Below are 72,089 nucleotides of genomic sequence, written 5' to 3'. Positions count from 1 at the left end.
AAGAATTAGAAAAAATCATATTAACCTCAATATATTAAAATTATGTCCTTATGAACTTGGTTACCTATAAGTTCATCCAGTATTCAGGTGATGACTTAGACTTTCTGAATAGCAGATGTTCAGAAATTGGGAGACAGAAGCTGGCCAAGAAAGCTGCCTCAGTAGCAGTGCAAGTTATAAATTCAGCATGGACAATCTGTTCTCCAAAACAGAGCTAAAGTGATTTAAAAGGTTCATCAAGGTCACTGAAGAATACTATACAGCAGTGCTCCAAAGCACCAGCTGTCAGGACTGTCAAGTCTTGCTAATGAACTGTGGAATCTGCAGAAAATAACACTAATGCTAATTGAAGACTGAATAGCTTGAAATCTAGTAGGTCATGGCTATTGATTTATTTCCCATGATAGTATCAGCTCTGCAGCGTGGGGCAATGCSCAGTTACCTATAGCAGTAGTTAATCCAGTGTTGATGACATTCGTACAAATACCTGGTAGCTTTGAAGCCCTCCTCATGTGATTAGGAGTTTAGKTGCATATTTGGGAGATCACTTTTTGCTTTTCTACTAAATCCTGAACAGTGGCTTAGCTTCAAAGAAAAGGTACAAATGCTCTGAGTCCAAGAAAAATTTGCTGGTTAAAGCTTTTTCTGGGGGGTGGTATGGGAATGATTAGATTTAAAACTCAGAACTCAGCCTAGGTCTGGACCCAGGCATWGTCCAAGTGTACACTTGAGTTTAACAGAACCAACAAGCCCTACTTCTTCGTTCAGGAATCTCTGCACTGTATGGAGTATGTCCCTCTTTTGTATCCAGTTGCATTTTAAAATTAAKACTTAAATCCTTCCAGGAGCATTATCCAAGTCTAAGCAACCTGTTTCTCAAGAGGTTGCATGAAACACATAACAAGCATGCTAAATTTCAACACAGTTTGTCAGCTGTGTGTCCAGAATGTTCAGGAAACATTTATGGAATATCAGTCCAGGACTTGACAGTCCTCAGGTGCAGAGGTCCAAGCAGGTTCTGTTGTTCCTTTAATCAACTTTYATACTTCATTTTAGGAAATTAAGTAAATGGGGATCACAACTTGTGAATGTTATTTGTGTGAATATGTAAAAGGTCTATAGGAAGTCATGTTGAGTTTTGGGAATTAGGGTCTGTCTCTACCACCCAAAAGGTGCAGATCCTCAGAATCACTTATTAATTATTATTATTAATTATTATTACTACTGAAACACATCCTTGTCACATCACCAGACAGACCTCCCTTTGTTATTTGTCTCTGCTTGTACTGTACCACCATAGCAAATGAATCCATTTAGTGGCAAGTTATAATTTTCCAGATTCATGCTGTGTTGGAACAGTCCCCATGGTATCTGTTTGTACATATTTTTCAATTTAGCCTCCTGAGTAAATCTCTGGGTTTTGAATTGCAATTAACTTTAACTAGCAGGCAATTAAATATAAAATGTTGTCTTATGATTGTTCTAGTTGCATTTAAGATCTTCAGGTTTCATTTCACACTGTGAAGATTGCTTGACAACCAAATCTTGAATTTAAGAGTGGAATTGTTCTAACTAGATACGCAGTTTATGTTTTCTCAATATTATGACAAAACTTCACTAATGTTTTATGATTGTTTTTATTTCACTCTGACACTCTCTGGGAGTAGTTACCATAAACTGTTGCTAACAGATATACAACAGATACGTCTCACTGACCTCTGCCTGATCCTAAAAAACTGAGAAGTAGCTGAAATCTCAAGAAGCTTAGGATTTAAATAGAGCAGTTCAAAAGGCACCAATTGAGACAAGCATGGTAAGATTTKGTGTCCAACCATATTCATATCCATATTTTCAAGCAAAGACAAAGTAAGTTACCATTCTTTGATCATGATTCTGATTTTTATCCAAAAAGATATTGCTTATAGCACCCCTTTTTAGTACCACTGTCAATGCTCCTTGATTTTTACAATGCATTTTTACAAGGCTGCAAAGAATGCAATGAAAATTTCCTATTATTCAATTAACTTTTTGGAATAAGCTCAAACTAATTAGATCACATCTGATCTTTTGCTATTTAATTTCCATAACTGACCAGAGAAAACGCCTTCCTTTCAGCCACCAGAAATCCCAAGATGGGCATCAGACATGATTCCACGTCTAATGCTCAGCCCTGGTTGGCCTTTTCCCAAAAGCGTGCAATATGTGGCAAACAGTTGATAATACAGTGAAGAGCCAGTCTGGCTTTCTGGTTCAAGTAAGAATGCTGAAGGAATCAGGGATTGATGTGAYTGTGGAGTCTGGATGTAGAGGTTAAAAATAGCTGAAGCATCAAATGAGCCAGATTTTTTGTGGGACTTTTACTCTGAAGGGCAGAAACTGTTAACAACTCTTGAAGCATAAATTTTTGGGAATTAAACATTTGGAAGCTTGACCCAAATTATCTCAGTTCCTTTTACAGAGGTGGAATATATACAGAAACTGTGCTGGGAATGCTCACAAGTTGCTTTCTTCATTTAAAAATGATTACATGATTACAGATTTTGATTCAAAATGCCTTTAGGTGTGTAATGAAGTGTCAGGTTCTACATGCACTATATAGCAAGTGCAGGTCTCAAAAGCACTTGGAAGTGAATGGAAASATTAAAAAATTAAGAACACAGTAAATATAATAATAAAATATAATGAATGAATAATGAAGTAAATAATGAATTATTAAATAATAATTTTAGCATGACAAGTTTCATCATGGTGCTGTACCTTCTTGGCTATCTTTACTGCTTTTAATGTCTTGATAGAATTAATACATTGTATACATCCAGTGCTCTGACAAATTTTTATTTTGCTTTCTCTTCTATTTCAAAAACTAAACAAATGTAATGCAGGGATTTTCAGAAGATATAGCTTGCAAATACAAGAAAAATTATTTCCAATTTCTGCATTTTAAAAATTTGCTATAAAATAGTGGATGCTTAAATACTGATAAAATATTTGTCATTCTTAATAATGCTAACAATGCTTATTATGTATGCATGGAGATTAAAGAAGTAAGAACATCAGAGATACTTTTATTTRGTTTTTATTTTTATTTAGTTTCTCTAGGAGTGATAAAAACTTTGATAAAGGAAAAGAAGGAAAACAAAGATAAGAAAATAAGTTCATATAGCTATACATCTCCATTTTGCTGACCACAATTTCTCACCATATTTTAAAAAAAATCATTAAAATACATCCTTATCTTAGCATAAATGTTTAACTCATGTTGTCTTAGGTGAAATTTAAGCAGAAATGTAAATGCTTTATTAAATATGATTGTGATAATTCATTGGCAAACCAAGCAATTTTGTGATGAGGACTAATCAATGAAAGTTTATAARGACAGGAGTTGCTGGTACATCACTYGATGTGTCACCGTGACTAAAATGTTTGTATTTGCTGTAGTGTGTTCTCTAAGGCCAGTTTGTTTTAGGATTATAAGCTCAGTCAAGTCATCACAATGAGATGCAAAATTACTTGATTCTTTCACATATCAAGATTCTCAGACTGTTTGRCCGAATATAAGCAGGGAAGAAATCCTGTTAAACTGTTGAAGCAAAATCCTAAATTATGCCTGTGTGGCCTCTTTTTCTCACTATTCTGAAATGAATTTAATGACTCATTAGCTAGCACAGTGGCAGTTCTACCCTACTTCTTGCAAAAGAAAAACACTACAAACACAAGAGGATTATATCATCATTAGGATTAATTCTGAATTAATAAGCTTAAGAGGAACCTGAATTACAATAGAAGAAGATGAGTTACAGCAGAATATTCTACATGGTACCTTGAGTCTAGTTTGAAATCTCTCCCTGCAGCCAATTTGGATGATGTGGTTTAGAAGACTCCCTTTTGTCACTAAAGCTAATTAGGAAAGGCTCTATTTAGACAAATTTAATACAAAGACCAAACTATCTGGCATGCAGCTGCTGCCAAGAATATCCTATTCAGTCAGCATTTATAGTCCCCTTAAATTCTGCTGCTATCCAGCATTGTGGAAGTAGGTATTTTCCCAAAAGCCATTATTTATAGTGACAATAAATACTAGGGCAAGGAAACAGTGCTCAATACAGACATGTGCTTTGCAAGTGGCTGTAGAATGTCACCCAGTTATGCACAGAGCTCTGCAGGTTTTATTAATGACATTCTATAGCTCCTTCCTGATGCAAGCAAGTTCAGAATGGATATACATCCAGCCTGCATGGATGAATGGGGAAGAGATTTTGTGGATAAACAGATGTTTTCTTTATGTAGGATTTTACGTTTKATCATTCTAGGGCAATGGACAAGAAGTGTTGTCTTGTCAACTATGCAGTTTTCCACCACAGGCAGAAGATACTGAAACCATCTCCTGAATCTTCTATTTTAACTTGAGCAGAAGAGTCTCAGGAGTTGCAATATTAGATTATTTTGAAATGGTTTACATGAAAAAACAATGGAGATAYCACTTTTTACTTGCAGTATTTTGAAACTGGACATCTGAACAGAAAACATCTCAGGCTCTTCAATACATCAGCAGAAACAYGTTTTCTTTCACAAAAACTGTGGCAGAGACAAGAACTTTCTTAGTGCTTAATAATTTGTTTCATGAGCATTAGGATAAAAAAATATTTCAAAAACTTGGAGTATAAACAGGAGTTAAAGTGCTACCTTTTTAATGCAAAATGAATTATTAATACTTTATCCATGATTTAATGATCACATCAGCTCACATTACAGGACAAGTCTTTGCTTTGTAAGGAATTACTGCCTATATRTGAATGAAATAAACATACAGTATTTTAGACACATCTTCATACTTGGTTTTCAAGATATTGGTAWATGGCATCTTATAGCTGTATTGTATACCTCAAAACTATAGATGGACGAACTCAGGGCAGTGGAGCAGAAGGCAATATTTTAAAAACAAGTGKTTACATGTCTTTTTCTACAGTATGAAGACTACTATACTATATTATACTATTTCTAGGATGTAGACTACTATACTCTGTCTACTCCTTATTCACGGAATCAATAACTGTAAGATTGCTRCCACCAATTTTCAGAGGAATAAACTCTTAAACAATTGCAGCAAGCTTAATAAATCCTGTTAATTCATCATCTAAAAACCATCTTAAACCATGCTTAGAATAGTACAGAACTAAATAGTATAGTTAGTATTATCAGTAGAACTGAAGTGTCTAAACCCCTGAATTTAGCAATGAACAGACAAAGATGGAATTAAGATGGTTGTCACAGCAGACACAATAAAACAGCAGCCCATTTTTAAAAGGAAAAAAAAAATAGCCAGTCCATTTTATTACTTAGATTTATCAACTTTTCATTTACTGAACAGAGATRCTGATATATTGAGACTGAATTGTGTGAGTTACAGTTATTCCTTGTGTTGTAGAAGAAAAACATGTATRTCAGCATCATTAGGCATGAAATTTTGTCTCAAGACTGTGAATCATTCAGTGTTTTGTTGCTTGACCTTGCTTTTCTGCCTGTTTGAATGTCTGAAACTGTGTGTTGATCTTGAGGTTATTTCAGCTGAAGTGAGCTTGTTGGGCTCCCTGTTGAGCAAGGCTGTTAGGCAAGACAGTTGCATGACATTTGATTTAATTTGTTGACACTAAAAATCTCAGAATTCAGCTCTGATGGAAGACAGATCATGTAATGCCCCTGTGAAGGACTTGGAGCATTCCTCATTTAGAGGCTTCAGACTAGAGAATGGTGTGTTAATACCAGATTAGCAAGAAGTCAGAACATTATGGTAGTCCTTGTTTTAATGGACATCTGARTTTTACTTTGTGGCTCAACACTTTTTTGCACACCCTACAAGCAGCTGAAAAAAAATTATTATATTTTAAGGCTTTATTTAATTATTCAAAACACAGATTGCAGAAAGTTGCACATCTGAAAAAAAGTGCTTATCACGCCTGTCTGCCCAAAAGGCATTGAACAATCCTTGGATTTATTTTTGCATGGCTAGCAGTTATAGAAAAAGTAAAGAAATTAGAGCAGTACTTGCTAGACAATGAATATAATATTTCTGTCAGTGACTTATTATCTAGAGAAGATTAAGTAAAGCTTATGGTATCTATGGTATCTGAATTTTTTTCATTGTTAGGGATTCCTAACAATCATCCTGTGCTTTCAATTCAAGAATTAATTCCTCGATCTCTGTCAAAAGTTTCGTTTCCAGCAAAAAATACAAGATGCAGCTGGTTTTGGTGTGCTACTTATATATCATTTTCATGAAAATGAAGAAATGCATGCCAGACAAAAATCCTTCCTWCTACCTATTCTTCAGGTGCCCAATCCCCTGAGCTGGAAGAGACTGGAACAAAAAAATAACATTTACAGAGGAGATTTGAAATATCATGCCAGACAATATCAAGAATGAGAACATCAGTGCATCATTTAAAAAATTTTACAGTTAGAGGGTTGTCTTAAATATGCTGTGTCAAGGGCTTATTTGTTTTATTCAACTGCATGGTTTTTCATTTGCTTCATGCTGGTCCATACTGAAAAAAGAAAAAAATTGTGTCCCAGATCCGCCAGTCTTCAAGGTGACTGTGCTCTTGCAGCCATATTTGCATGGAGAAGAGATCCTTGAAAACCGCCCACCTTCTGTCCATGCACTGACAGCCACCCTAATGCAATCAGCCACCTCAMAGGCACAGGAGAGAGCTCCAGGCTCTGCCCCAGTGACTGGCAYGACGAGGCCACCATGTGCCCCAAGCTCAGGTGGCAGAGTAGGGGTAAAAGAGAGAAGACTGAAAATACAAAAAAACAGGGATGGAAAGCTAAAAAATCTTTCCTGTCATCTCTCCTGGAGGGACRCAGTGATAAAAATTAATTAAAATAATGAAGGAAAAAGGGAGACCTGAAGGGAGGAAGCTGCCTGGGAAAATAGTGTTTAGTCAAGTTCTGAATGGCTTACATGTGGAGAGCCTGGGGAAAACATGGTACAGGGTAGGAAGCCCAGTTCCATTCAGGATACCTGCACTGAGTTACTTTGTGTAGAATATTTGATGATTGCCTTTAAAAATCCTGCCTGGCCTGTTGAATGACTGGGAGATGCTCAGAAGTTTTATATAGACCACCACTGCAGCTTTCTAATGCWGGATCTGAAAGAATTGAGAGTGAAATGAGACACAGTGTTCAATGTCCCATTTTTCTTCTATTAACTTGCCCATATGCCTTTTTAATCCAGGTAAAGAAATCCACGAGGCCAGTCAGAGTCCCTTAAAGTAGCACATTTTATAAAGAGCTGTCTTTACTATGAATCTGTTACCTGCTTGTTTCATTTATTTTTTATTAATACTTTTAGGGTGATATATTCATCAAAATGAAATCCACTGAACGTATATAAATTCTGGCAAGCTTAAATAATAAATATTTTGTGCACCTTACCTGCCTTTTCAGCATACAAAACAGAAGCAGAGCAGAGCAGGAGCAGAACATATTTTGTTTCAGGGCAGCAACTGAATGAGAAACAGAAATAGAACAGAATGATTTGAGTCACAACCGAAAGAGTTCCCACTTGCACAATTGTGTTGATGTGACAGATATRGTCTGAAAACAAACAGGAAGTGATAGCCTGAGAGATGCTCAAAATTGATAAGCTTTTCCATAAAATGCTAGCTTTGATCCTAAAATACCACATGGACCAGAAAATCTGCCAGCACCCACCAGAAAATCTACAGTAATTTCTCACACAGACACTTCGATTGTAAACATTTTAGAACTAATGAGCAAAAATGAGCTTGCCTGTCACYACAAAGCTAGTTGTGTGACATAATGAAACAGTGAGAAAGAGTAAATAATATTTGTGATCCAAAAGCTGCAGAGATGTTTGGAGTTGTGGCTTCTTTAGACATGTAGTAGAAAATGTTTGTTAGAAAATATACTTTAAACACTGCCTGGCCACAGCTTTCCTTTGAACTCCAGGTTTGAAATCCTCTCCTGGAGTGAAGTTTGTAATTCACTGGGTTTAAGTCACACACTTTGACATGAATTACACTGTTCACTGAACTGGAGTAACTTCATAAATAATCCTTATTCCCTGGAGAGTCCGGTCTATTCATCATTCCCTTCTATGTTTTCTCCCATGCAGATTAGTRCACACAGGATAAAAAAGAGATGAAACCAATAAATGAATGCTAACTCTTTGTAAAAGGTGATAACACTGCCATTTCTTATACTACAGACTGAAGAAGTTGGGCTGAATTATACATTACAGACATTTTACCCATTCTGCAGTGTCTGTGTTGAAGGCCATTATCTTCAGTCCTTTGGGAACTGCAAGGAAGTAAAGACATGGAAGCTTAGAAGAAAAAAAGAAGAAAAAAGAATTTAAACTTTTTTTGGCTAGAAGCAAATTCGAGCTTATTATTCAGCTCAGCTCCACTGTGTTCCACTTTCAAAGTTTCGTTAGCTGTTCCACTTAAAAAGCATATGATAGCATGGAAAAGAGACTCCTTTAAAGTAGTATTTCTTCAGGGGGACAAGTAAGGTCTCTGGACTTCTGGCTAATGCTAAAGAAGATTGGTTTGCCCAAATAGGTTAGACAGTTTTCACTTAGATTTTCTTGCATCTATGAAACAAATGTAGTTCACCAAAGTTCATAGGTCTTTATGTTGACAAGCACTAGTTAACTGTAGACCAGGAGGGTACTTGTTTTTGACTCATATTTCAACATGAAGTAAATTCAGAACATACTCCAGATGTTTAAGAACCTACATGTGTAAGGTTTTTTTTTCATATATAGAGAGTTTATGGATATTAACTTCCTTCCCTAGATACTTAAGGTAGATGTCATCGCTTTTTTCCTTCTTTCCATGAGGCATTCATGATGTCTCATTGACAAGTAGCACTACCTCCCCAGAGATTCAGGCTCTAATATGACTTGACCCAGAATTTTAGCAGTCTGCACCCTCTACACGTGCACAGTGAATACCTACTTGCTAAATTCCCATCTGTGTGCTGGGCTGTCACTGCACACCCTTTAATAGGATGCACTCTAGGAAGAGACATATGCTTTATTGTGTCTGATAGAATTACCGTTTAAAAACAAAATAACAGCCGAGTATTAAACATGATMATTCCTGTCAGCTGAGAGAATCAGTAATTATGATTTTCCTCTTGTAATTGAAAATTTTTTTCAAAAGCATCATAGAGGATTTTTCTGTCCATTGACTGCACCATTWTTTTTTWTTTTGCTCTCAGAACAGGAAATTCCAAAAGACAGCTTTGTCAGATGAAAAGCACGTAGATTTTCTGCTCATGAATAAAGTCACATACTATTGTGTGTGTGAATATATTTATGACTGGCTTTTCTTGACTGCATGATCATTGAAAAGGAAACATTATGTAAGTAAAATAGAGCRCAGTGGGTTTTGGTATGGACTAGAAAAAGAATTTACATGTTTGTGTGACTTGCTTCTAATCCTATCACATCTGCACTTCTCTATGTTCAAAAAGCAAAATTTCAAATGAAGAAAGTGCTTACTGCAGTCCTTTGGTCCAGTAAATAATGAAGCAATGAAGAAAAAGATCTGTCCTKCAAGAAACAGCAAATAAATTATATCTTTTCTTGAAATGCAGTATCTTCTTTAGTTGGCAGTTTGCATTCAGATGAGAGTAGCTCACAATTTCCAATCTGGATCATTCCATCATGCAAAGCTTCTCCCATCAAGACAATGCTTTTCATAACTTTGTAGGGAACACATTATGAAACTTCCATGTAAATATTAGATAGTTTAACTTGTACTTATGCAAAAAATAAAACAACAGCAATAAAAGCCTAAACATAAATGACATTTACAACTGAGCAGCTTGTATGAGRATAACTTTTGCCACTTCACACTCCAGTGAAATAGTACCTTGATAAAATGGTTCACTGGAAACAGATGAGAGCTGTTGGGATAAAATGCCTGTAGCAAGTTTAAGCAACATCCAATCTATCTCATCTAAACCTATGCCTGACAGCACAGAAAGTAGAAAGGCCCTCATAGTCTTTCTGTTGCTTATGACAGTACAGGTAACATATGCTTTTTGATTAACTTTTGGTGTGGTAGAAGCTGCTGCAAGCTAAGAATCTGCTATTTATTCCAGGCAAGGGAAAGGGCACTTGAAGAAAAAAACTATGATAAAATACAGCAAATTTATTGTCTCTGACAGAACTTCCTATAGGGTCTGTCTGCAGAACRAATTGAATAAAAACACATATTGGCATTTCCTTTTCTTTAGACCTGTGATCAGATCTTGAATTTCTATCAAAAGTTTAAGGATTAAGTAGGATTAAGTATCAACCAAAAAAAAAACTAAGTGAGCCTGGAAACATATTCAGTGCCTTATAYAGGAAAATACAGGATGAAAACCAGACCTCTGTTACCTCAGGGAATATAATAAAGCTTCTGCTTGATTAAAAACAATGCCCTAGTTTCCTCCCTCTGCTTTTTTTATGGAAAATAAATATTTGAAAAAAAAAAATAATACTGATGAATTTCTTCAGTCTAAAAGCAGAAAAGAGCACCTTCTAAAAAACCTATCTCTTTTTCATCTATACCCTAAAAGTTCGTGAAATTTGGCAGAGATTAATCAAAATCAATCATAACCAAATCTGAAACAAGCTCAGTCTTTCATCAACAGAAAACTTCATTTATTGTCAGTTATTCAACCTCTTTGATTCACTTGGGTTTCCCTACATTTCACTGCAGCAGCTGTAAATAAAATGTGTCCAGCTCAATTGTAGGCTGACCCTTTGAATTTTAGTTTTTGCTGACATCTTGAAAACACCAGCTGTTATACTTCTTTAAAAGATGAATATATTTTGAACATGCCAAGAAAGAGGTTATATAACATCTTATCTTGACCATAACTGTAGTCCAGAAGTCATCCCTAAAAACAGCTYGCTTCTCAGGAGGTCAAACCTTTTCCTCAAATACCTTCAAATACAAGAAGGCACCTCAGATTTCAATTACATCTAAATAAAGAAAATGGGAGGATATTTTGAACTCATCTAAAACACATCACRAACTGCTCATCTGTATGAATTTAGCAAAATCACACCTAAAACTGTGTGTTCAGCCCTGGGTCTTATCATGGTATTTCTATACYCTGCAATATACAAGGACAAACTTCCTTCAATGCAAACTTTGTCRCCTAATAAATACAGACCGTGTGCATATCTAGGCAAACTCCTGACCTCTTGAAATTAAATTATCCTCTTCCAGTGCATCAGATTTAAAATGATTTTACAAATTGGGATAAGCTCAATTTATCCTAGTTTTTCAGATTAAATATTATTAAAATCCTCCTTTTTTGGAGTCACCTTTCTGAAGCCTTCCTGTTCCAATGTCCTTGAGAGTATTACCAACATTTGTTTAGCTTTGGGACATTAGGAAACATTAAAGAAAGAAAAACAGCCAAAACCAGAAATGTGTTTTACTTGATATTTACTGTTTTATTTCTTAATTATTTGTTTTCAATGTTGTATGTTGCATTGGTACACCTATGATTGAATTATTATGGATTAAAGTCCTTATCCAGAGGCAATTCTAGCTGTATTCTGCTTCAAATGCAATTAATTGTTTTGGATATAAAATAAATGACTTTATAAAAATGATACTTGTCAACCTGATTGATATGATTTAATATTCAATTATTGTTCATTTTTTCTTTGACAAAACTGAAATGAGTGTTATTTTTTCACTGACATAAAAAAGACTAGGTTTGCTCTCCACATGCCTCTTGCAATCACTTTTTGCTACAAATAACTTGTAGTTTCAGGACTGGCAAAAGAATATTGAAGTAGTTTACAAAATTTCAGGACAAAACTAAAACCACTAGACAGAAGACAGTTCTGAAACTAGAATATCACATAAAAGTAGATATCACATGCATATATGGATGCAACCATCTTTTCTTACTACTTGTGAGCTCATAGTTTTATTATAAAAAGTGAAATTCTGAGGTGRTTGCCTAAGAGAAATGAACATGGCTTCAATACAGCATAATTCAATATGCAAAATCCATAATTTTATATGTTGGCAAACTCAGAGGGTCAGAGAGACATTTAAAAACTTACTTAAAGTGGAAAAAAAATATTAAGTGTTGGTAAGATATTTTTTTTCCTGTATKACTTCTGTGTGTGTCTGTTTGAGGGTGTTTGTGTATGTTCACAACAGGCACAGGCACCCACTCGCATCATATTAACATGGACTCTAGTCAGCCTTATTTGTCAACTTCTCCAGCTAACTTCCCAAATYAAACTTCAGAAAAAGACTTTCCTCACACAAAAATTCTTTTTCTTCCCCTCAGAAGGTCCTCACTCTTTAGATGAGACAGAAAAGTGCAAATTTTTTGCGAAAAATTGTTAAAGACCTGATAATTAAAAAAAATAGTTCCAGAGAGATGACAAAATCAACATGCCAGCTCTCCTTTAAGCTGGAGTCATTATGAGCCCACACATTTGTTCTTTATGACTCCAAGTAAAAACATTTTAGATTGCTGCATTGTACAATGGACACCCCAAACAAGTATGTTCTTTTTAATAGACAGTTGGAAAACAAACGTGCAGTTTGGAAAATGCTTTCCAGTCTTTTTTTTGGACCGTGTTTGAGGCTGATCTACAGAAAGACTGCTTTGGATTTATTCAGAAATTTAATTTTCTGTGCTTTTCTGTGTTGGCTCTTTCCTATTGGATAGCTTAGGGTTGACTCTTTCTGCCAAAGGAGAGTTGTCAGGACTCCGKTTTTTTCTCCTTTCAACTCAAAATCAGTTATTATTTGTCTCTTCTCAATGTACWGAAAAGCTAAACAAGCAAAAGAATGGGTGTTGTATAGAAATGTATTCTGAAAATTTCTGAATTGGTCCCATTTTCTTAATGCAGATTGGAGCTATACATTAACAGGTGGAAATGGAGAAAAATTAATTTATTCACGTTTACATTAAGTTTTGTCTTTCAAAGGGGGATAAATGTGTTTTAATTGATGAAACATTCAGGTAAAAAGAAATCAATAAATACAAAATTGATTTTGTTCCTTTGCTTACATAATTTTTTTACCCTTAATTATTTCTGGTAATTGTGCAATTTAATCTAGTAAATGGTTTGTAATCAGATTGAAATCTTTTTTCTGCAGTATTATCTTCTGTCTAAGGTAATATCTGCTCTGTGTGAAATATGTCTAACAATACTACCTACATAAACGGATGTCAGTGAAATATAGGTTAGGTAGTTTCAAAAGCAAACTTATTTTTCTTCTGTGTCACAAATGAGAATGACATCACTAATGTTGTTAACTATTTTTCTGCACTGACACTAAAATGTCTGAACATCTCTGTTTAGTCATTGACTTCAACCAAGCTGATTTCTTATGCCTGTCAAGTTTTCACCCTTGYTTTGCTGGGATTTTTCCTGTGTCTCATGCTTCCCTTGGAACAGTGTTTCACCATGTTCTTTCTTCCTTTGCCCTTTAGATTCCCATTCTTGAGTCTTTCGATGTCTCTTTCTGCTACAGCTGACACACAGCATTCAAGTTTTCACTTTTGCCTGAATCCTTTTTCTTCATGTAATTTTTTTACTCYCTTATGCAACCTTCCTGGAAGTGAGAAAATGATACAAGACTTTTAAACATGAATGAACTGGTATCAACCACTGTGCTGTCCAAAGCAGAGAAGTGAATTGATTTGGGGAAATTAAATATTGATACTGTGCTCTCAGGGCCAGCATAAAACTAGGCAATTTTGCAAATTTTGCATGGCCCTCTGAGAGTTGACGTGAAAAGATATAAAAGTATAAGTAGGACAAGTGGCTACAGGAGAGGAGTCTGTAGCTGCCACACCAAGATTCTAACCTATGGTGCACTAGTTTTGGCTGGGATATAGTTAATTTTCTTTACAATAAATAGCAAGAAGCCATCTTTTGGGGTTGTGCTGGAAACTGTATTGATAATACTCAGATGTTTTTGTTATTGCCCAGCAGGATTTGCACAGATCCAAGCCCTTTTCTGCTTATCACCCCACCCCACCAGTGAGGGGACTGCAGGAGCRCAAGAATTTGGGAGGGGACACAATAGACCCCAGTTGACCAAAGGAATATCCTATATTGCATGGCAAMATACTTCATATAGAAAGAGCAGCCAAAAAGGAGGATGAGGAGAAAGCTCACAGTGATAGTGTTTCTCTTTCCAAATTGCCTTCACATATGAGGGAATCCTGCTTTCCTAGGGAGGGCTGAACACCTGTCAGCCCATGGAAAGTGGTGAATGAATTCCTTGATTTTTGCTTTCCTTGCTCACGTGGCTTCTGCTTTCCCTGTTGACCTCTTTATATCTACACAATGGTTTTCTCACGTTCACTCTTCGGATTCTCTCCTCCATTTTACTGGAGAGGGGGAACAAGCGTCTGCATGGTGCTCAGGTGCTGGCTGGGTTCGAAACAAACAACATGAGCTCTTGTGAAAATTATTGCACAAGGTCTGCTCCAAAGAAGGTAAAATGGTGAAGAACACCACCAAAAGGGTCCTTTGCACTATATTTATTCAGCCAGAAAAACAGAAAACTTGATTCTGTTTGAGAATGTGTAATTGTACCTGCATGATGCAAATGTGGAACTGTGTGGGAATTTTAATCTGAGTTGAGGACCAAACCAAAGGAGTTCCCTTCAYAAGCTGCATAAATGACTACATTCTGGGCCACTCATCAGTCAGAGAAAGTACTTCTATGGGCAGTTTTGGCTTTTTATATATTATATATTATTTTTATACATTATAAGGCTGAACATTAATTTTCATTCCAGTAGTTCTCTATTTTGCAATGTGAAATAATAGCAAGCTAGAGAATACAAAGATTTGTCAGCTGTGATTTTTAAGCTAGGCACCAGCTTTTATATCAAAAAACAAAGAGCTTTTTACTTCAGTGGTTATTTTTTTCACACCAAAAAAATTGTGTCCCCAGTCCCTATTATACATTTGAAGAACACTTAGAGCAGCTAAATATACCTCTCTACAGAAAATTAAAACATCATCCACCTTGTGTGTGTGTGCATGAACGGACAGAAAAGGACAGGTCATCAAGCTCTTACAATATAGACACTCTTTTTTGTATTTGGAAGGGACACATTGAAAATAGGCCATAAGTTGATCATTCAAGGTCATAGATTGTGAACAGTTTTGGCAGTGGTGTGTGATGCTCAGCAACACCGCTTTCCCTAACCTTTATTTTGTATCAAATTCAGAAGCATGCTTTCTACTTACTCTAGTGAATATATCTCCTATTTATTTCCAAAGGAGGGCAGATGCAAAATTGCCATTTATTGCCATTTTTATCTACTAAAAAAATGTTCCTTGGCTTTCTTAAAAGAATATAATGAACCCACTTAATCAGATCATTAATTTAGCATCAATGTTCATTTAACCATTTCAGAACAGAGAAGTTCTCTCTGATTCTTCTTCTGTATTCTTAGACTTCTGTGAGCAAAACTAATTTACTGGTGTTACTGGTGTTAAAGAGGCAATAAATTGCAACAATATAAATGACTGCAAGTTTGTTCCTGTATTCTAAAAAAAACCATTCTGAATCAAAATTATCCTCTCTTACACATGTTTTAAATTTAGAATAAACTGTATTTTTAAGAATCTTAAATTGTTGAACTAAAAATTGCTTAAAATCAAGATAACTTGAAAGAGGAAAAAACCCAACCAGAAACTAAGGCTATAAATTGTTTTAAGCCTTATTTTCTCTCATTTAAATCTTCTGTGAAGTATCAAAATTCTGAACTTAAATAACATAAAACTATTTAAAATAGTTTTTTTTTATAATGTCACTTCCACATTAAAATTCTGCATTAGCCTTCTTTATTCTCTTCARGCTGACCTCTTTTGTCACTAAATATATTTGGTTTTCTAAACACAAAAATTACTTCAGCAAACATTGTTTTATGAAGCTAGCTATATTTATTGTCCCTGCTTCATCATCTACCAATTCTTGAGCCTTTTATTGTTATTTATATTAAAATTAGTATTCTGGTGACTTAAAAKTATGTACTGAAACATTATCTGTAGCTCTATTTGAAATACATCTTTTTGCTTTCTGCACTAAATAGTTCCTAAACCTTTCTCCTTCCCAGACTCTCAATATTTTTTTCATTTTTTAAAGCCTTCTGTTTATTGCTTCCACTAATCTTTAGATCTCTGCTTAACCTCATTGCCTGCTATTGCCCTTTTCTACATTTAGATTTAACCAGCATGTCAGTTACAGTCTCTCCAGAAGGTTTCTTAGAAAAAAAAAAAAAAGATTACAGTTGTGTAGTCTTCTTCTTTCTTTCTTTCTTCTTTCTTCAAGTTGTGTGTCTTGAAAAACCTGTACTCTTCCTGTTTCTGTAGGATACGTCAATAGAAGTACAGTTGGGAAGTAAATAATTTTGTGTTTTGTTTTTGAAAAATGTTCCTCCCTTTAAAATAAACTCACAAAAATCTTTGTACTTCTACGTTACCCATCATTGTGTGGAGTTTGGAGAGAAAGACAAATCCCAAGTGACGAATGARTGTAAGCCTGACACAAAGAAAAGTGCCTGGAAGAAATCTAAAAGAAAGTAGTAGTGGTGTACAACATGCATCTGAGAGGACAGAAGAAAATATAAATGAATCATTAAGTTTTAGAGTAGGAGTAATTACGGCCATTTTTTCAGTGTTGCTTATTGCTGGATTTAATTTTTTGGTAGTTCTATTGTGTCACGCTTTCTGCAGTCTTCATTGCTTTCAGCAAACTTATTTTGACTTTTATTACCTAACTTAGAGATAGGTTTTTCTTTTTGGCAACACTAAAAGCAAGCARAAAGCTGTTTTGGCTTTTGTTGACCTTGAAATCTTGAGTCTACAACAAATATTGGAATCATCATTCTGGAGTGTCTCTTTGAATATCGTTCATTAACTTGTGTGACACATTTTCAGAGACACCCCAGCCCTTCAGAACTTGTCTTGACAATTTTTCTCACTRCTATATCATGCAGTGGTGGCTCAACCTTATCACTTCTGCCAAAGTGAACTTTAAAGCCTGAAGCTGTAAACTCATACTGCCCTGATTTGATCATTTCCTCACTTGAATCACTATGTATAATCTCAAAATTTTAACTTGTTTTATTTAGACATGCCCTTTAACTTGCTAGTAATATGAAAGCCCCACATTCTTAATTAACCATCAGTAATTTTGTATTGGGTTTGTGTGGCTGGGTTTTGGTTGTGAGGGAGGCTACAAGGATGATTGCTTTGCCAAGAATATCCCTGATGTCTGACAGAGCCAATGACAGCCTGTTCCAAAATAGACCTGCCAGTGGCTTAGGCTGAGCCCATCAGAAATGGCAGTAACACCTCTCTGAGAACATATTTCAGAAGGATATTGTGCAGAAATAATTGTGGCCAGAAAAGACAGGAGTGAAAATATGTGAGCAAAACTCTGCAGACACCAAGGTCTATGGAGAAGGAGAGGGAGAAGGTGGTCCAGCTGCTGGAGCTGAGATTCCCCTGCAGCCCGTGGTGCGGACCATGATGCGGCAGGATGTGCCCCTGCAGCACAGGGGAGTTCAYGCAGAAGCCGAGATCCACTTGCAGGAACCCCACGCCAGAGAAAGTGGATGCCTGGGGGAGGCTGTGACCATCTGGTAAGCCCAGACTGGAGCAGGCTCCAGGCAGGACCCGTGGACTTGTGGGGAGAGGATCCCATGCTGGAGCAGGTTTCCTGACAGGACTTGTGACCTCCYGGGGGGACCCACRCTGGAGCAGCCTGTTCCTGAAGAACTCCACCTTGTGGAAATGTACCTGTGATGGAGCATTTAATGAAMAACTTCAGCCCATGGAAGGACTCAGCTGGAGAAGTTTGTGGAGGAAAGTTTCCTGTGGGAGGGACCCTACCCTGAAGCAGAAGAAGGACTCCTCTTCCTGAGGAGGAAGCAGCAGCAGAAACAAATAAAGAACTGACTGTAACCATTTCCCATTGTCCAGCGGTGCTGGCAGGGAGCAGGTAGAGAATCGAGAATAAAGTTAGGCTATGGAAGGAGAGCGGGGTCGGGAGAAGGTTTAGTTTTTTAGGATTTATTTCACATAATCTTGCTCTTATTTTGATTGGTAATAAATTCAACTAATTTCCCTAAGTCAAGTCTGTTATGCCCATGATGGCAATTGGTGTGTGATCTCTCCCTGCCCTTATTTCAATCGTGAGCCTTTTGTTATTATTTATCTTCACTGTTCACCTGAGGAGMGGAGTGATAGAGTAGCTTTGGTCGGCACCTGATATTCAGTCAGGGTCAACCCACCACAAATTTACCCATTTTTTTTGTAGCTTGAATGTATTCAAATTAGTACAAAGGGAGAATATTTTCTGTTGACAATGCTGGAAGTGGTGCTGGAATGTCAGCCAATAGTAAAAATTTAGTATTCAATATGGAATACGGTTCTCAGCTCTCTGGATGTGGAAGCTTCTTTAACAGCCAAAACCATGTAGCTCAGCTGAAAAAAGAAATGGAAATTTACATTTGGAACTGGAGGACACGGGCCAGTTCCTTGGGAGACAGAGGTAGTCCTCTTCCAAATTGCAGAAAGAGTACTATGAGCAGATGGTGTTATAGCTGCATTTGGGTAATATGGAGTTGCATAACCCATCTTTTTTCTTATGCTTTAAACAACCATTTCTCCTATGCTTGTGAATCATCCCACATCTCTTGAGCTCCCTATTTCATCAGTGCTTTTCTTGTTTGCTTCCCGTAACCTGCCTCATTTTTTAATTTGCTCAGTACACTTACTTGAGTTCTTTCATTAGACAATCAAGAAAAAACATCCTTTAGAGGGATTAGTAATAAGTCTTAAGGTTGTGTCAAGCAAGCTTATGGTAAAAGGATTTCTTAAACATACCATGCATTAGTGAAAGTGATTGGCTAAAAAGGTGTGCACTGTTTACGTATTGCCTGCTTTTCCACTCCTTGTACCTCCTCAGCCAGTAAGCAGAGTTTATCTGATATTTACAGAGTATAGTGCCAAAAATGTGAGTGGTCCAGCTTAGGAACACTAGTGCAATTTTATTATGCCTACTTTTGAGAGGTTTTGCCTTACCAAGGTACCATGGTCCTACAGGTGATCTTGAGGCAGTCTTTGTTCATCTCCCTGCACACTTGCTTACTTCTAATCCCTGCTTATAACCCTAAGACCCACTGAAGCTAAGTTTATATACTATGTCAATAATTATATATTCGTTTCCAAAGGCATTATGCATACATAATGACTGACTTCTCTGATTTTTCAAAATATTAAACAATTATTAAAAACAGTTTTCAATTAACAGCAAAAATCCAAGGACCCAGAATTAAGATTCTGATATGTGTAATGAGTCTCCCAGAATACAGCTACTCCATTTTTTGCCTTGGGTGTGTTCAAGCTGAGCACAAAGTGCATATCATGATGAATACATCACATCCTTGGATATTTTCAGCTGTCAGCAAGCAGTTCTAGCCAGGGTGCCCAGATCTGACTTTTGAAAGGGAAGAATACGTGCTTATGATGGCCAGTCACTCTGATTGGAGGAAAAGACAGCAACAGGGTTGTGATTACCAGCAGCTTGAATAAACAGACTGATGTTTTTCTCTCTCTTTCTCTCTCTTTTCACACTGTTGAGAAGCCACAAACATTTTCCAGCTGTGACAATTTTCTATTTTAAGGTACAATGTCTGTTTTGACTTTTTTATTCATCCAAGATGACTTTATGAACAGTGGGGAGTTTAGATTTAAAACATCTGATCTACTGAATCAGATAAATACAAGCAATTAACAGAGGATGAAAAAATGTTTAATTTCCTGCTTCAAAATCTTGTATATTCCTTTATTTAAATAACTGCAATTCAATTATTCGGTGAGGATTTTCCCATTAGGAATAAATTATGCTTTCAAAATATAAGGAACAATGATAGTAGAGGCACATCCTCAGCTCAGCTGCAGATGTTCCTTTCCAGTACTGCCACATATGATTATCAGGTAAAACTGCACCCCAGTTCTGCTTGTACATGTGTAAACAGAACCTTGTGCTTTCAAGTCCCCCTTAAAATCCTCCAACTACTTAAAGTAGAGCTTCAAAGGAAGAACAGTCAGAAAAGAGCTGTGAAACTCGTATTAATCAAAAGTAACATCCAAACATGCCTGAAAAAAGGATAAAGTTGTGAATAAAGCTGGTTACATGGATGGGAAGAGGACAGAAAAGGAAGAAGAATGAGGCTAAARTTTTGAAACAGAAACTGGAGGCATAAGAAAGGCCATCACAACAGTCAGCAAACCTAATTCAGTCTCTCCAAACTTATTCTGTTAGGAATTAATGGCAAATAATTCTGAAAGAGAGAGAAAGAAAGAGAGAAAGCTATAAATTCTTGGTTTGGATATGTGCCGGGGTTATTATGGACTGAACATAATTTAACAGCTGAGACCAAATGGTGTTCTGACATCTTAAGTGTTAAAGACATCTCTTGAGTTTTGTAATTTTAGATTTGGGATGCTCCCCATTAAACACTGCAGCTTTCTACAGTGTAACAATTTCCTGTAAGAATCCTTTTTTTCATACAATTCATGACCTGCTCTAGGTATAAATGTAGATGGGGACAAGATGATAGGTAAAAAGCATAGTTCAAGGGGCCTTTACTCTGTTCTATAAAGGGAGCACAATGAACTTTGTAGTATTATTTTTGCARTTGCTAAAAGGATTACTCTACATGGCTGGAGATGAACTGTAGCAACCACTGCAGCAGAAAATTCATCAGCTTTACATGGTTATTCACAGTTCTGAATTGCATTTTTTAACCTAAGTAAGTTTGTTTTCATTTTCTGTAAAGGATTTCTTGCATCCAGAAGAGAAGCTGTATTGAAATGAGACAKGTATCTGAAACCGATGATTGACATTCACTGTTATGATACTGTGGTGGATTCTGGTATAGATTCTAGTCCTCAAAATGAATATGAATTTGGATCCAGAGACAGTTTAAAGTCACAGCCTCATCGATGCATAGTAAAGAACAGCTGAACAATGGGAGATACTGATTAGGGTAAACATTTTTCTCCCTTGTGAGACTATAAATAAAAATTAAAATGCGGCCTTATGATCAAATTATTTATTCATCTCTAGTATATTATTTAGATCATTGAAAAAATGTGTTACTTTAATTATTGAGAAATGGAAGGATTTTTTGAGGGGATAGGGAATCTTTTTAGAAGTCCTTAATGTACAGGCTGGTGGGAATTGCTTCCCAAGTGGAAATAGTAGCTTTCATTCACTGAAGTAAATGCTGCCACTGCAGTATCTCAGGTGAAATTCTTTCTAGAATGCTTCAGAGTTGTAATGAAAAGCCAGGAATTTCTTGGCTTTTGTTTTGAGTGCAGAAATGCTACCCTTGTTCTGTTACCACGCAAGAGACTTCACTCAGACAAAATAACCGAAAATGTTAGCTTACAAAACAGACTGTCACAGCTGCAGCTGCTTTTTAAATGCTTGCCAGAGATGAGCAACTTCATCTTATTCAGAAAGTCAAAGACTGCAGAAACATTTGCCTGCTGCCAGTTTAAAATAGCACCACTGTATACTTTAGTCTTCTAAACATATATTTCTTTTTTACCAAAAAATCATCTTGTATTCTTTCTACCAGTATCAAAATAGACCACAAATCTTCCTATAATACTTTTTTTAATTACACATTGTAAATCTTAAAGAGATATATTAGATCCAGGTAATGGCTATTTTAACTGACTTTCTATATTTGGTATGCTTCATGGGATATTCCTAAGTAGGCAGAAGCTAGCTGCATTGACTCCTCTGACACAGAACAGGCAAAAATCAGCTACAAGATACCTAAGGAACCATCCTGGTAAATCTAATTACTTACCAGACTAGTTTTCCATGACTTAAACACAGTAAAATGTTGAAGACTGTTTACTTACACCCATATGACACCAGTTGCTACCCTTGCCTGAAATTTCAATACAAAACTCATAGTCCCCACGTTYAGTGCTGCTGCACTGAGCCTCACGAAAAGAATGGAATTTAGAGAAAAGGATTTGACTGAAGGTAGAAATTATCAGGAATGTGGCTCTTCGGCTATTTGTGGTTCTTGTGGTTTGATGGTCAGCTGCCCACAGTCTTGCTTTGAGAACTGGTAATGGCTATTTTAACTGACTTTCTATATTTGGTATGCTTCATGGAATATTCYTAAGTAGGCAGAAGCTAGCTGCATTGACTCCTCTGACACAGAACAGGCAAAAATCAGCTACAAAAATCAGCTGTGTTGTTCTGGACATTCCAAGAAAAATAAATGGAATAGTGAAAAACTAGAAAAGTAAAGTGAAAAGTAAAGGTAAAGCAAAGTGAAAAAATGTATGTATATCTCACTTTACCTCCAACCTATCTAATAACCCCCACCAGAAACAAACAGGAATAAATGCATCCATGCCAAATAACCAGTGCCAGGTGTCAGCACTGATGATCTCTAGTTACTTCAAGGCACCCCATTTATTTATAGTAACAGAGGTAATTGGAGAGGTCCAAAGCACCTCTGAGTACTGGCATGTCACAATTCTCCCAAGAATTCCAATTCCCTCATTAAAGCAATGTCATTACCATGGCCTGATTGACATTTCTCTAACAATGCTCAGCAGAGAGAATCGTGTTCTCCAAGCCCACCTCAGCTTTTTCCATGCCATTAACTCAGAAAAGCAGTTTTGAAAACAAACAGAATTCTAAGGGAATGCTTAAAGGAAATGAAATCTTGCAAACTATAAAGTAATTACTATTACACAAAGTTAACTTTGTGAGGTAAAAAGAGCAGCATCAGAAGATTTTAAAGGTGCAGCACGTCTCATCATTCACTGTATTTATACTTCAGGGTCAGAACCAGTGCTGCAGTTTTTCTGCTGGGCTTYCTCATGCATATAGATAGCCTCTGGAACTAATATGAAGCTATCCATGWTTTTTTCACTTATTATTAAAGGCCATGAAATCTTCCGCAGGGCAAAGCCAGTAAATTTACCCAGACTCCTACATAAATTGTCCCAGGATCCTAATTTGATGTACTCTGGTGGAAAGTGATTAGGGTCAGAGGACTTAAGCTGTATTCTAACACATATTAGATTTAAATAATCCTGTCTCATCTCATCTCTTCTGGCACCTATCCAGATTATTTTAACATGTTTTGCTGAGTGTGTTGGTTTGTAAGGTTTAACCAAGTTTTAACAGCATCTAGTGACATTTCACTAGCAAGAAGATGAGCCCCACCAATCTGGGCTTCAAAGTGCATCAGTGTTCAATTTTCCTGAGGTTTCACAGGAGACCAAATCTCTCAGAGGAAACTAAGGAAATATAGTTTGCCAGACTAGACATCTCATGCTTTCAAACTATATATATGTCTGGGTTGTTGCATCTCCGTGTAGAAGTTTGAGATATATCTTTTATTTACTGTGCACCAGCTATTAATGGTAGCCAGTGCCAAGTGAGAAAATTGCAAAAAGCTTATTAAAGAAAAGCCACCACATGAGTACTGCAATCTGATTTTCTTGTAACATTTTTAGCAGTAACCTGATAGGATGTGTCAGGGCTCCTTGTCTAGTCCTTGAGGACTCCCCAGRAAATATGAGTGAAAGGTTTTGCTTCTCTTTCTTTCCCCCTCATTTCTCTATCCATATGTTGCTCACCTATTTGGAAACAGTGCATAAATGTAATTTAAGAGAAATTATATGTTAATTAGGTGAGAATAAAATGAACTAGAAGAATGTATGAACACAAGATTGTATGAACACATCACATGGGCATAATCTGTTTTAAATATCTGCTTAGTGATACAAACATCAACAATACTTTCTAATTTGATCTCTGGAAATACTTGATCTTATTTTTCACCTCTATTTTTCACAACTCTTTTTTCTTGTGACAGTAGACAATCATAATGCAATTTTAAAATTTTTTTTAAAGCTCATCCTAGGCCATTCCACTTGAATGAGCCTGCAAACCATTGAAAACCCTTCTTTCTTTATTTCAATAGAAAATGGAATGCAAATGTACAAAATACAACGGAATTTTTGTATCAACATGAGAAAGTCCAGACCAGAGCAGAGATTGAAAAAGTGACTGGGCACAGACTGGTGAAAAGCAGGTTGGAATAATGCATTTTCAAGCAGCTGAAGTGGCTGCTAAGGTCTGTTGACATAGCACAGCATCATAAGAAGATGTCAGAGGAAGGCATATTTTGTGTTGATTTACATCCTTAAATACAGCTTCTACTAGTCATGGTATTAGGTAGGAAACTAGCAAAATGCAGTATCTGTTGCTGTAAGCATTAAAAACTAAAAGGAGTTCTAGACTTGGCCATATGAATAACTATTTGTTCCACATAGCATGCAATAAATCAAGTTTATGGAGATTCAGATCCATGTATGTGTTAGCACAAATGTCTAGAGTTCAACACCCTGCTTAAACCAGTAATTTGTCAGAAACCTCTAACTTTACGGCTGTTTTCAGTACAAGCAGTTGTCTTGACAAATCAAGATAAGAGATTCAGGACTCTTTTCTTGTAATACTAACAAGGTTATTTATGTAGAGGAAAAAGAGATATATTAAGAAGAGAAAACTGAGTGCAGACTTTGCGAACAAAGTTAATCCTTTCAACTGAGATATAGTATCAAACTGCATTGGKACAACAGGGAATTCATGAGGTTACCCTTCTTTGCGTCTGTAAATAAACAGATATTTTAAAAATATGTTTAGTGCTTTTAAAATATGATTCAGCAAAGAAAAAGAGCAGTGTGGTGAGATAAAAAGATGATTTATCCTATGGCCACAGTGCTTCAAATTGACCAGAGAAAGTAATCTAATCAGACTTTATTAAACTGATTCTGCAGTACATCCTCGATGCCTGGAAGCATTGTCTGAGCTGGTCTGCAGTCTAATCCTGCTTTAGGAGGCTTGCCAACTATTTAGCCTTTTCGAAGCAGAAACACAGACACATACAATTTAATTATTGAAAACTGTTTTAATTAGAAAAAAAAAATATGAACTTTTGATGAGTCCTGGCTTCTGAGAGAAGCTACATCCATGACAGCAGTATTTAAATAACTCTGAGTGAGCGCATCCGTTTTATTCAGAGGCTATAGCAGATACTGTAGGCTCACAAACCAGCCTAAAGAGCTGCTGCCAGGTTATATAATCTTTGAGCACTCATCCAAGGCATCCCTGAAGGCAAGTGCAGAGGGGAGAAGTGCTAAGGGGTTGGTTTTGCTTCMGCCATTTCCCCCATTGCGTGACAATCACTGCCCTGCGAGCTGGCAATATTGATGGTGGCAGTTCCTGACCCATGCTGAAAATGAAGCTCCATTTGTGTGACAAAGGGCTCCCCACAGATCATCCAAAAAAGCATGCTCAAAAAGTAAGGGCAGGATGTTGCTAGTCCCTTCTTGCACATGCAGATGTTTCTTTTCCTCATCCTTTGCCAAATTAATTGTCAGTAAGTTGCCACATTTTGTAGTAAAAAGATAAAATGGAGAGACCTTGGTTTTTTTCACTTAGCTGAAGGATACAATTAATTTTCTTCATCTCAGTAGGTTTCRATTTTTCCCTTTTGTGAACAAAACTGTATGGATAACACAGCAATGTTTTAGTTATTGTACTGTGAGTTGTGCCTACACAGCACCAGCCCCTTCTCACTGCTGCTGAGCAATAGGGCAAGAGGCAATGGGCAGAAATTGATGCACAGGAAGTTCCACCTTAACATGAGGAAGARCTKCTTTACTGTGAGAGTGACTGAGCCCTGGAACAGATTGGCCAGAGAAAGTTGTGGAGTCTCCCTCACTGGAGATATTCAGTAACCATCTGGACACAGTCCTGTGCCATGTGCTCTAGGATGACCCTGCTTCAGCAGGGAGGTTGGACCAGATGAGTCTCTGTGGTCCCTTCCAACCTGACCCATTCTGTGATTCTGTGATTTCTCACCTTCAACCTGACAGCAGCTAGGCTGGTGATACATGAGAAAGAAGGGACACAGCTGCAACAGCTCTCCCCAGTTGACCAAAACAGTATTCCATGCTGCATGATGTCATGCTCAGTAATAAAAAAACTAGGGAAAGAAGGAGAAAGGGTGGGAGAGATATTTGGAATTAGAACATTTGTCTTCCCAAGTAGCTCTTATGCATGATGSAACCCTTCTTTCTTGAAAATGGCTGAACAGCTGTCTGCTAGCGAATTAATTCCTTACTTTGCTTGCATAAASAGCTTTTGCTTTCCCTCTCCATGTTAAAGTGTKCCTATGTCAGTCCCCAGGTGTTCTCACTTTTCCAATTCTCTCCTCCTGAGTGAGTGAGCAAGAGAATGTATGGGGCTGAGCTGCTGCTCAGGGTTAACTCACAACACTTGGGTGCTGTATCTTTTGCTACTTTACTGAGGATGGTGCAACTGTGATCCATAGTGTCTTCCCTGACACAAGAACAGAGCACATCTAAAGTTTAAAATTTGAGCAATCCCCGACTTGCTGATCACACCCTTCAAGAAACTGCTCGCTATTTTGCCTGCAGTAATGCCATTGTGCAATATTGCAAGTCTCAATTAATCAGTYCTGTACTCTTCTATCTAGCAACACATATTATTCCTCCTGTTATCTCCCTCAACTGTACATGACCCAAACTCTGCATGACAATGCTCTCTGTCCTCTTGTGTTTCTCACTTGATGAATACTTCTGCAGAAAGTCTATGCTTTTCCCTCTCTCTCCTGGTCAATCAACATATGTAATTCCTCTGATATTTAGAATTAAATATGTGGATTAAATATTTGGAATCTAATGAGTGGCATTAAATATGTGGTATTATATATTTGGAATCTAATGAGTGGAATTTAATATGTGGCATTGAATTGCTGACTCTGTCTTCTATACTTCTACATCCATCTTCTCTTTGTTCATGACCTTCTGCCCTTCAAGAAACAAGTCTGTCATTCTTGTAGAGCTGCCAAAGTCTATCAGGTCTCAAATAATGAGTTCTCAATGAGATAGCCCTTGTAAGATAATGTGTACATAGAAACATTCAAGTCTTGATTTTTCAGGGCACATATGATGCAGTTTTGTGGAAAGATTTTCTGCATATTACCATGAGCTTTCTGGTAAGGCCATACAGCTGTGCACGGACAATGCATAAATACAAAACCTGACAAAATCCAAAATAACTGGAGGGATTTGGATAGGCAGCAAAATGTGTGTTCTTCCTTTCTCAGTGCCACAATGAAGTATTGAGTACCAGAAAGATTCTACATCATGAGACATGAAAAGCAAAATAAGAAAAGCAAAGTACGATTTACGTTATAACATTAATATCTACAACTCGGAGACCTTGAACAATAATGAAGTCTTTCCAGAATTATTATTTATTCCAGAAATATCTTTCCTGGATTTTTCTACCCCATTACACATCTCATTCTTTCTCTGTGATTTCTCTTCATATCTGTCAGAAAGAGTTTCTAGATTTTTCTCTTCCTTTTGTGATGGTGTGTAAATGCTAGTATTCCCCTTACTCTGGACTTCTTAAGTCTAGTTGTGTATAYCAAAATCATCTTCCTTTCTAATGTTACTGCTATTCCACTTCCTATTCCAGCTTATTTCACTTTTTTTGTTCACTTCTCATCTCTTTTCATATAGGAGCTTCCTTCTATATTCCAATTGTCTTTACAAATGCTTTCATTTACTTACATATTTTTTTCTGTTGCTCCAGGGAAAAAAACAAAATCCCGGTGTTGCCTTATATTAGTGAAAATCCTGTCTTTCGTCACAGGAATAGTCTCAGGATAAATGGGGTTGTGATACTGTCCCTTACATGAACCTTGTGAGCCATGCAAAAAGAACATGTGTCCGTTCAGAGATGTGATAAGAGTGGAAATCCTACATTGAATCAGCTGGCCTTAATAAGTCCCATCTATCCTAATCCTAGTGCTGGCAATATTTGTGTTCCCAGAACAGTGCTGCATTATGGATTCTCTCAGTCCTTCTGCTCATGCACGAAATGGGTTGGAAGCATTTTTCTCAGGAGTTCCAGCAGTTGCAGTGCTCAGAGATGAGTCATAGGCAGCAGTGAAGAGAGGACAGTAGCAACAATGCATTCCTCCCAGTAAATCTTGAAGAAATGCTGCATTTGGCCTCTAAAATTCTTACTTGGATCCAATTCCATTAAAAACCGTTGGGCCCATGACAATGGGCTTTCACCATGGTCAATGTCTATCATTTCAGTCCTATCTAATTTGTTTTGAAGAGCTTTGCAAACCTATCTCACTCCATGTGCCTGCAAAACATACGGATTATAAAAGCTTGATCCTGAATGAAGCAGGACTGAAGAAAAACTGAAAATAAGCAAAGAATGTCTAGTTCCCCAAATATTTTGTAATAACTGACTATTTTATAYGGCTTTCAAGAATAAAGCATTAAAAGGCAGTTTTAGGACATTGTCRGTGAGCACTGAAGATTATCTCCCAGGTTTTAGCTGCTCTCTGACCTTTCAGACTGCAAGCCATGCAAACCCGTATTTCTAACCTGTTCCTTTAAAATTCCTAGGTTTTGTATCTGCAGTGCTAATCCAGTTATTTTATTTGTTTATTTTTCTTGTGTGATGGCCTTGCATTTGGAACGCTGCCTGAGGAAAGACGCCTAAAGGAAAAGAGGGAAACCAGACAGCTATAAAAATATCTTGCACTCTTTTCGCAGCATAAAATGTATGGGCATGATGGCAACTGTCCCGCCTTTTCTCGCTGGAGCTGCATACAGCAGAGGAGAGCACATCAGTATTGCCCTGGTGTGATCTTTTGTAAGATGCAGATAATGCCATGCTGTGATATTTACAGCATTGTGCACTGTGTTTGGTGGCAGATCTGCTAACAGCAGCAAATCTATTCCTGGCTTTGCAGAGTGGAATTCTGCCTACTCACTCTTTCCTCTCTCTGCATTGTCTTCCTCTTGTCATGTATTTTACATTTAGACTTTTGATGTTAAGTAAAGTCCAGACAAAAAAAAGGACTTTGAATCTGAGTGCTTTCAGATTTCTGAGTATGGGATAGATTTGAATTCCCCCATTAGAAGTAACCCTTCCTGCTGATTTTAGTGTTGGGTGGTGTCCAGAACCATATGGGACCTAATTTCAAGCTGTATTAACGTGCAGCCAAGAACTCACAGCCAATCTGAAGAAACCTAGAACAAGCTGACAGAAATAGTATGACAAGCAGAAAAACAATGGAAGATTTACACCAAAGAGGGTAGAAATGTCTCAAACTTTGATCACTTTGATCTTGATAGCTTTTATAAGAAAAACCGGACACTAATTCTACTTTCTTTTCTAGAGTAACCCACTTTATTTGCTGAAAATTGAATGTAATTTCAAGTTAATTGTCCATCTCTGTGGAAGAGAAAAGGGTGGACAATTATTTCTGCACATCTCAAACAACTAATTTTTTTTAAGTGGAATTAATGGCTCACTGGAGGCTCCTTTCTCTCTGCCTTAACTATAGCCAAGATACACGATGTTTATATGTCTCAATATTTTGATAGAACCCAATGCTCTTAGCCTTTTTGTAACTTTAATATGCAAAAAAACATGAAACAGGATACCATTATGAACCCCACTTTATAGCTATCCCAATGACCACGGTTTTTTGCGTGACTTTACCAGGAGAGGTTAGGGTGGAGGTCAATTTTAGATTTTTCTAATTTTTTTTTTTTTTAAGATTTTTAATGGTTTCCTTAAAAATAGAGAAAAAAAGTTTGCAAAATCTGTTAATAAATGGAGATTGGATGAGCGGTACTATTTAAAAATGAAAATAACATGTTAAAATACCTTTAGGTGCTGTTTATACAAATATTGAAATACGTTCTTTTAAAAAAAAATTATTGCATTAAGTCTTTTGACATATGTAAACTAAATCTACCACTTTCTTTGTAGAAATGGAAGGGAGAAATTTAAACTAACATGAAGAGATAAAAATAGAATCCATTCTTCTCACTCTTACAGCTGTGTTTTTAGCATATTATCATTCTTCTCCCTCACTGAATCAGGAAATTAACAGACAATAATCCCCAAAGCAGTATTACCTTTACTCCACCCATAGCACTCACTAAAAATGTAATTGGTCCTCCCTGGTGAAAGATTGAATGAACATACTACTTCAGATGTTGGGAAGGGTTGGGCACCTTTCTTCCCTGCATCAAAACCAGTCCTAAAATGCCTGTGGTAGCAGTCAGTACCCCCATGAGTATTTCAGCACAACCGAGGAAACTAAAGAGCATAACCAGTAGTTTGCCAAGCAGTTAGATTTTAGCTCTGAACAGCTTGAGTTACCAGATTTCCTTCTTCCACAAGGCATGAGAATGCAACACATTTGTGGCAGAGTAATGTGAGCACTGTCTCTCTCTGCATGGCATGGATGGTTGAGCCCATCATCACTCACACAGGAGTGTATGCAGCTGGGGAAAACTGAGCCTGGACATTTCAATCCTTGGAGGCATTAGAATGAGAAATTTTTAACTTCTACAGTTCTTCTGAGGACTGGAAAAAAWTTTTACTTGAAACATTTAAATCCTCAGTTGTGCAGTCTATAATCTATTGTCAGATGGCCAGGCAGTCCATGTTCCTGCCCAGTTTCTGATGCACAAGTGGGAAGCAGACGTGTTTGTCAAAATTTTTACAATGTCAACAGCATCTATGTATTTATAAACACTTTGCAGTTCTTTATACAGTTAGATTTAGGAAAAGATGCAGCTTGGAAGAAAACAAATATGCTTTCATGTGGTCTTAAACACTATAATTCAGACTTCTATTATGCAGGAAAAAGTGCTTTTCTGGAAATAAAACTATAAACACCACCAAAAAATTAACACCAGGTTAATTTTTTCTGTGCAAATACAGTATTCCTGAAAAGGAAGAAAAAAATTGTYGGAAAGAAACAAGCTATTTCATACAGAGCCTGCACTTTCAACTCACAGAAGAAAATTTTCTTTCAGAAAAGTTAATTTTATATCTTAACAAATTAGAAATGGATTCAGGAATTGGATCATGCAGTAGAACACTCACTTTTCCTCCAGAGCTAGACTTGGAAATGTAAAAGGCAGATTAGCACGTGAATATTTTCACAACCAATTATTTAACAGTTGTGGAAAAGGCCTCCACTGCTCACAGTCTTTAGCCTCTTTGTAAGACTGTATGTTTTTAAACAGCACCAGCAATCTCAGGTTTTTAATGGAGAAATATCAAATCCAGAATAGCAATTCAGCAACCCACAAGTGTTTCTGGTAAACAAGAAGACATAGGTAATATTATGCTTTGTCTTTCAAGGTCATAATATTATAGGATATTGATATATTTTCCGAGTAGATCTATTAAACAACTTCCTTATTAATAATAACCATAGTTTGTAGAAGTATATGCATGAAAATATTATACAATTAGTGATACATATTTTGAACCTGATTATTTGGAAAACTGAGCACAAGTTCAGTTTTGCAAAATCAATTATAGAAAGAAAACTAAATACAGAAAGGAAAAACGCTTGTATCAGTATTTTTAATGCTGGTCTCCTTCTGCAGTGTAGAATGATGATTTTCTTTTCAAATGATTACTAATGAGATGGAGATTGCACACCTCTATTTTTAAATCAAAAGGTGTAATTGTGTCCTTAAGGAATGCCACTGGATAGTGCAGAGTAAAAGATCCCCTGTGTGCACGGACTGTTTTAGTTTCGCTGTTCTTTTGGATATCAGTGTTTCTTTATTAATTAATTCACAGTCCGAGTTAGGATTGGATTAGAATAGAGCAGAGTCTSAGAAAGGATATATCTTTATCTCCTCTTTTCACTCCAAAAATATATTTGTTTTGCTTCCTCCTGCATAGAAGACTGAAAATTTAACCCTACTCATCAGCTATGTGGATAGTTACTGGATTTGCTGTGCACTGTCTTGACTGTTAATTTTCTTTTACCAAACTGTCTGTACATCTTCTCACTTGATGAGACTGGAAGAAAGAAATGCTGGGAATCTGGTTGGTGTCAAAACTAGTGGGGAAGTTGCTAAAAAATAACCTGTCTTACAGAGAAAAACAGAGCGGAATCTGTCTAGGAACTRTGGAGAAGTCTAAAACTCCTGATGTGCTTGTGCCACCCCCAGCAGCAAATAGCAGTCCCTAAGGTGTGTGGAAGGCCTCAGGAAACAGTCACTGGATACTTCAGGAATTTGCTGATTTTCAGATTGAAGAGAATACCAAGGAAAGGCAAGATGCAGGAGGTAGGTCAGAGGCATTGAACTCTTTATTATGCTATAACAGCTGTTGTTGTCAGTTCAAAAACATTTCCATTCTTCCAATATCCCCTCTGAGCCTGAATGTTATCCTATGACTTGATCAAGGTACATAGAGCACAGATCAGACAGATCACCACAGCACTTTTGCTAGAGGGCAGTTTTATGAATTACACTGCTTGAAATGTCAAAAAAAAATATCTCTTCTAATTTACTATATTGATTTACTAAATTACTATAATGATCTATTACTAATACTATTTTACTATAATGATCTATTTGTTTGACTAATTGTTTTTGTGAAGAAGATCTTCTCTTGCCTTATGCCATAAAATCACCAGGAAAATGTCCTCAACTTGGTGCACTGCACTATATATATTGCAAAAATATTCTCCACCAGTATAAAGAAAGGCTTTAAACATGTCACTCCTTATTAATATCACAACATTAGAAACCAGAGACAAAAGGGAGGAGGGCAAAATTGTTGTTGCTTTATTTAGAAACAAAGTACATGGGGAAAAAAATGTCTCACTTGTTACAAGGCACGTGGTGATGTCACATTCCACAAAGATTTTGGTGCAAGGAACATAACAGTCTGTATCTGTTAATTTTTGTAGCACTTACAACTAACTGGAGCAGAAGGAAAATACAGTATTTCCCTTTACTGCTAAATATAGGAATCCTATGGAGCCTGTAGGTAAATTCTTGTTATCTAAGGAATAGCTCATTACTCAGTCAAGTCTGCATAGGAAGGCAAGGCTATCACACACTTCTGAGAAGCCTGATAGTGGCTGTTTAAAAAAGCCTGAGCTGAGCTCGTTCTGAAGATAAATTGCCTCCTTCAGTGTGTTTGTGGGCACACCGCTGTCAGCATGTCAGCTACATGGCAGAAGGCTCTRTAACAGAACAATACCTGCATGCTTACTGTGCCTCCCACAGCCTCCCTTCCTTTAAAAGGAAMCTTGAATGGTCAGGAAAGCAAAGAGCTGCAATGCAGTCCCAAGTTTTCCACAGCCTGTGTGGCTGGAAACGGAAGCTGCGGAAGGAGCCAGTCAGCCTGCCATGTATGCGTGGCCAAACAATGCTAATGGAATCTCAGTGCACTGAATTATTGTGTGCATGATGGCGTGCAATCTCATGTGACATGGGTACTTAGAGGAAAGGGTATTTTATTGATTTGGATCATAAATGCGTTCTGGCAATATCATGATGTTGACAAGATATTCATTCTGTACCCAAATTATAATACACACATTACATGCACTTTTTTTAGTCAGAAGGCTACTAGTTTTTATGTAACTTATTTTTGCCACGCTTTTTTTTCAGCTTGTCAGATTTGTACCATCTTAATTTTCAATTAAAATGTTGAAAATTGAAATAACTTAATTTATCATTCACATAGGTAGGAGACATGAGAACAGAATTGACACCTTCAGATGCTGATAACAGTGCTTAAAAAAAGTTATTTATTCTGACAGCTCATAAAAGAGACTGATAGTAACTGCTGATACCAGAAAGCATGATGTTTTTTGATGCATACACATAAAATATGCAAGGCATAAAATTCCGCCTGGTTGAAATCTATTTCAACTGTTTTGAAACAAAACTATGAAGTGGTATATAGACTACAGAATATGACCTATTTCACTGTTTGCAGTTCATGGGTAATTAATACTCCTTAATAACCATAAAAGCTGAAAGACACTTGAAACATAACTCACAATATTCACTATGCTTTCCCTGATTTGTCAAGACTCTACAATTAGAGAAGGCTCAGTCATACATTTGAAAGTACACAGCACTATTTCTGCCTTCAGAATTTTCAAGACCATCAGAACACCATGTGAGTGCAGTTATTGACTACTGGACAACATCAATTGMAAGTTATTTGAAGTGTTTCCAGATTTTTTTCTGTTCTTGTGTATTTTCCAGGACGGTACCATACCAAGCCTGCTGAACTTTAGGGTTAAGTACTGTAAAAAGAAGTATAGTACAATACAAACATTTTGAAAAGTAGACAGTTCAAATATCATATCATTCTGAAAGAAAGGAAAGGTGTTTCAAGAACAAGGGATCACCAGCTTTTGGAACACATTTCTTAGGTGGAGAGTAACAGATGACTAAAGACTGGAATAGTGAGATGGACTGTGCTAAGTGTAGCTAGATAATGAATCACAGTGCTGTGGCAGGGACACTGAGTGTCTTAATTTACAGTGATAAACTGAACCACAAAGCAGAATACTATGAAAACCTGAAGATCAGTCTGTGGTCAGTGAATTCAAAGAAGCAAGCAGTTATTTCTAAGTTGTCCTCTTAGTCTAGAGAATTTGGGGGTTTGATGCATTCAGTAGATACTCCATATTACAGAGGGATCATTTGGCATGTGCTGTCTTAGATTGGCTTGGAAGAAAAGAGGGACAGGTGATTCCATGTTTGCTTGTGCTGAAGTTGTCACATTTGGCATGCACAGCACAATGCAAAGATGTTCCTGAAAAAAAAAAAAAAACCTCGTCAGATTCTCATGAAATTACAGAATAATTGACTCTTCAGGGTTTTTTTTTAGAGAGATAATGAGACATGCAGTTATGACTGATCAGTCCTGAGCTGATTTTTTTTCAACCATTCTTTTACTTCAGCTGTCCAGTGTTTTCCTGCAGTACTGCATTGACACAGAAGGAAAGAAGATGCATTTTCAAACCTTTTCACTCAAAATAAGTAAAAGAATCATGCTTCTTTCCACAAACTGAATACATAAAGATGAATGTATGGAGCATCTTGTAAGATATGAAACTCCACATTGTATTTTCAATTATTTTGGTGGCACAAGAAATGTAATAACTGGTGGGGATCTTGGCAAACATTCCTCACAGGAATCTAAGGTCAAGGCAATATATCATAAGACAACACTCACTGGCTTTATCATTGCCTAACAGCAATCCTTGTCCTAGATGATAATATTTTCCAAAGATGTTAAGTATGCTTCTTCTGATGTATTTAGATATTGATTTTGAAGATATGGCTCTACTTGCTGTTTTAAACATGCAGAAGCTTCATTTGGGTAACAGAATCATTATTCACTCCTGGCCCTCTGCACTGTCAGACAGCTGCACACGATGCCGGGATGCCACTTCCAGCAAAGCTAGTTGGCATCTTCTGTTGCTGCTGCAAGAAGATTTATATGGGATTTTAAGGTGTTGGGAATGAATCCATATCTAGGTTTATCATCATGTAGGATATAACAAGAAACAAAGAGGAAGAAAATAAGTATAAATATTTTCTGTGTTTCCTGTTCATAATGAAAAAGTTTTCTGAAGCCAAGAAACCAGAAGTCATAGAATCATAGAATGGCTTGGGTTGGAAGGGACCTTAAATATTATCTAGTTCCAAGATCCCTGCTATGGACAGCCACAGCTTCCACTAGACCAGGCTGCTCAGAGCTCAATCTAATCTGGACTTGGAGACATCCAGGGATGGGCATCCATGGCTTCTCTGGGCACCCTGTGCCTCACCTACCACATAATAAACATATTTATTCCTTATATCTTTTCTAAATCATCACTCTTTTAGTTTAAAGCCATTCCTCTTTGTCCTATCCCTACACGTCTTTCTGAAATGTGTCTCCATCTTCCTTGCAGTCCCCTTTAGGTACTGGCAGGCCACAATGGGCTCTTCCCAGAGCCTTCTCTTTTCTGGGCTGAAAAAGCCCAATTCTCTCTGCCTGTCCATAGAGAGAGGTGCTCAGTCCTCCTCTGTACTCACTCCAACAATGTCCTTCCCGTGCTGGGACCCCAGGGTGGATGCAGCNATAACTCACAATATTCACTATGCTTTCCCTGATTTGTCAAGACTCTACAATTAGAGAAGGCTCAGTCATACATTTGAAAGTACACAGCACTATTTCTGCCTTCAGAATTTTCAAGACCATCAGAACACCATGTGAGTACAGTTATTGACTACTGGACAACATCAATTGAAAGTTATTTGAAGTGTTTCCAGATTTTTTTCTGTTCTTGTGTATTTTCCAGGACGGTACCATACCAAGCCTGCTGAACTTTAGGGTTAAGTACTGTAAAAAGAAGTATAGTACAATACAAACATTTTGAAAAGTAGACAGTTCAAATATCATATCATTCTGAAAGAAAGGAAAGGTGTTTCAAGAACAAGGGATCACCAGCTTTTGGAACACATTTCTTAGGTGGAGAGTAACAGATGACTAAAGACTGGAATAGTGAGATGGACTGTGCTAAGTGTAGCTAGATAATGAATCACAGTGCTGTGGCAGGGACACTGAGTGTCTTAATTTACAGTGATAAACTGAACCACAAAGCAGAATACTATGAAAACCTGAAGATCAGTCTGTGGTCAGTGAATTCAAAGAAGCAAGCAGTTATTTCTAAGTTGTCCTCTTAGTCTAGAGAATTTGGGGGTTTGATGCATTCAGTAGATACTCCATATTACAGAGGGATCATTTGGCATGTGCTGTCTTAGATTGGCTTGGAAGAAAAGAGGGACAGGTGATTCCATGTTTGCTTGTGCTGAAGTTGTCACATTTGGCATGCACAGCACAATGCAAAGATGTTCCTGAAAAAAAAAAAAAAACCTCGTCAGATTCTCATGAAATTACAGAATAATTGACTCTTCAGGGTTTTTTTTTAGAGAGATAATGAGACATGCAGTTATGACTGATCAGTCCTGAGCTGATTTTTTTTCAACCATTCTTTTACTTCAGCTGTCCAGTGTTTTCCTGCAGTACTGCATTGACATAGAAGGAAAGAAGATGCATTTTCAAACCTTTTCACTCAAAATAAGTAAAAGAATCATGCTTCTTTCCACAAACTGAATACATAAAGATGAATGTATGGAGCATCTTGTAAGATATGAAACTCCACATTGTATTTTCAATTATTTTGGTGGCACAAGAAATGTAATAACTGGTGGGGATCTTGGCAAACATTCCTCACAGGAATCTAAGGTCAAGGCAATATATCATAAGACAACACTCACTGGCTTTATCATTGCCTAACAGCAATCCTTGTCCTAGATGATAATATTTTCCAAAGATGTTAAGTATGCTTCTTCTGATGTATTTAGATATTGATTTTGAAGATATGGCTCTACTTGCTGTTTTAAACATGCAGAAGCTTCATTTGGGTAACAGAATCATTATTCACTCCTGGCCCTCTGCACTGTCAGACAGCTGCACACGATGCCGGGATGCCACTTCCAGCAAAGCTAGTTGGCATCTTCTGTTGCTGCTGCAAGAAGATTTATATGGGATTTTAAGGTGTTGGGAATGAATCCATATCTAGGTTTATCATCATGTAGGATATAACAAGAAACAAAGAGGAAGAAAATAAGTATAAATATTTTCTGTGTTTCCTGTTCATAATGAAAAAGTTTTCTGAAGCCAAGAAACCAGAAGTCATAGAATCATAGAATGGCTTGGGTTGGAAGGGACCTTAAATATTATCTAGTTCCAAGATCCCTGCTATGGACAGCCACAGCTTCCACTAGACCAGGCTGCTCAGAGCTCAATCTAATCTGGACTTGGAGACATCCAGGGATGGGCATCCATGGCTTCTCTGGGCACCCTGTGCCTCACCTACCACATAATAAACATATTTATTCCTTATATCTTTTCTAAATCATCACTCTTTTAGTTTAAAGCCATTCCTCTTTGTCCTATCCCTACACGTCTTTCTGAAATGTGTCTCCATCTTCCTTGCAGTCCCCTTTAGGTACTGGCAGGCCACAATGGGCTCTTCCCAGAGCCTTCTCTTTTCTGGGCTGAAAAAGCCCAATTCTCTCTGCCTGTCCATAGAGAGAGGTGCTCAGTCCTCCTCTGTACTCACTCCAACAATGTCCTTCCCGTGCTGGGACCCCAGGGTGGATGCAGCMCTGCAGGTGGGGTCTCAGCAGAGCAGAGCAGAGGGGCACAATCCCCTCCCTCTCCCTGCTGCCCACGCTGCTCTGGATGCAGCCCAGGAYCCCWYTGKCTCTCTGGGCTGGGAGTGCCCATGGCTGGGTCATGTCCAGCCTCTCACCCACCAGCACCCCCGAGTCCTTGTGGGCAGGGCTGTTCTCAATCCATTCTCTGCCCATCCTGTATTTGTCCTTGGAATTGCTCTGACCCATCTGCAGCACCTTACACACCAGTCCTTGAGTTGCCAGATATTCTTGCTTTGTATATTGTTAAAGTATACAGATGAGCTTGGATTTTTATTTTTACAATCTTTTCCTAAAGATTTTTTCACTGGGATCTTTAGGAATGTGGAGTAAAGGATGATAAAAACTCTGTACAAAGAAAATTCTGGACATTAAGTGGAATGACTAGTTATTAACAAATACTTAATAGGCCTTTTYAGAACGTCTCTCAGCAACAACAAAATCAACACTTGAAGTAGCTTTAATAAATGCCAATATTCTCAGCTCTTTCTTAAGGTTTTACTACTGCTTCTTTCATTACTTTTAAATTTTTCTGCCTCTGGGAGTACCTGAACATGTAGCATAATTTCTATAGCACTGAAAGTATACTTCTTTTTTGATTCTGAATATACAAATGTAATGACAGTTTTCTCTCATGATAGTCATTAATATTAAGAAAGCTTTCTTTAGGTCCATTATTCTATATAAAAAACTTTAGAGAATATGAGTGATAKGAAATGAAATTACATTTCAATATAGCAGGAGGAAATCAGTAGAGCAACAAAGCTAGTGAGACATCTACAGGGTAAGTCCTATGAGGAGTGACTGAGGGAACTGGGATTGTTTATCCTTGAGTAAAGGAGTCTCAGGAGACCTTATCACACCCTTCAACTCCCTGAAGGGAGACTGTAGACAGCTGGGGGTCCGTCTCTGCTCCCAGGTAGCAAGTGACAGTGACAGGACAAGAGGAAATGGCCTCAAGTTATGCCAGGGAAGGTGTAGATTGGATATCAGTTAAAAAATTTTCACAAACAGGGTTATAAAGCATTGGGATAGGCTGCCCAAGGAAGTGGTAGAGTTATTGTCCCTGRAGGTATTTAAAAGATATGTAGGTGTGGCCACATGGTTTAGTGGTGTACTTGGCAGTGTTAGGTTAATGGTTGGACTCAATTATCTTAAAGTTCCCTTTCAAACTAAATGATTCTATTATTCTATAGCACTTTTGTCTAGGCTAAAAATACCACTTAACATCTAATTCCATTTTGTACCAAAATCCAACTCTTTCATTTGTGTAATAACCTTCTAATTTAACTTTTTGCATCTATCAGTTTGCATGATAAAAAACACCCATTACAGATCTTAGCATTTAAATTAATTGACATCATTGAACTGACAGCTAAAACTTTGACAGGGATTTTATGTAATTTTTTACCATAGCTAATCCTACATCCACTTAAACAATAGAGTCTGTAATTTCACCAAAGGAAAAAAAAAAAAATCTGTCAGATAGTGCTGGAATCCTTTTATTTTCATTGATTTCCCAGTTAGTCTCCAGCCCTTCTCTAGGTCTGTGCAGTTTTGACCTGGCTTGTGCAGGCATTGCTCTTCAGCCACTTATCTGCATCTGATGGCCCTGTGAGGTGCTAAAGAGATCACCATCAGAGAGGCTGCCTCTGCCTCCTGCCAAGCTCTCAGAGAGTTTTCTAAACCACTAAAGACTCAATAGTAATTTGGTGGTATCTTATTCACAGATAATACCACTGAAGGCTCAGGGCAGTGAGCATTCTGTCTGATGGAGTTCTTTGGTCCAAATCACATGGAGGAATTTGAATTACTGTGTGAATATGAATTACAAATTTCAGGTGTTAGTAGAACACGTCCTTCATGTTTAGCAAGCAAAATCTCAATACAAATTAGATTTTTTAAAATTAAAATCAGATAATTTACATGAATGCCCCAAAATCTTTAGGTTTCTATGTAATTACCTTACAATACAAACCCAGAAGCTTTTCTCTCCTGTGTATGTTCATAAAACTAGAATGAACAGAAAATGAAGTGAAATTCTTCAGSCTATTTTCCAATACTATCTGATGGTATTTGGTGAACATCAACCATTTTTTCCTACAACTAGCATCACTTATGAATATTCTAGACAGAAGTCCTTTACTTCTGTTGTTTTGTAAGATCTTTTTATTGAGGCTATGTCATTGCAATAATTGCAATATAAGGCTATATTATACAAACCATACAAATGTGGAGTCATTTCAGCTATATGCAGAAATAATTTGATGAATAATCATTACAAATACCTTTGATTTTATATTTAAAATCCCAGCTGTTTGAAAATATCATTCCTATGATATTTGCTGAAGCAATCTACATGTTGTTTGCCTCAAACTTTTAAGTGTTTTTTGTAAGAAAATGTGATTGTTAAAAAAAAAAAATAAAAAAAAGTCTCCTTTCCCCTTGCCTTTCTATGGCATTAAATGGATCAATGTAAATATCAGACATATTTTGGTTAGAGGAACATAAACAGCAAGAAGCAACAGTGGAAGAAGACAGTATTTATGCTTTTCGTGTAATGCTGCCAAATCATCTGCTAGTTGCCCTTTTAATAACCTCCTTTTCTTCCACTTCTGCTAAAAATATCTCCAAAGCCCTCAGTGAAGCCATAATTTAACAAAATTCAATATCCTGTAAGAAACAACAGGCTTAGGAGTCCTCAACCATGCCCTAGAAAAGCCAAAAGAACATGAACAATCGACAGTATTTCTGTGAAAAGACCGTATTGTAATCCTTTGCCAGCCAGAATCAGCAGAGATTTTAAATCTTCTGCAAATGTTAACCCCACAACTGACAAATCTCAGGGGAGAATATCTGAAGCTTTTCACTGACTTTAAGAACAGCTCAAACATTATTTTTTCTCGGTTAGAGACTGGTACACTAAAAATAAAGTGGCATATTGGAGATTAATTTTATTTGAACACACACAGTTTTATCTGTATTACTTAGATATTTGAGCACTGATGGGAGAATCCCTTAACGGCAGATTGAAACAGAATAATGAGTAGACTGTGGTAAGTCAGAGGGCAAAGGGTCATTTCAGGACTCTACATTCATTCAAACTTTTAGTCCCTACTACACAGCTCAAAAATGTGGAACACAGACCCCAAATTTCAATTACAAGTGCTATGTCAGGATAGCAAAAGTATACACTTACACTCTTTGGGGATTAAGATTAAAATAATGCAATTCAATCATTTACACATTTGGTGGCATTCCTGTTTTATCAGCTTTAGCATTTTCCCTGTACTGATAGAGGGCTTTTTGCATTACCACAGGACAGTAAAAATATTTTAAAGAACTTGTTACGGACTGCAACAGCTGAATTTTTTTACCAATTGTAATTCAAGATTACAGTGTTTCTATATGCAGTTATTCATTCGCATATAGCAAAGAGATAATTTATCACATTAGTTGTGAAAATGACTATAACCTTGGGTTTTGACAGCAAAATCTTGACTGCAAGTCTGTACTGTTGTGATGGTGAAACTGGAGACTTATTACACCATTCTGGTCTGAAATAATTGGAAGACCCTTCTCTTCTCGAGCCACCATCCAGCCAAACACTGACCATGCAGGGAAGGGCACAGGGAAACAGCACATGGCCTGGTTCAGTAACTTCAGGTGAGGCAAATCAATGTGGCTGAAACATGTACCTGCCCTTCCAGAGGTGCTCCCATCTTCCATCACACTTGCTTTGATGCTGATATGAACCTTTTAGCAGCTTTATCTGCCAAATTCTATCCTTGCCATACCCAGTTTCAATGCATTTTTCACACCTGCAGTCTTTCCTTCAAAAATCTGTCTGTGGCAGAAGTCCTGCACATGGTGGAGGCTGGGCCTCTAGCTGCCTAAATTGCTTTACATTTGGCAACATTTGTCAGTCATTCCCCTCATCTCCTCCCAGCATATATGTTTCGGTCTATTTTGGGGCAATATTTCGAATGTCACTATAGCTACTTTGCATTTTCAAGTTTCAACATCATACCTGGCCCTGTGGCTGGTATCCACTAATCTGCAAATACTCTAGTTCCAAAACACATGCCAGATCTTCAGCTCTGGGCTACTGGAGCCCAAACCTGTCATGAGCGTGAGGTATATAGCTACCAGAGGCAGCAGGTTCTGAATATTCAGAAAGGCTAAAGCAGTATGTTGCATGGGCTCTGTGTTGTGAACATTATTTATAGTTCACTTTTGAATCAATTGTTTGCAGCATTTGCTGAAGGTAAGCAGGGTTTTCAGCCTTTTAAAGTAGCTGTTAACAATAGGCATGAATATTACCCTGCATGCATTTATAAAGGTGAGTGTCTGCCACAGAGCTGCAGTTATGGCCACCTGAAGAGCAGCAAGCAGGCATGGATGAGCTGATCACACTCATATCAAATATCAGGTTGTACATGATGTTGTATTTCTTTTCTCATCAAGTTTGGTCCTGTCATCACAGCACTGAAGGCAGGCAGACCTGCCAGGCTATGAGGGACTGGCTTATGGCTACTTGCTGTTTTGCACCACTCTCCAGCCATCCAGCCATGTGTTAAAACATGGTGGAAGGGGAAAGCTCAACTTTGTTCAGCTTTCTGCACCAAGTTTAACAAGTCATGCCATGTTTTGGCTCYTTCTGAAATGTTTGCAGCAAGTACTCTTATATAAAGTCTTGTGGGCCACACAGATTTTTTTTTCCTCTGTAGTGTTGACAATCTGGCAGTCTTACCAAAGATGGCAGAAATAATACAAAGCTGACAAAGTGTCAGAGAAAGGGATTTAAACTGCAATCGTAAAGAATAATGTACAAACATCTTTCTTTCTATATGTGGATATGCAATGCTTAAAACCAGAATTTTTCCAGTATTCTATTAAGCAATTTAAAATTATTTTTTTTTAATATTTGACACTTTGAGGAGATGTTTAGCTTCAAGGCATTAGAGTAGTTACCAGGATTTCATTCACAGCAAGGCCTGCTAACCCTGAAACAAATGAGATCCTCACAACTTTATTCTTGTTTTTCAGTTCTGAGCAGGTAATGAACAAATTCTTTAATTATTTTGATTTAACATAAGGTTAAAAAATATATATTTTAATAATTTATGAGGCTTACATTACAAATATACTATCACAAAAGCATCGTAAGGGGTTCTAAATTAGTCCTAACCTCTAGAAATACTTTCTAAGCACCTAATTCATCCCAATGTGATTATCCATTTATTTGGGACATTTCATGTTAGTAAGTAWGCCATTTTCAAGGCTTATTTCTATGAGGACATATTTTTGGATGAAGATAGAAATGTCTAAACTGGTTCTTTTTTGTCACAATAAGTTATCATCACTAAAGCACTTTAGGGAAGAATAAGTTCTAAGTAACACAGACTAGGTTTGAGCTAAATTCAGCATGCTAATAAAAATCTCCAAACTGAGACTAATTAGACATGAATGGGATCATCCTTGCTTCTTTCAGAACCAAATTTTGACCCAGACTATGAAAACTCAATACCATTTCAGTTTTAGCCAGAGGGACATTAGATGAATTAAATGATGGAAAATATTCTCAGAGGAATTTTAAGGGGAGGGAATTAGGAATTATTTTAATTTTTGCCTTCTAATTGTTGCAACAAAAAGCAAAATTATTTTTTTCAGCAACCATTATCTGCCCAAGTCCTCTAATTTCAGGAGAACTCTGGAATGCTGTAAGTGTCAGGACAGATAACACCTTCACATGTATGCTGCTCGCTGACCTCAAACTACATGAATAAAAGGCCAAGAGAAACCGTGGTGGAATAAGACGCAGTGTTTTAGTAAGGAATGCATGTTTTATATTTTTTGGCRTTATGCCACTCTGTTCAGAATTAAGGGATGGATTATTGTGGATTTGTTTTCTTTCAGGAATTAGGGCTGGCCTTGGCTTAGCTTCAGTACTGCAGAGGTATTAACTGCAATGCATTTCTGTCTTACAGCTTCATCCCATTTAGCCATTGTGACTTTGGAGTGACTTCCAAAGCAATCCAATCAGAATGAGTTGGCAGATTAATGTTAACTTTCATGTCAGGACTGAAGGCAATGCAAAATGAAAATGCTAAAAGAAGAGGCATTGCACCAGCCATGCTGTAGCTAAAAATAAAACCAAACTGTCTCATGTGAGCTAATGAGCCTTTGTTTAATCTACAAATGGGTAAAGCATTAGTAAACTGCCTTTCTGTGTGTTAATCACTCTCAAATATTTAAATAAAATTGATGCTATAGCCTCTGGACTGTCTTTTATTCATGTAAAATTTTGTGTTGTCACAGAAGTTTCCTTGGCAGATGCTGAGTTTGTGATAAATTTCATATTGCAGTTCCTCAGCAATGATAAAGGCAAGATTAGAAGAGATTCACTGTTTCACCTTTTCTCTGGGCAATGATTCAAATTGTGCTTTTCTCCTTGCAAAAAAATCAGTATGGAGTATGTTGATATATATTTTAGGGATCAGAGGCCAAGGGGATTTTGAAACAGTATAAATTACACACACCCCAGTACAATTTGAATATTTTTACTAATCCAAACATCCAAGGTCAGCCATCAAYACATCTCTTTGGCAGGACTGCATTACAACTAATAGCAGCCTGTATTGTCCCTGTATTGTGTTTGACTCCAGGTTTTAGTCAAACACATTCCACTCAATCAAATGACTTGATTTCCATCTCAGTCTCATCAACACAATATACTAGTGTTATAACACTGATCAGTACTAAAACAACTTTTGTCTCCTCAGATCTGTAAACAAACATCATGAATTCCTAGTCATAACCAGATAAAACTACATTTGTTTTTCTTATTTCAACATCAAAGATATTTTTGTTTTCACTGTAATATTTTTTTCAGATTTATTGTTACCCATTTTCCTATATGTTARAACACAATTAAAAACCCTAATCTTCCTGTCTGTACAGTTTTAATAGCCCCTCACTTTAATACATAAATACACTTCTTGCAGTACTGTATTTGTTCCAAGATCCAAATACATTGCTTTACTCACAATAGAATGGAAGTCTTGGTGTAAAATTTTACATGCCCACTCATTTTTCTTCTTTTAAATTGGGAAATGCATGACAGAAAAACCCTAACAATACAAATGCTAGATAATAGGACTTTGGACAAATTGAACAAATTATTGCTCTGATAATTTCTCATACCTTATACTCATGCAGATGCTTTCTTAAAAGTGTACTAACACATTGAACGGCAAATAAGTTAATACTAACATTTCTCTAGGGCCTAACAGCTTTTTTAAATATAGAGAGGCCCTATGTAGTTGAGTGGATGGACTGTAAAATAGGGACGGGGAGAACAAGTTCCCCTCYATGAACCTAAGAGATTAGGTTCATGACCCCTTGAGGAACAAGGATATACATAAACCCAGTCCCAGGGTCTTGGGAGAACCAACTTGTCAAGTCACTCTCCATGGTATTTGAAAAGTGATCACAATCATGTGAGGTCCCAGGTGAGTGGAAAAAAAAGAAATATTGTGCCCATCTCTTAGAAAGGTAGAGAAGAGGACCCTGAGAACTACKGCTCTGTCAGCCYCAGCTCTGTGCCTGGAAAGGTCATGGAACAGATCCTCCTGGAAGTTGAGCTAAGGTACTCGGAGCACTGGAATGTGATTCAAAACAGCCAGCACAGCTTCCCCAAGGGCAAGTCCTGCCTGACCAGTGTAGGGGCCTTCCATGATGGTGACTCTATCCATGGATCAGAGAAGGGCTATGGGTCTATCATAGATATTCATTCTTTAATCTATCTGAACTTCTATAAGGCCTTTGAAATTTTCCCCCACAAAATCCTTCTGTCTAAATTGCAGAGGGAAGGATTTGATGGGTGGACAGTGTAGTAGATGATATTGCTTGGATATAGATATATAGGCATATAGATAGATAGACAGATAGATAGATAGATAGATAGATAGATAGATAGATAGATAGATAGATAGATAGATAGATAGATAGATAGATAGATATTGGTTGGACAGTCACAATTAGAGGGTAGTGATCAATGACTCAGTGTCCCGATGGACATCAGTAACATCTGTCCTCCTGCACAGGGACCAGTGTTATTGAATGCCTTCATTAATGACAGAAGGATGACAGATGACACCTGGAAAACTGAGTGATGAGCCTGAAGGACAGGATGCCATCCAGAACGATCTGGACAAGCTAGAGAAGTGGGCACATGGGATTCTTACGAGATTTAACAAAAGCCGGTGCAAGGTGCTGCACCTGAGTTGGGACAATCCCCAGTACCAGCACAGGCTGGRATGGACAGATCAGAGCAGYCCTGCCCAGAAGGACCTGGGGGTGCTGGTGGGTGAGAGGCTGGACATGRCCCAGCCATGGGCACTCCCAGCCCAGAGAGACAAWGGGRTCCTGGGCTGCATCCAGAGCAGCGTGGGCAGCAGGGAGAGGGAGGGGATTGTGCCCCTCTGCTCTGCTCTGCTGAGACCCCACCTGCAGGGCTGCATCCACCCTGGGGTCCCAGCACRGGAAGGACAGGGAGCTGCTGGAGTGAGTCCAGAGGAGGGTTACCAAGATGATCAGAGGGATAGAGCACCTCTCTTATTAGGAAAAGCTGAGGGAACTGGGATTGGTCAGCCTRGAAAAGGAAGRCTTTGGGTTGATCTAATTGTGGCCTTGCTGTACCTGAAAGTAGCCTACAAGATGGATGGGGACTTTTTACAAGGGTTTGGAGTGACAAAGGGCAATGACTTTAAATTTAAGAATGGTAGGTTTAGAGCAGATATGAGGAAGAACTTCTTTGAAATGAGGGTGATAAAGCACAGGAACAGGCTCCCCAGAGGAGCTGTGGGTACCTTATCACTGGAAGTGTTTAAGGTTAAGTTGCATGGGACTCCTCTGAACAACCTGGTCTAGTGAAAGGTGTCCCTGCCCACGTCAGGGAGGTGGAACTAGGTGATCTTTAAAAGGTTCCTTCTAATACAAACTATCCTGCAATTCTATAATATACAAACTAGAAAACCGATAGGCATTCCCACACTTACCATATGCAATTATTCAAATGAAAACAACCTAGGCTGACAATATTGTTAATGAAATGTCATCTGCAAATGTTACTGACATTTTCTAGAAGGTCAAAATATGAAAAAAATTAAGAAATTTAGAAGTGCTGTATATAAGACCAGTTAAATTTCAAGGAAAAAASTCACTGCATGCAGTTTGTTAAATATGAACTATCAAATGCTTTTGCCCTACTTCTACTTTTGGTTGCTTTGATTCCTTCCTTTTTTGCAGACTAGACCTGTTTTGCTCTGGATGTGGTAGCTGTTAGCTGTGGATTCACATGGGATGTCAAGGTAGTGGATAGCTTCTCCTGCAGCATTTCAGCTGATGCCAGCAGAACTTGGACAGGCAGAGTGATGCAGTTCTTACATAACATCCTGGGTTAAAARCTGAGTTTCCTCCCATTTCCAGCAGCACTCAGCTTACTTTTCTTGCCCTGCGTTGTCATAGAGTATTAGATATCAAACCTGGCAATGCTGAAGTACTGAATAATAGCCGCTTAATACTGAGGAACCTCAAATCTTCTTAATCTTTAGGTAATATAAACTGGACTAAGCAATTGCTTCTTTGGAATATTTCTGTCTATTTTTTATTGCTTTTACCTTTTCTCAAATTTCACAACTTATGTGTGATGGTGGTATTTATAGCGGAAAATTCAAATGCCGTATTTCATAGTACACATTCACAACCCAGACATCAGAATTATTGCCAGCCCCTGACCCTGAAGTTTTATTTGTTTAATGTAAATCACTTATTGGAAATTTTTTTTTTTTCTCAACATAAAATAAATAATAATGTATAGAGCATGCTCCGTAAGCCCAATATAATTTTGGAATGAGGAGTAGCAAATTACCTAGATAAATTATTTTCTTGTCTTCAAAGTTTTAGTAGAAGACCAATGCATATGCTATTAAACTTTTGAGTTTTGTAAGAATTTGCTATTAACACATATTAACTGGTCCAAATCTCTTTACAAAATCACATGTAGATTAGAATGAAGGTTTTCTTTAAAATTCTGTTGTGTAAATGACATAAAACCACATTACACTGTACTTCATCATGTAAATAATAGCAAAGTATTGTTATTCAATATACTGCTGGATCAAGCAGTTAATATTTTAAGCTGAAAGATTAATGGATTTCTAATATTGTGTTGAAAATTGAAAATTCATGCCACATGAAGAATAATTCTTAACAGGTGGATATTTTTTTTCCTTGAGTGTTAATTGATTTTTTGCTCAACAAGACATGTGCTACAACTTCCTTGCAGGAATAAAAGTAGAGAAATATCAAAACTGGTGTTTCTCCCTTTCATGGATGCTTGCAGTATCTAATGGTATTGTAGCAGCAATTTCCTCAAAAGTGGTTCATTACAGCAGTTGACAACCCCTTCTGGCAATTAACTAATTATCTTGCCTTTGACTATGGAGAAAGGAAATGGCTATCAAGGGCATTGTTTGCTCAATTAACCAAAAGCAGTAGATGCATTCTTAGTAATAATTATAGAAGGAAATCCCTCCAAAATGCAATTATTACACTCAATTTTTCACAGGAGCTGTGCAGCCTGAAATGTTAAATTAAAGGAACTCAGAGGAATTAGCATGCAAGTGTGAGTGTGGGGGGTGTTTGTTTGTTTGTTTTTGCAAACTGATACTGGGACAAGAATAYTATTCTGCAAAATGCCAGTTCCAGGGCTCTGCCAAGGTTCATGGTATTTTCAGAGCTCCAACTAATGCAGCCATGAGCAGCTCTGGCCGGGAYGGTCTCTGCTGTCGTGGGGGCTGGATGTAGCCCAGGGGATGATTCTCCTTGGCCAGCTGCCTTTTGCCCATAAGAACTGCCGTGGTTTCCTCCACGTGGGTGGGAAGATGGATGGATGGGGATGGATGCCTCCTACAGAGGGCACAGCAACACCTCCATATGGYCCGTGCAGAAAAGGCAAGACAAATCTGGTTGCTTTCCCCACTAAAAATATTGGCCTGCATCCTCAGTCACAATGTCTTTAGGCTTCTGCTACTCCAATTTGTGTAAGGTTTGTAACAAAAAAAACCCCACAGAAACTCACCACAATATAAAAAGTTGCTGGCTAAAAGTTCCTCGGTGAAAGATGATATATTGTTATGAAATAATTTTTGAAATAAAAGAGATGGCTTTTATTCAAAAGACARCTGACATATTCTATAATTTCTCATTTTCTTCAGAGCAAATGTTATAATTAAATCTCATACTGCTAAACCAGTTATCTAATAGGAACCACGAGAAGTAAAAATTTAATGGCAACTGCTTACCTTTCTCCTCATGTTCTTAACAACTCTTGGCTTTTTCTGTTGGCCCAAGCTGAATCCACATTTTTCAGATAACCTAAATGCCACTGATTTTGGAAACCTGGATATATGAGAACTACCAATATTTCTATTCACTTTACAAATAATAAAAACATACATAYGTTAGAAATTCAGAATTCTGGGACCTTAAAATAACAATCCCAAAGTATCTGAGAAGAAAAAGGTCAGGTCTATTTTTTTTTCTCACAAACAGTGTTTGTGACCTTTTTATGTAAACCACTTTCCCCTCAGTGATCTCTAAACTCAGTTACTTCATTTATCTTCCTTACTATTCATATAAACAAAGCACCACAACCCTACCTGCAGTTTCTAAATTTTTCAGATATCTCACTATTTTCTCTAGTCTTAGCTCTGCAGAAACAGGATTTATCTTACCTTTTGCAGTGGGCAAGTCTCTTTGGAAATATCTTTGTTGAAGGAAATGCAAAGCATAAAATACATGAAGATGGAGATTTAATTTTATTAAAGCCTTTTCATTAAAGAGTAAAGACTTTGTCCATGTCTAATGATTCAGTGTTTTTTCGATTTTATAGAGTCTTCAATTAATTCAATAAAGTCATCAAGTCCTCAAGGTTTGTAGAAAAATTATCTCCTACACAGAGCTGGATATTCTAATATGTTTAAACSTGTAGCCTCTGCTTCTGGTGTTTAGTGGACCATTTTTCTCAAAGAATTCTTTTATTTATCTTTATTAAATACATGCAGCTGAGCTCAATTTGTGAAAACGTTTCATGGGAACCTGAATAACATTTCTGCCACCTACATAAGGACAGGCAAGTACTGCACACTACTAGATAACCATAAAGACAGTGCAATATCCTTGTGTCCTCCTTTCTTTGGATGTTTTGATGCAACATGGAAATATATGCAATTACCCTTGTGTAGCAACTGATATATTAGAGACTATTTGTCTACTAGCAGCAAAACTCCAAACCTGTCAATGTAATAACTAGTATTAGGTTGTTTCCAACCTGCCAGGAAGTTTGACATTTTTTGTAATGAATCCTCATGATCTGCTAACCTATTTAACAGGTCAATCCTGACCCAAAGAGCTGCTATAAATAACACAGTGAAGAATCAACTGACAAAATCAATCTGCACAATATTTCAGAATCAACTGAATATCATGCCTGAAAGACCACACCTGCTCTTTAGTTTAACTTTAGATTAAAAGYAGATGGATAATATGAATGTCCATGTGTCTTTATATCCATGGGCTCACCATCCTGTGACTAATTTTTGACTTTGACAATATGTACCAGTTCTTGAAATTTGGAGAATTAAAGCAAGATTAAGTCACCAAACAGCATCCAGATTCTATGCTGTTATCAGTTAGAAACCATGGCTAACGAATGCCAGAAAATAGTCTTCTATTGCTAATGACCAAACTTCTGCAGGCAAAATAAATGATAATACGTTGTCCAAAGGTGGGGACAATTACCCAGATCCTTAGCAATGAGAATAATGAAAATTTGTCTTTAAGAATTATATTACATTTGTGGATAAAACAGAAAACATTCTTTTGTTGTAAAATTTGCTATGTAGATGTCATTCCCTGTGTTGTCTTAAAGCCCTTCTTAAAAAATCAGTTCAAATGAATAGATCATGAAAACTTAAAATAAATAATTCTTCAGTGCTCTACACTGTTTATAGTGTAATATGAAGGAAGACATCACAAGACAAATTCACGTATTCTCTTGCAAAACTCTCAAATGTCATATAAGATATTAAACTTGAAAATTTCTACTGGGAAGTGGTGCACAAAGTTCAAAAGAATAGAAAAACTATCAAATAACAACAAAAATATTTGAAAGTAAATTATTTACTTTAATTATTATAGTAATAAAATTTGCTTAGATCAAATGTATACAATTTGCATAAAAAAAAATCTCCGTTCGAAGAAATCAAAGATACTGCTGATTGACTGAATTGAACTCTTGTATAATTGGCARCTAAGGGAAAAAACTATCTCTCTATACCCTCCTCTGTAATGCTGTGTTGTCAAGAAAGACATTTTATCTGTGCCCTCCCCATTCTCTAAATGCAGGATCATGTTCCAGCTTAGCATAAAGACAGATGAAGTAACACATCATGCCTAAAGTAATGTGCCACTTACACACAGATGGAGCCCAGTCACTCAGACTAGTTTGGGAAAATGACCACAAAAGAAGTATTTAGCATGAAAGATCAGCACAGCACAACAGCAGGAATTTTTATTCTTTCCAGTATGTTCTAGGAAGCTTACTTGTTGAAGAAAAAAAAAGTCCATTGCAATAATTATTTCTCACTGGTCCACTGCAGTAGWGCAGACATGCCTCTTGAAAACGTTCAGTTATATCACCCCAACGTCCCTTAGAAAGGAAACATTAGTGATTATTGTTTTAGGAATAGCTTTTTCCATTTCAAGGCAAGTGATTCATCTGTTCATTCACCTGCAGAGTGCTGCTGTTTTTACCTTCCTTGTTGGCTTCCCTGATACCTGTGATAGAGATTTTAAAAATAATTTTTTTGGAGGCCTACCTTCCTTTCTGCTGCAGGCAAGGGTAAAAGTCCCCTTGATTTTCACTAGGAGCAAATAACTGTAAATTCCAGTTATAGTTTATTCTTGTGATAAGCTTCTGATTTCTGACATCCTCATAATTTTTTTAATGTTTCTAAAACAGTTTCTTTTCTAATAGTCATTCAAAAATATTTTTTTAAAAGGTTGTATACCATTTTTATTGCTATTTCCAAGTACAGAAGATGTAACCTCAAACATAACAAAACAAATTATTAATAATAATTAGTTTTGAAATATCTTAACTAAGCTAAGCCTTTCTTTCTGAGTTTCCATGAAACTGTATTTGTAAGGTTGTTAGAATGAACAGAGAAAATGTCTAAGCCATTTTGTAGGACGCTTCAGAATGGCAACAACCAGGCTTCACAGAAAATGGCTGATTTCTACTATAAACAAAAAAGGCATTAGCATTGCATAATAGCCCCAGGGCTGGTTTCAGCTGCATTATGTCACATAAGGATGAATGTGAGAATTGCAAGGTGATCTGGGGTGAAAAGCACAGTATGTTTCCTAAACTAGAAACAGTCAAAACCTATTGATGTATCCCTACAACGCTTTCAAAACCATTCAGAAAATCAACGTATCTCCTTAAAAGCCTTCATAAATGTTTAACACCTTGGCAAAAGAATACCTGTACCCTTAATACAAAATATTTTGCCTGGATTACAGATTCCCACTGATACATATTTTTCCATCTAAATCTTCAGCACCCTTGGTGCTCGCCCTTGTGTGCAGACGAGAGGCGTCCTTTGACACTCAGGGCTGGCAATGTTTGTCAGTTCCGTGGCTCTGGCTTCAGGCTCTCAGATAGTCATGAGACAATCTGAGGGAGTAGCCAGAGGTTTGAAGTTAACAAAAAGTGACTGAGTTTATGTCGAGGACTATGTTAAATAAGGTTAGGTCATCTGGTTTAAGCAAACACACTATTTATAAAGAATGCTGCTTTTAGAGTAAGTATTTTTCATCAAAATACTGAGGTTAATGTCTCATTGTGTCACTCAGTTTGTTCCTAAAGTCAAAGAGAAGTGTTTGTGAGAGGTCACTCAGAGTTACCATTYGGCACCTTTTTTTTTTTTAACTTATTTTTGTTGTCTTACAAGGGCTTTTTTGTGGCTGCAGGAGGAAAAATGTGTACACTGACAGCTACACAATGTTTTTAAACTACCAAGAGAACATACAGAAGCACAAAATATTTGGCAAATTATTTGAGCAATCACTTTTGCAGAACCATAGTCTGTGTACTGAGGCTTACAGACAGAGAATTAAAATTTGTTAAATGATTCTTTTATCAAATTTTACCAGTGAATATTCAATTGGGAAAAAGGCAGGCCTACACTGCAGAAATATAACATTGCTTTGAAGTTGCCTAGAAGTAGAGTTTGCAAGAAAATGTCATATTATTTTATTCTCATGCTACTAGCAAAGGTCTGTCTTTTTAGAGGCAGACAGTATCAGCTATGTGACAGACAGAGGGATAATCTCAGAAAGAGAATTTTGAATGATGGCTGCTCAGTACTGAATGGAAGGCTAGAAAAAGAAAGAATAAGGACAGTCATCTCAAGATCAGTGTAGCTGGGCTCCAGGTAAAAGTACCAAAGCACCAATTCTGTGCTTGGCTTCTTTTGATTAATATCAAAGTAGAAAAGTATTAAGTGGGAATGTTTTTGTATGCACTGTCAAAGTTTTATATGCAGCATCACATATCATGTTCCTCCTCAGTAACTRTCAGCTATAAAGAAACATTTTTTGAAGCAGCTAATTCTGATAAAAATCACCAGATCTTAATGTTCCTGCAGCAAAGACAATCACACAGAAAAAAACTCAGGTGCAAGCTCCCAGACAAGTATAACAGACAGCTATGCCATATATTCAGCCATGCAATGGATGGGAGACTCAAGAACAGCCCTTTCCACTGTGCCATTTATAGTTTGATGAATGCATAGGATGGATGTTCATTTTATGCCAATTTATCAGTGGGATCTTTTACTTTTTGCCGCAAATCTAATATAGCAAATGTGCCTACATATGATCCTTCTTATATTTTTTTCATCTCTTTTTTCTTTCTCTTCATGCATGAAATCTCTTCTACCTTGATGATCTGCAAAGTCATTGCACGAATAAGTAGGAAATAGGAATTGCCATACTTTGTCTAAATTTTTCTTGAGTTATTTTTAACTTTTCTACCTCAAAATGTTTCAGTAGCTTTTCTCCACTAAGGTATATTCCAGCATGTAAAGTTTCCTCTATTTTCTTCTATTTCTTTTCTTTTCCCCTCCAAAAATACTGCACTGTAAACCATATACTGATAATTTCTGACTTAATCATAATTCTAAATGAATATGATTAGTATTTTGCTATGACATAATACATGAGTAAATATATCAGTGTCTGATACCAAAAAGCACGGTTTACAAGTAGCTTTAAGTTAATGGGAAGAAAAAAAATTGAGGGGAGAAAAGAATGGAGCCTTCTCATTTAATGCAATAAAAATTTCTTGATTCTTTAGGTAGTCTTGTGTAAGAAGTGCAATTCATAATGAGACATTACTGACCTAAGAGAATGCTTAATGCAAAAGTATTAGAGAAATAAAGCTGACATTGGATAAAAGTGTCTTTGAGGTGACTTTCCCTGAACTTCTCACTGAAGTGCTAAACATTCCACACTGCAGTTTATTCTCTTGTGTTTAACTGCACTTCATTAATTGTCAACATGCAGGTTAACTTACATTCACCTCCTAGTTCCCTGTTCTGGCACTGGGAAATAATTTTTTTCACAGCATGACACCACTTCATGCCAGCTCCCTGATGTCCAATGCGGAAGGCAGAGAACCAGATACACAGTCCAAGAGGAGCTGAGATTAACAAAGTTCAGCCTGTCATGTCTCAATGTCTTCCTCTAACACAAGGATTGCAGCTACCCTTGTTGAAATATGTGTAAAGAAGGGTGAAGTATTGAATTATCTGTAAAATTTGATGTATTTTAAACTAGGTCAGGAATGAAGGTTTGATTATTCAATAGTTTCTAAGGTATCTTAGATACAGTGTTTAGAAGCATATCTTGGGATGAAGAATTTAGTAGGTATAACTAAAATTTTTTTATTCCTGAATATACTGAGTTTGTTCTGCCATTTTCAGCAGTCTGGTAAATGCCATATATAAGTCTAYTACTACTTATAAACTACTTTTAACTGCGTTAAATGAAGGTTAGTCATTTGCCTACCAACCACCTACCTACTACCTGTCTCATCTCCAGATGAGTCCCCAAATTCATCAACATTACCCAGCATAGTTGTGTTAAGATTTACAGTGAAGGTATTTTCAGGGAAGCATGTTTGTGTAAATACATGCAAGGCTCTCTAATTCTGCCAACACCCTTGTGACCAGAACAGCATTTTGTAAATTTGCTTACCACAGACATGACTTTAAAAATACTTGCCGTGCCTTGGATGTGGTGCATACAATTCACTAATCTTATATTTTATTTTTACACATTAGTTGCTTATCAGTAGCACCTGTGGCACTAAAARGAATTAACATTCCATAATACTAGATAGTGTGATTGTTAGCAGCTGTCTAAATATCTTCAAAACATTTAGGTGATGGATTGGTGCAACATGTTTTACACCAGCTATATTTGGAAAAATACTCTGAAGAAGTATATACAAGGAGGATTTCTAGCACAAAATAAGAGAACAATGAATAAAAATTCTTGTGGAAATACTGCATTTGTTGGAAAAAAGTACATTCACKGACAAGTGAAATAGTATGAAGGTCTTTGAGTAGATGTTATTTTACCCACCATTCTTCATGAATGAGCTGTAACTGATGGTCAGATTTGATGACATAACTGGTGAAGTGGGTGGGAAATTGTAAAAAACACAGCATCTCATTAATGATGGAGAATCCTATACAAGGAATAGTAGTCTATTGCACAGAATTGTTTATGGTTTTTGCAAACTTACTTTTTCTACAGACATTTATAATGTGTGGCACTAAACTCTTCAGAAGGGGTAGGCAAGGAAGGAGAGGCAGTGGGGGTTTGTTGAAGGGTTTGGTTATCTAGCACCTGATGATGGCTCTGAATTTAAATCAAATTCTTTTTCTTATAAGTGTTCTTCCCTAATCAAAAGGGGTGACTTTTCTTTCTGCATCAATATCCTACTGATGTATAATCATTAGCATAAAAATAGAGGGTGGGTCCTCTGCTGAGCCTCTGCAGATTAAGAGGAATGCTTAAGGGATGATGCTGGGAAGCTGGAGATACATTTTGAGCCCATGCATGTTTTTGGCTTATCCAAATGCAGCAAAGAATCAAGCCTGTGTCTCTTAATTTCAAGAGTTAGATGATGCATGGGCACTGCATGGAAATATGGAAAACAACACACTAGAAAGAAGCCAGATCAACCAGTCTCTGTATCCACCATGGGCCAAGTTAACCACGATTAATTAATAACTGCCACGCTGTCTTAAAAGGCAATTTTTCAATTTAGCAAGTGAAAATGCTGTAAGTCTCCCAAGTCACCTGGAAAAGCTAGTTTAGATCTGCCTTAGTTGCCAGGCAACCATCACAATCTTCCAGTTGCTAAAAATTGTCTGACTGGAGTTGACCTTACTTTTATGCTATGGTTACCCCTACAGCCTTCCCCAAAATAACAAAATTCTGTCAATCTGCCAGAAACAAATTTCTGTCATTAYACTGGAATTTTGCAGCCCATTAGTCCATAATAAGAACTACTGCCTTTAGGTGTCCCTATGGATGAGCTGTGAAAGCAACTGATTTATTTCAGTTAGAAGCAAGGTTTTTGTCTTTTAGCATGTGTTCATTTTTGTGTTAATTTTTTAAAAACTAATATKCATATTGATCCTAACCATGTAGACCTGGGGACTTATTCCAAGCTGCAGTCTAAGCCAAAATCATGACTAGATCAGATGGAATTGCAGTCTATTTTTAAGAATGCAGTACGTGGCCTTTGTGGCCTTACAGCAACAAAATGCATGTCAGTAATTACAGTGTGTCAGTGTCCACATACAGATCAATATCAGGGCAGAATCGATAATCGAGAAATTCATGTCAGTCAAATCACTTTAGCTTTTAATTTCTCTAGTATACATTGTTTATACTGCAAAAGAGGCAGGAAGATGAAACTGTCTTACAAAATGTCATGGTTTTAACCCCAGGTGTCAACTAAGTATCACACAGTCCCTAGTCCACTCCTCCTGCCCCCTGGTGGGATGGGGAGGAGCTTTGGAAAAAGGTAAAAATCTTTGGTTTGGTATAAGAACAAACTAATGATATAAATAAAGTAAATAATAATAATAGTAATGATTATGTAATGAATAGGAGAGGAAGAGGGAGGAAACAAGAGTTACATAATACAATTTCTCACCACTTAYGGGTGGCATGCCCAGTCTGTGCAGCAGTTGGTACATGGGCATGATGTTTGGTGGTATGGAATATCCCTTTGGCCAGTTCCAGTCAGCTTTCCTGGTTATGACTCCTTACAGCTTCTTGTGCAGTTAGGGTAAGCATTACTTAGTAACGCCTAAAACATCAATGTATTATCAACATTATTCTCATACTGAATCCAAAACACAGCACTGTACCAGCACTGGGAAGAAAATTAAATGTATCCCAGCTGAAACCAGAGCACAGAAGTGGATATATATCATTACTACGCTGCAGTCAGGAGGGGTTAAAAAAGAGATGTTAAGGGCTCCTAAAGACAAAGTACTCAGTACTACTACATCATCAGCAGGAGGACGGTACTTCCTCCTCCTAATTCAATGACATCTGAAATTCTTAGGGAATTTTCTTTTCATCTAGAAAGAATCCAATATTAACCAGTGAGCTACTGGGGTAATGCTTAGCTTACATAGCTGCCTACCTCAAATAGATGCATTTGGATCAAGCTGCATTTTCCCTACTGCCAATGGAGGAACTTCCCATGCAAGGTTCATCCCATTTGAAAGGTGTATTTATGTTTGTATTGATGAGACATAAATACAACCCAGACTAATAACTTAAACTGTTCTAGACAACTGATGTTAAATAAGATTAATTGTTCATATATAATCAATGGAAAGTACTGTGCAGGTAGACTTCAAGGTCACACTGCAATTACATGTAACAAGGATAGAACTTTCCTGATCTCATTTTATCTTGGTCTGTRATTTATTCCCTGAAACTACCCTTTCCATAGATATTTTTCATGTGTTCAAAGTATTTTTTCCAGCACTTTAAAAAAATCTTAAAGATTCAAGTAAGTGACTTACTGTTTCTTTCCAGATAGATTTCATTTGTGTTCTGCAAACTGAACATCTTAGCCTGGAATGAGATACAATCATGTTATAACAGTATGACTCATATTTAACCTACTTTAAAAAAAAAGTGCAAGGGTTGCTGAGTAAAATTATAATATAACAGTGCTAAGTATAAGAAGATTATAAGCACCTCCAACAAAGAACACAGTGATTCAGGATCCTTCTTGACAAAATGTTAATTTACTTTCTATATCACACAAGAAGAAGTTAGAGTTACAGGAGGTATAAGCATAATGTTCTTGTACTTTACAGCAAATTTGGGCTTTAGACATGTAATATTTTATATTAAATGCAATGTAATATAACTTTGTGTTTCTTTTCCCAATATGGTGTTATTCATACTACTGCCAGCAAAGTTGACAACAAAACTGATTCAATGATGTATAACATTCTCTTTCATTTCCTTATCCACCATTAAAAAATKAATGTGAAATGGTATCTTCAAAGTGCTTTGTATATGCTTCATAAAAAATGGAGCATGTGTCTTTTTTTATATCAAATTGAAGCCCTTCCTATCAAGACAATTATAAGTCTTACTGTCTGCACATATGAAATGCCGATTGATGTGGTACCTTGGTAAGAAGACACCTAATACTTCAGCTGTATTATTCCTAAACTTTCTGCTGAGGCCAGACCTTGTGATGGTGTCTAAGGTAGCACAAAACAAAGTTTCACAAATGCTTTGAGCCTGAGCAGTTACACAAAAGAGGCTCTGGCTCCTCTTCAAATATGTTTTCAACCCTWTGCTGCTTTTTTCCTTAACACCACAATAATTGTTTGTAGAGGTATATAATAAATGTACGGTGTAACAACAGACTGCAGAGACCATTCAATCATCATTCAGTCTTGTGCTGAATTAGTTCTAACCCAGGTTGACTCCTCCTCCTCAATTTTAGAGTAATAGTCTTATAACTGTGGCATTGGGCATTGGGGTGGAGAAGGAAAACAGGTACGAACATCTGGATCCACTCAACATATCCATAAAATATACTTATTTATGGGGATTTATTGTTAAAGATAATTTCAGGCACTTGAACAGTAGAACTGTAAAATAGTCAATACAGGCATGTTTAGAGCTGTCCACTAATTTTCCTTCAAGCCAACTGATTTTTACATAGTTTTACAATAATCCAGTGAAAGAAATATGAACAGCCAGTGAGTAAGCAATCTTACGCAATGTTTAAGATTAGCAGATTTAGAGAGACCTACAGTATTTTAACATATCCACGTGGATATTTTGCTTAAACAGCAGCTGCTGTTTTTAATATCTGAGTGCTTTCAATGAAGRTATCAGCAGGGCAAGCAACTAATGCATCCAGTGAAACTGTGTGCTCGAAGATGAATGGTGTCTAGAAGTAGGGCAACAGCAGAATGTAAGCAGATATGCTAGAGGATATAATGTCAGTGGCTGGAAGCTATTTGGATAGCAAATGCTGCAAGTTTTATGAATGGCTGTCAGGAGCCAATCGTACAAAATAAGCCTTACATAAGCCGAAGAGAAGCTTGGGAATTGACTTGTAAAATAGTTTGTGATCCCTCCTTCAAGATTGCATGGCAGATCTAGGTCTAGGTCTGAATCTATATGGGATTGACCTTGGTAGGGGAGTACAGAATCTCCCTTCATTAACTTCTAACCTCAGAAGAACATATCTTTCAGAGATAGAAGTAAACACATTCATTAATATAATGATGAAGAAGCCATCTTGACGTAGCTTTTCAGTAGTTAGTTGTTCACATTTCCAAAACTGCAAAGAAACCTACTGTGAAAACATCTGTTTTCAGCTGCCAGTTTCGGGATCTTTTCACACCCTTCCAGGCTATCCTGAGAACACATTCTGTATCATCTAGCTGTTTAGACCCTTTGATCAAATCATACTCTAAATTTTTTTGAGTTAGTGTGAACAGGTATTTCCTAGAACTTTCTACTGGGAATGTTTTTCTACTCTTTGTATCATAATTAAGGTAAAGGCCATCTTTAGATATTAAGGAATTAGATACTCAATAGGATTACTTATGCTCTGCAGAAAAATACAGGAGACCAGTTACTTGAACAGTGAATTCCAAAGAGTCCAAATCCCCATTTTCCATTTAAACTCTCTATCCTACCGGTTTATGGTAGAACAGAAACCAGTTTATGAGCAAAAGTTTCAAAAACTGCAGATGCAAAAATATTTTCCTAAAAATATGAGCATTGATAAAAGGCATTCCATCCAAGAATTATAAATTATTTTAATAGGAATCACACTCCATTTACAGTTATAGGTGAATTAAATATTCACTTGCCTAAAGTCATAGTGTTAGGAGCTGATCTGGAAACAGAAGCAAACTTTCTTTTTGAATGTTTAACAGAGAGTGCATCTATATAATGGTTTAGTATATATTTTTTAACTGCAAGTGAAGTTTTTTTTATAGCTGATCTCTTAATAAATACTGAAATAATTATTTCAATAGATGTAGGTGCACAAAAATGATAGCACCTTAAGCCTAAGACATCCCAGACAAAAAAAAGCAGAGAAATTTTGAACTAATTGTTTAACCATCATTTAAATGCAAGAGTTTCAGGGGTGGGGGGAGGTTCCCTCTGCTGTGTTTTTTTTAAAGTTTTAAATATACAAGAATTTTGAACTGAATACTGAAATATTATTTCTATTTCCGTTATGTCTAAGGATATTTGGACAGATGTAGTTTCATCACCAGGCCCTCAGAATCAAAAGACTAAATGGGTCTGACTCTAGTGCATGAAATACACACTTGTGGACATCCCCTGTCCTAATTTCGTGCAGATGAAACTGAGGGTTTGGTCAACAGCTGCTCAGGTGCGCCAATAGTGCCCTCTGCAGTGGTTGTGATATGTAGATGGCAGAGCTTTGACTGTTAAGGAGCCAAAGTGTGAGAAGAATATGCAACACAGTGATACAGTAACCAGAAATGTTTATCTGATACCCATCGACTTAAAAACCAATAGCGTAGTGCCATATTATTGCAGTCTGATTTTGAATGAAGGTCTTTGCTCGTGCAAGCTGCTGCAATGACATCAGCTGCCAAAATAACTAAATTAGAAGGCTGATGCTCTGTTGTGATGGAAGCATGACATTGCTAGGAATGCACATGGCTAAAGTGATTCAGCACTCAGTGATGACCTGTGAAGGTCCATTCAAACTATAAACGTTCTTGATTTTGTGACAGTGTTAYTCTTACTTTCTGTTTTGAGCTTTGTCATCATCTCAGCTATTGATTTAATTTACTTCGCTGGCTTTATCCTGCTTAACTGCAGTAATCCCAAACCTGCTTACTCTCACATTCCTTTCTCCCGTTCTTAATAAAGTTTTGCTGATTGCATGTACTGAATATTTGTCCCACTGCTTGTTTCTCATCCAAATCCTAAAACTGATACTCACACCTCTACAATATCAGCAGTAGAGAAGCACTCAGTGCAGGACCCCATAAATTCTAGACTTATCCTCAAGATTCCCATGATAAGAGGCAGGATGCCTGCTCTGGTACCAGCTCACACCGTCAGCTGCTGAACTACTCATTGCTGGTGTCAGATTTTGCTTTCTGGATCATCTTGTGTCATATCTTCTCCAACAAATCATCATAATGAAGGCTGGGAATGGAGGATATATAGAACTAACATGTCTGTTCCGTGCAGCTAGACTCAAGTTTGTAGGCTTTTATGTTTTAAAATTTTCTTCAAACACCTGTAGGAAATATTTTGCATATATGCTTCTCATTTGCAATAACTAAGGAGAAACCTCTAACATAGACCACTTTTGATTAGATAATAAAATTACAAAAGAAGTGAAGATTTCAGGTCAGAGAAGGCTGTGCAGAATATAAGAGATCATACATGAGTCACGTTCAAAAGAAAATACCAGGAAGGTGTTGTGCATTGCAGAGGGTAAATTAGGGGAGTTCAGAATGAAGTAATTTCCTTATCAAAACTTGGCATACTATTACATAGAGTTATTATGAGGCTTTGGACATAAAAATAATCTGTTTAGTACTATTGCAATTTTAGGTAAAATATCAAAATGCAGAAATGTTTTTTCATTTCTCTTTAAGTACAGGGTAAATAGATGGTAATCTGGGAAGTAGTAATCCTAAAGTGGTTTAAAATCCTGAGATAATTTAGAAATAAACTAACAGAGATGATGTTTCTGATCTAGCTGATTGTATGATAAAGATCAGGAGTAAAATGGACATAAATATTTGACAAATTATCCAGGATAAACTAAGAGTTGAATAACTTTATATGATACGAAAATAGAAAGCATTTTGCCATTGTCAGGTGACAGAGAACAGCTAAGACAGGATGTGGAACAGACAGCTCAGAGTGAGAAGGCAACAAGTGTGAAGATGAGACATACCTTCCTCACTCCCTAAATTTACCAGTGAAGCTCAGTAAGAYGCCATAAAGCTAGGGCTTTGACGGGGCCAAAGGTCACTCAAGCATTTTTAACACTTGAGATAAACAAAACTGCATAATGCCTCAGGAGAAAGCAGCATTTCTAGAATGGCATCAGGCTAATCAAAATAATGTATTTGTCCTAAAAAGAGCTGGCACATTATTGCCAGCAGGATGAAAATTTGTGAAACATGCTTGGATTCGCTGAAAAAAAAAAAAAAATCATAGACATGACTGGCAGTGAATGTAGGAGACTGGTTTGGATGTTTTGTTTGTGTAAGAGGTTTTGTTTGTGCAATCCTTTCACACATGGCTGAATCTTGATGGCCTTATCCAGGCTTAAAATTTAACTCTCACTGAGAGGTCACCTCCCACAGGACAGTATCCTGCAGCTACCAGTCAGTTTGCGAAGAGAATAACTTGTAGAACATCCAAGTATTGGGAACATTTCAGTAGACTGGGCATTTAAAGTGGACCTTCACTTTCTGGATACATAGCCTTAGACTTTAACAGCTATTTTAATCATTTTTATAACCTCTGGTCAAGTGAAAATCTGTTCAGCTCAATTTTCTCTCTCTGTTTAGGGATGATTTTTTAGTAAGACACTTTGTAAACCATGAATAGAAGGCCCTGAGAAAAATGAAGAACTTTATGGTTTCTAGCCAAGACAGCTGCCTCAGGCTTTGGCCATAGGATGCTTCTCTTGGATTTTGGCCTACTATTAAGATATCAGTGCTTTTATTAAGCTACAGCGTCCTCTAGGGCTGGTGAGAAAGTCACTCACCAAATTCCATGATCCTGTGAAATTTCTGTCCCTACACACAAAAAGCATCCAAAACAACAGGAAATCTCAAGACCACACTAAAATTACTTTTACAAGGTTTGATGCCTAAAAATATTTTTTTTTCCAAAATTAAAATATGTCTGCTCTGGGGGCTCTGTCTTGCACATTACTCATCAGGCTTCATTAACTGTTCTGAGCACACTAAATAGTCACTGGCACACAAACTGGTAGCCAAAACTTGACGGCTGTGTCAGAAGTTACAACAAAGGAAGGTCTGGCCAAAATATAACATTTCCCTTGAAAGTTATATACTTATCTGAAGTTCCACCTCTTATAATGGATAATTTTGCTGATTTTTGTGAGTCAGCAGTGCACTCTTGTGGCCACAGACCTGTGTGTGTGCCAGGCACAGAGAGGGATCACAGCCCTCAGGTGAGGGCAGTGGCTGCTCYCTGCTGCTGCCTCGGTACCCAGGAGGCCAATTCTGGTGTACCCAGGCCGGGCTCAGACCTCAGAACAGGTGGAGAAAGACCTCTGGAGGGCTACCAAGATTGCGAGAGAGGATGCAAAGCATGCTCTTTGAAAGGAGCTGAAGGAGCTGGATTTCTTGAGTTTTAAGGAAAAGGCTGAGGGGAGAAGCTGCAGTCTTCCTAAGGCTGTCTAAAGGGGAGTTGAAGAGATTCTGCAACAGCACTCCCTTCTTGTGTATCCTCACATTTTGGAATTATAAACAAACACAAACATTTAGCTTGTATGTAAAAAAGAATTGCCTTCTTTGTACTCTCAAGACTTGATAAATAGCTCTGGTAATGAACCAACAGCAGTCAGGCAGCAGAGTCTGAAGGTCCTTTATAACTGACTGACATTTGCCCATTTATCTCACATTCCTRATCAGATATAACATAATGGGACAGATAGTTCAGCTGAAAGATCACTTTGGAAAGGACAATTTTGAACATGTCTGGACAAATGTATTTGCACTAGTAGCCACTTCAAAGTTCGAATAATACGGCCAATGCCTCAGTGCCATTGGTGATAGATCAGGAGTTAAGGAAGAGGAGTAACTCTGTCTGAAGACTTAAATAAAACAAAGTAATTTTATTTCTGCCCATGTAGTTTCAACGCTCTAGTTTTCTAGTTCAGGCATGTGGGACCATTTCAGTTTTGCCTTCTGTTATTAACAGTCTCTGAATTATTGTTGATACAATCTTTACAGCTCTCACTTGACACCTATTTACCTGCTTCAGCAAATAACTTCCTTGTCTATATTTTTAAGCTCCAATTTATTGTCATCTGYATTTAATGAAAATGCCCAACCATGTATTTATAAACCAGAGAAACTCTGAGTTCCTGGTGTGCCTTATATGCCTACAGTCCTATGATTCACTGGCAAAGGTACAGCTTCCTTATATTTCATCTAGRTGAGGGGTATGAGTACATTTATCTCCTGAAAATATGCCCTCACTTAATTTTTTACTGTCTTGTCTCATCCCTAAGGCACAAAATCTAAATTTGCACCTAGCTGTATCTGCTAGGAAAATATCATCTGATGCTGTGGCCTATTTTTCTGCAGTAAAACTCTATTATTTCTGATGCAAATTAAACAGTAAGGCCTTCCAGTCAAGGCCTACCTTGTTCTGCCTATTTGTACATCACTAAGTGAAATAGAATTTTATTCCATGACTCCAATATGACTAATTGAATTGATATACAAATTTTATGTAACAGCTTAAGTTGGCAGTTGCTGAAATATTGGGAAGAAAAGCATCTGCYTGTAATCCTCAATCAAAATAATAAAAAAAATACACTTGTTGTGCTGACATCATGTAAGCACATATTGGGATGGGTCCAGAAATAACAGTACTAGGTGAATCACTTCCTTCATCACTTTTCTGTAGCACAGAGTATGCCTTCCATTAAATGTCAGCCTTGACTGGATCTGATGGAGGAAAGCAAGTGAACAGTCTGGTTTCATAAAGTTTTTAAGGATACAGTAAATTTATACTATTTTATTATCTTCTCTACTATATTTGTAATGGAAAAATAATCAGGTTCTCCATTATTTTTGTCTGCAATAAATCTTGATCAAAATCTGAACCTAAATGACTTTTTAATGTCTCACATACTCTATGAATTATAATGCTACTTTTTATTACTTTGGCCTTTTCAGCATTCAGCAATTTACCTGACTGATCACTTTGGCTTTCCTCCGTTTATAGCTTCACTGACCTCCCTGGTCATTATCCAAAGTAAGCATATTAAAATTGATTTTGCACAGAACAAAATAAACAGAACTTTCAAAATTAAAATTACATCAGAAATAAAAACATACAGCTACTTCTCAAGTATTCGCGAGCTGATGCTGGATGTCATGTGTCAGAAGGTCTCACAGACATTACCACACAATGAAATGTTGACTTGAAAACGGAACTAAACAGCTAGAAATTCATATTCACTGCAGGATTAACTCTAAATATACCTTGAGTACAGTCACAATGTGCAACTCCCATCTCCATTTTAAAAGAWGTCAAGGAGCTGTGGGCTATATTAAGTGCCATGCAGAAGTATAATCCCGCTCTTCAAATGCAGTTGTGTTCTGAGTTCAAACYCATGGATCTGAAAGGAACATATAAGACAACTTACTACAACCCAGTAACTTGTAGCATGAGGCTGCCTTATGTGTCATTCAAATGCCACAGCTTTTCTGTACTTCCACACAATTGCTTATGAGCTCAGGAAAACAATCCACCAGGATTATTTTATTAAAAGTGCTCACTACACAACCCATGGAACAGTTCAGCTTCCTGCAGTGCAAAACTCAAGTGGGTAAGAACCCCAGGAGACTTGCTGCCTTGCATAGGTGAGTACTGTGCAGGAGCCAATGTAGGCTGACTTGATCAGGAAAACTTAGTTGTAGATAAGCCATACAGCAACAATATACACTAAAAACTTGTAACTTTCTCAAAATATCTGTATACATTAAGGAMTTTAACTCTGAGAAATTTAGAGTGAGAAAATAGAACTACTGGTCTCAAACACGACAGTGAGCTGCAAAGATGCCTCTGAAGTGCACAGTCCTACCCAGTACCCAGAAGAAAGAAAAGAACAAYTTGAGCTAGTAGAGGGGAATGACAAGATTGAGATTATGGGAAATAATATCTAAACACATCCTTGCTATTTCATGAAGGACTATTATGTCTGTTTGTTTGCTTGTTGGTTCTTTTGGTTTTCCCCAGAAATTTGTTTTCTGAGGTGTTTGACAAGATATGTGGCACCATCTAGTGGCCTCATAAAAATTTACTTAAATTGTGACTGTCTCAAACTATGTTGCAGTTTTTAGGGACATCTAATGAGTTACTTTGATGTAGAAATCCTGATAAGTGAAACCTTGAGTCTTTTAGTCAAAGCTGGCACAAAAGTTTCATCATTGATGACAATTCAGAACTATGTCTTAGGAGCTTCCAACATAATCATAATTCTTATAATAATTTATCACATTCTGATACTCTAATCTCAGATAAATAAAACGTGAATACAACAAGGAGGCAACATACTTCTCTGACGTGAAATTCCAAATGTAAACAAATGGCAGAGCCAAAGGAGAAGTCTACTGATCAGACTCTCACTTGATGTTCAGTTCTTGGAATTCTGATGCAGTGTGCCCTGACCGATTCTAATATACATATATATATATATATATATAAAATACAATGTATTAGCAATCACATCTTATATATTGCTGATTTCAGGATCATAGGCTTTTCCTTCTCCTCAGATCTCTCATCTTTGAAAACTAGATTAAAGCTTTAGGGTGGGAATGTATTTCATTTCTCCCCTATAATTCTTTTGACAACTCCCCCAAATGAAACTGATTTGTGGGTCTGTAGATCTGTTCTCAGTCACTGAGGAGTTTGCATACTGAGGAGTTTGCATACTTTAAAAATCATACACTTACATTGCTGCATTTTCTGTGTCAGCCTTTCCTCAGCCTCACCTCTCCTCTCAGGTTGGAAGTGAAGATTACATAACTCTGTGTTTTACCATCCTTGTGTATACATATATATGTACATATAACACAAATTAAATTCCTGGCATCCTACAAAACACTGCTCTTGTTTTTGCAAGTGATAGAATTGTCTTTCTGTATTATGCAGAGCAAGATTCATGAAAGCAATAACATATTTGTACATTCTTGTAGTAGTAGGCATGGTTACAAGAAAATTTTCAAGCTACATAATGAAGATCTGCAATAGATCTCATTGCCTCTGCAAAATCTTCATTTTTAACTGTCTTAATGAATGAAAATTATTTTCTACTGCAATTAGCATTAAGTCTGTTAGCCTATTCAGATCTCTAGAAAGTAAACATGCTATTTCTCTTTTATAGTCCATTTGTTGAGTGTATGAGATGGTGCTTAAAATAATGTTATCTGTAATCCTAAACAATTAGCAAATCCCTAAAAGCCTTCACATTGAAAAGTTTCTGAACAGAGTTATTTTTTTTTTAAGTATCTGTAGAGTGATTATATAATCCCCGGAAACTCTACTAGAATGGTRAAAGCAACCTGCATAAAAAGGAAGCTTGTAAATTCCTGTCTTTAGAAGGGCAATTTATACTGACTGGAAAAATGATAGATTAAGACTAAAATTACCTTCATAACTAAAAGTTGGATTATTTAAACCTGTGAAGAGTTAAGGAAGTTTGCTTCAATATTTCTGCTGCATGTGTACATGGCCTTGTGCAGACAATCCCGGTCTCATTCTGCCTGTGCTTTGGAGCAAGTTACCTTCAGGTTAGAAATGGTCAATCTCTCAGAAAAACCAATCAGTTCATGTGATGTGCTACATTTACTCTGCTCCACTGCTTCTATCTAGCTTGGAGGTAGCTAATTTGGAGACAGTTTTGCTTTGTCCTATGCTATAGAGCTGTTATATCCTAAATCTCTTTATCTGAGTGGAGTAGTGTGTGGATTCATGCTTGAAATAGCAAATATTTAAAATCTTTGTTTTCTGRAAAAAAAGGGAATTTCTCTCTGCCTTTTCTCATGTTTGCAGTCTGTACTAGTCTTTAATTGCCTTCAAATACAATTAATGTACAATTATTTTTCTCTAGAATTCCTATAATATGAACCACCACTCCTTCCCTCTTGATTTCTAAATCTTTCAAAGTTTGATCTCTTATTAAGATAATTATCCCATCACTGCATAATGACGAGCAATAAAATAAAATCAGCTTAGATTATTTATTACCTTTCTTCCTATTCCTGTGCATCCATGTGAAAGTTCTTTTTAATATTCTTTACCTCCTTTGGCCCATATACTCTGCATCTTAAAAGGAGACTTCATAATCTCTGGGAAGAAAAAATACCTCACTCTTTCAACAGAATATGATCAAGTATTTCTGTTATGTCCATTAAGCATAAAGGCCTCAAACAGGTAGCCAGATCCCATCAATACACAAATATTAATTAAACAGATTATGAATTGATGCATTGTATCAAGAAACCCTGTTAATGGTGCTGAGAACATCTATAAATGGCTAGGGTCTCTGTTCAATTATTATGTGTGGCATATGTGCTGAAATTTTGGCAGAATTCTAGTTTTGGTGCTTGAGCAGTCAGCTGAACCTTCACACACGTCATGCTATTTCCAGGGCTATCAACATAACAATAAATTTGAAAAAATACTGTTTTAGAGAGAGAATTCTTTTAAGAGAAGATCCCTTTGCACTTGTATGCAGTGCTGATACCTGAGACATGTTGGAATAAAACCTGCCAGGCTGATTTGAAGCCTTGTTTATATTAGTAAAAATGTGAAGCTACAAGGATCCCTAACAAAAACAGAAGGAATTATCAAATCCTGCTATTCAGGAGTTAAAAACTTCTGTGTGGTCGTTGTGGGATAACCCCAGTCAGCAGCTCAGCCCTACTCAGCCACTTGTTCTTTCCAAGAATGGGGAAGAGAACTGGGAGCGTAAAAGTGAGAAAAATTGTACACTGAAATAAAGACAGTTTAATAGGTAAAGCAAAAGCTGGGTTTGCATGAAAAGTAAAATAAAAATTAATTCATCACTTCCCCTGGGCAGACAGGTGTTCAGCCATTCCCAGGAAAGCTGAGTCTCATCACACATAACAGTTACTTGGGAAAACACTGTTATCTGTGAACGTTTCCCCTTCCTCTTCTTTCCCCCAGGTTTTATTGCTGAGCATAATGTTGTACAATATGGAATATCCCTTTGGTAATGGGGTCAGCTGTCCTGGCTGTAGCCCCTCCCCCAGCCCACTTGCTGGAGAGGATGTGTGAGGAACAGAAAAATCTTGGTGCTGTGCAAGCGCTGCTGAACAATGGCTAAAGCATGCCTGAGTTATCAACGTTGTTTTCATCACAGACCTGAAACACAGTTTCATAATATTATGAAGAGAGACAACACTATCTTAGCCCAAACCAGCACTGTCATACAGAAAACATCATTTAATGATTCTGACACAGGCAGACTCAAGGTTTCACAGCAGTGTTTCAAAATTAATGAGGTTAAAATTGCAAACACCTGCTTGGACTCTCTGACCCAGTGTGGCGTGACTGCCTGGGAGAAGGGAGATGAAAGGAAGAGAGGTTCTTCTCTGGCTCCGTGCTGGGATGTTTCCAGACCTCCTTTGTCTACCAGCAGGAGGATGAGGGAAAACAAAGCCAGTTAGTGGGATAAATTTTATCATTATTGAGGCTGAGAAGATTGCATAATCTCACCAGACCAGGTGGTGCCTAGGGGASCTGCTCTGCTATCACTGTGATTTTCCTGACTCTATTTTGCTGCCTTAGGCAACTGCCTACATGGTCTGAGTCTACAGCTGCCCCCTACCCTGGCAGAAATGCTCCATAAAATTCATATGTCAGCCTTAGGAATTTCATTGGAGACCTGTCTCATTGTTAATTATATTTTTGAGTTACAATACAAGKAGAAAAAACTGAATTATTTTGAGTGAACATCAAACTAAGAATGTTTGTTTGTAGAATATACCAATGACATAGAGGATACTGCAAAAACCAAGTGCTTATAGYTGCTGATTTTCTGTTAGGAGCATTGAGGCTCCCACTGCTGGCCTGACAGGGAATCATGARAGGTGTGCTGTCTTTCCAGAACTGAGGTGCTGCTGAGAGAGTGCCTGAGAGGGTGTACTTGTCAAGATTACAGACTGCTCTCTGTTGCTCCTATTTCATATAGGCAAGAATGACACTGCTAGCTGGAACCTGGGCAAAGTCAAGGAAAGCTGCAAAGCCCTGGGAGTGCAGGCATAAACGGCTGGTGCCCAGATTTACATTTCTTTAATTTTATTGGTTTAAGGGCACAGCCAGAAATAGATGTACAATGCAAATCAGTTACCAGTTTGTGGCTRGTGCCTTCATGAGGGTTTTGGATTTTATGGCAATGGGAGATTCTTTGCTGAATATAGTCTGATAGAGAGAGATGGGATCCACCTGTCTAGAAGAGCCCAGGGAATCTTTGGCAGCAGAGTGGTCAGCAGGGTGAGGTGGGCTTTAAATTTGGGGGACAGGGTCCAAATGGCAATGCTCAGGCCATTGCAAGCAGCTGGGGAATAAACCAGGGCAGCTAGAGCAGTGACAAATATTAGCTAACTCCTGAGATGTGAACCAGAAGAGTAAACACAGGGAGCGTGTGCATCCATGCACACACAGCCTGGGGAGAGAACAGGAGGAGCTGGAGCACCACACACACTCAGAAAGTTATGATCTCATGGGAATAASTGAAACACGGGGCAACCACTCTCATGACTGAAGGATCACAATRGATAGCTGTACTGCTTCACAGAAAAGAAGAGGAGGACTCAAACTCTGTGTTATGGAGAACCTTGAATGCACATTTGTTGGAAGAACAATACAGCAGTTCATGTCATCCATCACTTTTCTGGAATGAATAAAGAACTGCTTCTACTTACACACATCAGATGTGTGAAGCAGGAATGAAGCACTGCTGGACTTGTTGCTCACAAACCAAGAAAAACTTCTTAATATCTCAGCTGCTGATAGTCTTGGCTGCAGTGATCACAATATGGTGGAGTTTGGGATCTTGATGAGTACACCGGAGGTCTTTACTAAGACAAAGGTTTTAGATTTTAGAAGAGCAAACATCGACCCGCTCAGACATCAGATGAGATGGGTTTGATGGGAAACTTCCATGGAGGATAAAGGAGCTAGCAAGTGCCGGGAATTTTTCAAGAGCCCTCTTCTGGAAACAAGCAAAAAACAAAACAAAACAAAACAAACAAAAAAAAAAAACAAAAAAACCCCAAAA

This window comes from Malurus melanocephalus, unplaced genomic scaffold (genome assembly GCF_030028575.1).
Source record: "Malurus melanocephalus ecotype Western Australia unplaced genomic scaffold, MMel_1.1 scaffold_308, whole genome shotgun sequence".
Taxonomy (NCBI): Eukaryota; Metazoa; Chordata; class Aves; order Passeriformes; family Maluridae; genus Malurus; species Malurus melanocephalus.
This window is presented reverse-complemented; position numbering follows the sequence as displayed.